This window comes from Corvus hawaiiensis, chromosome 5 (assembly GCF_020740725.1).
Source record: "Corvus hawaiiensis isolate bCorHaw1 chromosome 5, bCorHaw1.pri.cur, whole genome shotgun sequence".
Lineage (NCBI taxonomy): Eukaryota > Metazoa > Chordata > Aves > Passeriformes > Corvidae > Corvus > Corvus hawaiiensis.
Window position 1 is genome coordinate 45,687,767 of NC_063217.1, and position 72,089 is coordinate 45,759,855.

Sequence of the window (72,089 nt, forward strand, 5' to 3'; positions counted from 1 at the left end):
CCAAAACCTGTAAATTTTTCACCCTGTGACAATCTTACATAGTAGTCTATCACCTAATTCACACCATTGTATTTTCTAGTTCTTGTCTGATAGCTGGCAATTTTTGCCATGGATGAAGGTCAAAACAGTGTTGTTCAGGGGGGTAAAAACCCTTCAAAACAGGCAGAGAAATATTCTCTACATTCTGGGTTCCTACAGTAAATGATTCCTGTGTACATCAGGTTTTTGAGAATTTTAATAGAATACGTTCCTTCTTCATTACAGCAAAATAACTTGCAGATATCAGGCACAAGCAATGGTGCAGTTCAAGTTACGTAGTAATGAAATGTTGGAGTCTGGCTCTAAAAACAGCTAGGTAAAAAGAAGTACCATAGTTCACTTCATAAAAAGTACATATGGGAACGAGAATGACTGAGTGCACCTAAAGTATTAGCACAATTAAACACCTAAATTCAGAATGGGATGGCAGGGAAACATTATAATTCTGCTGTTTATATGAGAACATGAGTTACAGGAGAGGTCACATAGATGCAGTAAGAGCCTGTCCTTTTAGCCTGTTGGGGTTTTTTTTGGAAAAAAGAACTCCTGAAGGATGTACCTAAAACACAAAAGTTATCAGGCACGTGCTGGGCAATCTCCCAAACAAAACAGCATTCGAAACTTGGGGCCTCGTTCCTACAACTTCGAGATTATTTAGCTGAAGGTCACTTTTCAAAATCTTTCTGTGGTAATAAATTCATATCAGTCTATTTTTTATACTAGCTCATTTTTCCATATGTGAAATGCTCTAATTGCTCTAATGCTCTTTCTGTACAATTTGACAGCCATTAAAGCCACTCCTGATGAAAGAATAAAGTCCAACTAGATGTAATATGATAGAACCATTTCTAGCATTTCAGAATGTACTGCTGAATCCTGAGTAAACTATTAACCTGTTTAACTGGAAAACTAATTGCAATAGCATAGTACAGGGATCCCTCTGAAAATGAACACCCAGTTTCCATCCAAGCAATGTGCTGCACTTAGAGCCAACAGCTGTGGCTACCTATACTCAAAATACTTCAAATCTATCAGCCCAAGTCTAAAACAGGACAGTACCTTGCCACTCTATGCGTACCAGACCCACTGATTAGGGTTCCCTCACTGCCACCTTCATACAGCTGCAGACTCATCTGTTCTGTACTTCTGGGCACGAGAATAGGAGAGTTAAATCCAGATGTCCTCAGGGCAACATGGACAGGAGGGAGCACAGACTGGCTTTTCCACTCCAGTCTGAGTGACTGGCCAACAGTGGAGTGGATTATCTTCACAGTGAAGCTAGTGTGAAGAAAGAAAAACAATACTAAATCAGGAGGAAATAATTTTATTCTCCACACCTGTTCTTCATTGGTATGAAAGTGAAACATCTGTTCCTATTTATAAATGAGCAATGAAGCTGCCACAGAGTAAGACAATGGAAGCTTGTCCTCATGAGATAGCAAAAGTACCTTTTCAAGATAGGCAGCTCAGGAAAGCAGCATGCTTTCCACATTCTGGAACAGGAAGGTAAATCATAATCTGATATAAAAATCCCTCAGAGCCGTATTTCCAACACTGCTGGGTTACTTAACTCACAACTTTTGGAATTCCATTACATAAGTTGTCAAAATAATCACACAGCTCTGGGGACAGGCGTGAACACAGGTCTGGTCCTGGCTGCTCTTACATTGATGGGAGATGGACACAAGAGGCTACACATGGAAGAGGAGATTGAATCAGAGGTGTTATACATCTGTCATTGAGTCATGAGGGTGCCAAAAATAAACTAAACAAAGCCAACCAGATTCCTTCATTAACTGCCCAGCCAGGGAAATATTTTTAGATATATCCATTCTCCACAGCATAAATACAGAAATCTTAGTCATCACGCCTCACCTTAGAAAGCAAGTTCCTTTAGCCATCACCTCCTTTGACCACTCTCTTCCCAGCGCTTTTATTCAGAGCAGTTGAGGCCATTTCCTCTGCTCCCTGGTCATTGCCTGGCTTCACCTCTTTCCTTCTGGGTGAGGTCGTAAATCCCAGCAGATCAAGGGATTTAGAACTGTATTTAAGAGACTAGCTCATGCTGTTCCCAGGCGGACGGCGGCTTTAGTGATTTGCTGAATAAAAGCACTTTCTTTCCCTTGCTACAATGATTTCTGACACTACTAAAGCTGTGAACCTGTGCTGGAAAACACCTGAGAAGGTGAATTTTATAAATTTTCTCCTGATAAAAGGCACTGAAGTGTGAGGGGCTTTACTGACCACAAAAGAGAAATCCAAATGCTTTGAGAAGACATCATATTTAGTGTTGCAGAAGCAACTCAGAGACAGTAGAAACGATGGTCTGTCTGAATTGAGCTAGTTCCCTTGACTAGCAAAGAGTATGACCAGACTATCCCTTACTGGGACAGACAGGAGCCCATTTAGCTACTCAGAGGGGCTGAGATATAGGGCTGAATGTGGGATCAGCACTGCTTGGAAGAACCACTCTAATCCCTGCTACACTGGGTGCTCTGCCCTGGGTGAGGCTGTGGGATTAGTGCTAAATTTTATTTTCTAGAGGAATGACAGAGCCCTGCATTTACACTCATCAGATAAAAGGCGCTAGGCCATAGAGAGAATCTGTTTGGACACCACTGCTGGTCACGTGCATGAACTGGAGCAACATAACAACTCCCTTTTTCTTCAGGACTTTTTCAGTATATTTCAGGAGACAAAAAGTCCTGAGTCTTACTACACTGCAGGAAAGGGCTGGCACAAGGTGAATGCAGACACCTAGCTCAGTGTGGCAATGGCAATGATCCAAATGATCAGAGGAGCATAACCAGAATATTTCTGTTAAAATGAGGCTGCAAGCCTGCAAGCCTAGATCTAGTCAAGGGTTTAACACAAGGTTTAATTTTGTAGGATGCCAGGAGTGAAGAGCTGCAGCACATAATACATACAAGCTTTCAGGATAACCCTGAAAAGCATATACTGATTTTTCGTTCTACTACTTACATTTTCTCGTAAATTAAATTACAATTTTACTGGTTTGGTGGTTGGATGTTTTGGTTTTGGTTGGGGTTTTTTTTTGGTTCTGTTTGGTTTTTTGTTTGTTGGGGGTGGGGTTATTATTTAATTTTTTTCCTGGAGATTCAGTGCTGAATTGGATGCTTGAGTTCACTAGGAAGCACTTGAAAAACTGGGCTGCTTGTTAAAATGGTTCATGTGAATCTGGGAGTCTCAGATGAGTGTGTGCCAAAATAGTACCACAGGACAATAGGGAACAGCTTGTGCAGCATGTTAAACTCCAGTGAGTCTGCCTGAAGGCAAGGCTCTCCAGTACTAAATGTGCAGCTGTCTCTTACAGGAAGATAAGAAAACCAAACTCCATCTTGGCAAAGCAGAAAAAGGCCTTTCTATTTCTCTGTCTTGAACATTTGGAGGTTTTTACCTGGTATAGATGAAACGGCACTACCAAAATGTTCCACGTAGTCAGAAGCATTCCTTTGTAATCTAGGTGAAATATCCCCAGAATATCAGCAATTCAGATACCTGTCCTGCACTGGAACAATGGACAATTGGAAAATTAAGAAGGAAGGACTGGGGGATGGAAACAGAGTTCACTGTGCTTTTACATTAATAACTTTGTTACAAAGACAGTACAAAGACAGTTTTGTTTTGAGCCACTCCATATCTTGTGATTAGCTTTAGTTTCTTTGCCTGTTTTTCTCTCCTGTGGTCCATGTGTGAAGATTTGAACATCTTCGTCAATAACAGAGATATTACAGACCAAGTTACATGGAAGGAAGAGGGTGGCGTAGCTTTAGAAAGAAAACAGCTGACCCTCTGGCTAGAGTAGACAGACTCAGATCTTGTACAGAGATGCTCTTATAGTCAACTTGATGTACAAATTTTTATATAAAATTAAGAAAATTGTTGCAGTTTTGTCTCTGAGCTAGCTTTTTGTTGACGTGTACCACTGTAGTAGTGTATCTTCCTTAAAAAACTTATTTCCATTCTAAAAGTCATATTGAACTTAAAGGTGTGAGAAGGATTTCAATAGATTGCACTTTGCTTTATTGTTATCCTAAGTATGTGCTTCAGAAACAACCTTCTAATCTTGGAAAAGTATGATATGGACATTGTAAAACTATGCTGAACAATTTGTCCTTTGACTTTTAATCTTTAGACTGATTCATCAGTATTGAAAAACATTTTTGACTGCATAGATACGAGTTCTGATAATTCAGTTGGGGATTGCTTTGACTGAGAGTCCAGTGCTCTTCTCGGCTGAACAGACATTTTAATTTAATTTAAAATAATTTCATTTGAAGTTGTGTCATTATGAGAAGGAAGGCAACAGAATGAGAGCCTGTCGTATAATATGAATTATGTGTAATCCAAATGACGTATGTTGGATTACAAATAATCACGGTGAATAGCACATACCTACCTGCCCACATGGCTCTGGTGATATAAGTGTCCTTACACTTCATTTCATACTCCCCCTTTCATTTTTTAGTGCCCTACTCTTCTTTATCTAAAACCAGCAGATACAGTCTCTGGGCAAGGACCAAGCCTCTGCTCTGTCTAAAACCATTAGGCTGCTCTTGAATGTACATAAATAAATAGGAAAAAGTTCTGTGAGGAAGAAGCATCAAACATTCTATGTCTAAACATTGCCTTTAGATCTAGTAATATCTAGAGGCATGCAATTCTATGCTCTACTTCTTGGTCTCTCTGCAGTGAATAGAAATGGTATTATTGACTTCAGAAAGAACCAGAAATACCCTAAAAACAGCATATACAAACTATGGTATGTGTTTGTAAAAGACGTTAGGACAGAGGCTGAAGAGTTGGCTTTTCTATTCATATATATCATGGATATTAATCATGGATAGATATCCATAATTCATATTATTTCGTTGTGTAATTTCTGTTTCTTGGTATTTTTGTGGTTTGTTTTGCCAGAAGCTCTTGGAAGGAATTTCTCTATAGTAAAGGTAGGTTCCTCTTAAAGTCTATAATAGAGATTTGAGGAAAAGAAAAATAAAAAAGTGAATTAAAGTAAGAAAGGAAAGAAGGCCCTGCAGGAAATACCTGGCTGTAAAATATCCCATCCTGTAGTTTATCCTGTAAAACACCAGTATTTAAACTTCTCCATGGACAGCAGAGGCAGCAATCCTACAAAATTAAAAGTGAATTGGTGCATATGATCCAATCTCATTTGGCATCTGACTATCAGTGGAGAAAGTCTTGGACAAGAGGTTAAAACCTTGAATAGAATCCAGATAGCCCAAGACACTATTTGGTTATTTTCCCAATAGTAAGCCTCCTTGGCTCCATTTGGTGTTGGATATAAAGGATGCAACTCCGCATTTGGTTTTAGAAAGAAGATGAAATACTCAACATCTGTAAGATCTCAAATTCCTGTGTTTCTTTGATTTTGCTTCTACTACTTTTTCTTCAGTGCAATCTTTACCAAGGGCTAATTTTTGCTGGTCTGTTCATTTATGTCCTTGGCAACTTTTCTGCTGCACACAAGCTCAAGTTATATACCTGAAGAGTAAAGATGTCCTCATCTTTGTGTGGGAACACCTATTATTTTGAATGCTGCTGGTCATATTAAAAATTAATTTAGATATGAGGACTTTCTGTTGGCCAAAAAAATGTACTCGCAGATCAGCTTGGGTTTGCTAAAATAGAAAAGAATACTATCCTTTCTGTGTGAAAGCATTTGGCTGATTCTTGCTCTGAAGCACTGCTTTTTTCCTTTAAAAGCAGGGGGAAGTTCAGAGGCAAAAAAGTAAAAATGAGGCACTAGTCAGGCCAGTAAGAGTGTCTGCTCAGCCTGCAGTGAAGGACATGACTCCCAAATGATATCAAATAAATACTGTTCATTTCACAGCCCTCTTCCTAATGTGACACCTCTTTCAAGCAAATGTGCTATCTGGTACTCCCAGTGCATACACCTCACCACCCCTCACATACACCCCTGCTTGTGAAAGTGTGTGTGAGGAGCGATTTAGGGACTTGCCTGGGAATCAGTCCACTGATCGCTGTCTATCTCCTGCTCTACCCCATCACTGCAGCATCTCTTGCCAGTGGGCATGGGAAGGTAAGGACTGACGAAAACAGAGCTAGTCCAAGAGAGAGAGACATATTGTATGCAGGGCAAAAGAGATGAAGCAAATGCGGTGAAAGTCCCAAAGACATAGCTTGTTCTATTTCCATTTTGCACTCAGAGAGATTCAGCTGGGAGGGAGGAAGGGAAGAGAGCCAGATCTATAATTGTTGACTTTCTTTCATCCCCCAATCTCTTGATTCATTTTGAAATGCCTTAATACAACAACAATCCCATTTGCAAAGGGGGGAAAAGAGGGTTTTTTTATATAATAGTAAATGAAACAGTTTATGCAACTGCAATTGTTTTCTTTTTCATCAGCTTCATCACCCTGGCCAAGAAAATGAAACAGGTAACAGACTTGGAAGTAACCTAAATACATGTTGACAGACAATTGCCCTGAGATTACATCTCCAACCAAGCAAAAATGTTAAACTATTGTATCCTCTTTCACTAACTTGGTTTCATTTAAGAGACTTTTCTAGTGCTGGAAATGACACGAGCAATTATTTAGCTGCAACTTGGAATAACTTCTGCTGCAGCTTCAGCAGTAAAAGATCATATGAATTTATACAGCAGAAGAGATAAGAAGTCTTCTCGGTCTGCTGTTCTGCTTCTAAGTGGCTGACATTAGATGCTTCATAAACAGCATCTATGGCCCTTCACTATGAATGCTACCATGAATGAGATATATGTGATATTAACATGAAAGGTTTCCTTCTAATTTGTGCCAAATTTCCTATCTTTGAAAGTCCTGTAAGTTTCCTTGCCATTATATTATGGCATAGTCAAGCTATCTTAACCTAAGCTACATATTATTTTTACACTGTTATTATTTATCATTGCTCTTTTTTCAGATTCTCAAGCACTTTGCTATTGACTGTTATGGAATTACCCCTAGTCCACACAGTTGTAAGATTCAGTGTCTTAATCTCTTTTAGTAATTAAAAGGATGATTGATCCTCCCATTGTGCCTTGCCAGTTGGTTTGATGACTTCTTTTATTTCCACTGTACCTACTCTAGTAAGATGAGAAACCCACAATTTACTGTAAATGAAAACATGCGTTCAACTGAAAATACTGTTTTCCACAGTAATCTCCATTACGTGCTCAATGAAGCCAGTATCATACTTGGATTTAGTACTGTCTGCTCCATGCTGAGCACACACCACTGCTGAGCTGACTGATGATTGGTTTTCACTCATTTGGCCACTGAACTTCCCCTGACTTTCAAAGGAGAAGGCAAGTACAAATAAGCTTGCCCTGTAGGTTAACAGTTTCAGGCTGGGGCCAGTCAAGGTAGGAAGGAAATTTTACATGTCTCCTGCATCAAAATGCTTTCCTTCTTGTGCTCTGCTTTCTAGACATAGAAACGGATCAATATAACTGCATACTGAGTGATACAGTCGTGCTCGAGGGCAGAGGTGGCCCCTCAGGGAACTGCAACTCATCATGTACATTAAAAGTAGTGTCCTGAATTGCAAGTGGAGAGAGGAGGCCTTGTAAGACATCACCCTCACTCACAAAACAAAGTGAAGAGAGTGGAAAGCAAGTTTTTCATTCTATGAGGATAAAATGCATCCAAAAGTTCATCAAGGAATTTCACATGGAATTTCTAAAATGCTGTTATTTCATTTTTCCTGTGAATCTGCTAGTATGCCAACGCATCTTGGAAGTCACATCGTAAGAGCTTGTTTCTCACTTTTGTTTAGGAATTTGTTAAACAAGATGCATGTTGAGTGATTAGGAAAAATTTTCTGTATAAGTTAAATCATGTTTTGTTGATACAGTGGAATTCCCCTCAGGCATGTTTTTAAAGACACTGGAAGGTGAAGAGTGCATAGCCATAAACTGTAACTATTTTAATGACCAATGTTGAAAGAAAAAGGGTACCAAGAAAAAGGGTACAAAAATGTAAAAATAATATAACATGGTAGAATTGGAAAGTTGGAACTGTATTCACCAGGATGCAGACTATTCTGGTTTTGTATTAAAGGCTAAAAATTAGAATGAAAGAACACAAGGAATCTCATCCTGGTAGCAATGCAGTGGAAGATGAAGTTATATAATAGAATATGATACAATTTCACATCTAACGGTATCATCATGATTAAGCTGCAGAGGAACATCTTACAGGGGCATATAGGGATAGGATAAGGGGTAATGGCTTTAAACTGGCAGGGTATGCTCAGATGAGATACTCAAAATTCTCCACTGTGAGGGTGGTGAGACACGCCCTGTTCCTGCAAGTGTTCAAGGCCAGGTTGGATGGGGCTTTGAGCAACCTGATCTAGTGAAAAATGTGCCTGGCCATGGCAGGAAGGTTGGGACTAGATGATCCTTAAGATCCTTTCTAACCCAAGCCATTCTATGATTTTATGATAAGTGTTCATTTGATAAGATACATGACATGATCTTATCACGGACATGATATGATAGAGCAAATCAAATGAATGCAGTTTGACTTGCTTTGTTTACATAAATAGTATAAGAGATGGCACTCACATTTCAAGGCACAGAATCTACATCCAGGAATTTGAAACATGAAAAAAAGAAAGGAAGAAAACAAAGCCTCTACTAATGGTAACTCACAGTACTTCACTAAGAACAGGCTTTGAGGTAACTCCCCTCAGCCTCAGTCCTAGTGATAAATACAACATCTAGCACTGACCTGCTGAGGGAATACAGAAGAGTAAGTTGTAGGGCTGCACTGCTTTTCAACTGGTGCATTACAGACTTGTAATGCAACTTGTCAGTCTGCAGCAGGAAATAATGCACTCCTGCCAAGGCACTGCATCCAACAGTATCCTACAAACTGAGTCCAGATTTTAAAGACCTAAATGGGAAAACAATTATGGATGAACAAATCCTGAGTGTCTTTCCTGATTGTCTCAAGTCAATTCAAAACATTTGCACTTTCAAACAACAGAAACCCAAAAGAACTTGTTTTGGAGTTAAAAACTGTCATAAAAAAGATTGTGAGTGGAACTCTGTACCACTGCAAGCCAGTAATTACTAATACTTGTGAACTCTAGGGGATTAATGATTACTAGAGGATTCAAAGCCAAAAGATGGAGACAAAATCAGTCATTACAGACACAGGAAAACACTGGACAAGGGAATTATTTCTGACAACATTCATTTCTGACCTGGTGGAACAACACTCTAACCAGTTTCATATTTCTCAAATTAATGTCCTAAAGATTTTTTTGGTAGGGGGCCACAGGGGAGAAATCTACATGTGCAGCTCTGCCAGAAAGCAGTCAGTACAACAGATTGCTTCATGTCTTCTTACTTTGCAATGAAAAATCGAAGGAGTGTTATTTTAGCATAAGGAGAGACAAATTCCTCCTCATGGAGGCAGAGAGGATCCATTTATTATTCCAAAAGCTTGCAGCAAGGGCAGCTCAGAGAGCAGAAGGGAATCAGAGGTCCTCAGACTCTGCTGCCCTCATGTTGCCTTAAAGTCCCTGGACACAGGGAGACAAAGAGCTCCTTGGCATAGACCCAGTAAGTGTTTCATGTTATTCCAAGGATGACTTGGCTCAGAGGAGTTTCATTTGTTGTGAGTGGCAGTGGAGTTTTTTCTTTTTTTTTTTTTTTTTTTAATATACTTAATTTATTTTCATGTCCTTGATGCTTTCCAGAGCAGTTCTTTTCTCATTGTCAGCTTCAATTAAGGACATCCTGGGAGTATGTGACATCTCCCTGCGGGCCTGGAGCAGGCCTTTCCTAGTGTTGATCCTGGCTGTCACTTGCAGAAATTTTATTCCACTTTCCATAGTTAAGATTGGAAATTACATTGGAAATGAATGGCTGACAATTTGTGGATAAAAATTAGCATTCATTACATTCCTGGTAGTTGTCTGAAAAGTTATCTGGATATTGTTCCTACAAGCATATACATGTCCACACCAGCAATGTCATGGCAGAGCATGGTGATTCCATACCCCCCAGCATTTTAGGTATCCAAAGAGACAGGGTTAAGCTAGTTGTGGTAACTGGTGCAAACTGGGAACTAAAGCCTAGCTTGAAGTGAAATTGATTGGATAAAAAAATCAACACCAAACAAATTATAACAGGTGCTAGCATTGCCCAGGTGACTGCAAAGACTGTTTAAATCTCTTTCTAGGAGCTGAACTAAAGCGATCTAATCCAATCCAAGCTTGGCCAACATTTGCCTGCAGTGGTGCTTGTAGCTTGTGCTGGAGCAGCTTGGCTGGGGGCTTTCTGTGACTTTCCAGACAGTTATCCACCATCTTATGTGGGTGGGGAGAGTGTAAACACAGTATCTATACTTTGCCCACGAGGGTCATGGTGCTCTCCCCTCTGGGGAGGCAGATTCTGTTCCCTGCCCTTTCTGCATGGGGACAGCCAAACAGGGGGAATGCTGGCATTCCTTTTGGGAGCTCTGCCCTCCTGCATTGCTCCTGTGTAGAGGAATTAATAGTTTGGGCCCTGTTTATCCTTGGACATGTATATTGGGCCACTGGCAGCTGGGAGGCTTGTTAGCACTGCCAGCTGACTGCAGGAGTGTCAGTAACCACGCACGTTTCACATGTGGGAGGAGTAAGTCTGCTCTTAGCTACCCATACCAGAAATATATTACATTTCATTTTGGCTGCAACTAGGTTAGAACCTCAGTTATTACAATGAGAAGATAAATGCCAGAACTTGTGTATAATTACACTACTGCTCTTGACTGACAGCTTGTAATACACTTTACTACTAGTATTGTCTTCAAGGCTTAGGATAAGAAATACATATATATCTGCTGTTTAGGACTAGCTCATTCACATTTCTTTTCTAGCTCTTCCTGAAAGAGGTAATTGTTACCAGTGAAGAAATCTTCAAGTCTCTTCAAAGCTACAGTAAATAACCTGCTCTGTAGACTGTAAGCTCAAACAGCATTTTTCATCTTCAGATTAAAAATGTAACAAAAGCTTGTGGCTAAGGAAAATGAAAATGGGACTTATGTAAAAACCATATCTGAAATCAAGACAATATTTACTAGCTCATCACTTAGGGCCTGTTTCGGCTAAAGATGTCTTTTTTTAAGTCTACTGTAACTTTTTTTCTTTGTCTTGCCCAATCAGAACAAAAGAAAAGATGAAATGGTTTTAAATGTTAAGACTATGATCTTTGGTGCTGGCTCTATTGCTAGAAGTTGAATTCTTACTCAATCCATTAAAGGGCACTGGTTTCCCATGTCATATCTAGTTTTGATCACAGCAGAGAAATGGGAAACAATAAAAACAGGCATAATGTGAAACAGATTTTTAGCTTTCTGCTTGATTTTTTTTTTTTTGCATCAGTTTCTCACTTTTGAAAATATGTAAGAGTTAATGTGATGATCTGCAAAAAAAAAAAAAAAAAAAAAATCCTTTTTATTTCTCTGTTCCTGTAGGAAAGCCTTTCCTTTAAAACAAAATGATATATAAATAGCAGTGTGCTGGAAGAGTGCTGATGCAAACTGGGTAGCTAAAGTTCCCTGTGGTGACTGACAGTATTTTGAAGTGTGGCTTATGAACAGATCCATTTCTAAACAGACTGGGTGAAATTCCCCAGTTTAGTGCATCTCACTTTCTCACTTGAAGCATGTGTCAATCCATTCAGGTGAAACTTCATCCATCTGAAAAAAAGGGAAAAGAAGGGAAAAGAAGGGCATGGCTAAGTAGTCAGAGTTGTAGTGTAAACAACTTTGAAGGTTTGCTGTAAAGAGTGATAATAATCTGTCTCCTAATAAACTAAATCAGGAGGCATAAAACCCCACTGATGAGCCTGATCAAAAAATCTCCTCAGCTGGACTACATAAGTAGAGAAATAGGGTTAAAAGATGCAGGGACTCACATTTCTATTCTACACTATTTTCCTTTGGTCCAGTTTCAAACAAGGTCAAGACTACTGCTGTGCTCAGTTTCATACTGCATTAGCAACATCTTGCTTGCAGGCTTAGCAAGGCCTTACTTATAATAAGTTCCCTCAAGCAGAATCAGGCTCTATTCAGTTAATTTGCTTCAATGAAGTGCCACATTGTGATGACAAGCAATAAATGCTAAATTAGATCTTTAGTGCATAAATCATACTTAGAAGTGTCCCTCACAGCAAGGGTTCACAGGCAGCACTGTAATTGTGCTGACCAACAAAGCAATGCTATCCCAGGCTACCAGCTTGCATGCATGGTTATGGTCAATCTCCTGGAAAACTGGCCCTGTGAGGGGGAGAGGAATTAGACAACTTTTGAAGTTTGAAGCAGTGATCAAAAATTATTGTTCCACTGTGCATTCATCCATCTGTGAGTGCCTTGAGTTACTCGGCAAAGGTAAATGAGCCCAGAAAAAGAGAGGAAACAACTGAAAGATATATGTGATCTTTGCAAGTTTTGAGATGTCATTTCACAAACTATAGGGTGGAAGTTCAAGGAAGTCTTTGTTAGTAAGAGGAAGGGAAAAAACCCAACCCAAACCTCAAAAACCTAAACAAGACACAGCAGAGGAAAAAAGGAAGAGGTAGTGGTGAAGGTTGAAGGTTTGGAGCAGTTACACCTCTATCTGCAAGCTCCTTCTGAAAGCTGCTGACAGAGCTTTGGCATCCGATCATCTCCTGACTGCTGATTAACATAGCACTGTTTTATATTTAACTCAGGCCAGAACAGGAGGGGCTGGGGGGTGGGGTTGCACTGCTTATAAGGCGAGCACGGCAGAAACAATGTTCTTCTGTGTCAGTTCCCTCGGACTCCCAGCCCAGCTGCACTTCTTTTGATCATTCAGATTTCCTCCAAATGCATGTTGTCTTTAATTAATTGAGTGTCCTGTGGAAAGCGAGGTGCGGGAGACAGGCAGAGAACAGCTATAGCTACACAATTAAAATACAAACCAAGACTGCTGAATTTACTGAATGCAAGTGCTGAAGTGACTAATAACCTTTTTTGTGGTTAATGTTTTGCTCTGAGAACAGACCCAGGAGCAGAGATGGAGGGCATGGATTTTGAAGATGAAAAGTCCAAGAGGTACTGCATGAAGACAAAGCACGTGGCTATCATCTGTGGAGTTGTGGTCATTGTAGGACTTGCTGTGGGGCTTGGTGTGGGATTGAGCAGACCTAAACCTCCAAAGGCAACAGAGCAATCAACAACAGATCAGACGACAACAACAGATCAGCCTCCTCCCCCAGTGGATTTGGGTCCCTGTCCTTCCAAGAATGATGAGACTGGAGACTGGAGAGATTTTAGGCTGCCCACTTATGTCAAGCCTATCCACTACGATCTGGAAATCAAGCCTGAAATGGAGAAAGACACTTACACTGGGACAGTCAATATATCTATTGCTTTGGAAAAACCAACCAGCTCCCTGTGGCTTCACCTGCGAGAGACCAAGGTTACAGAAATACCCACACTCCAGAAATCTTCAGGACAGCAGATTGTTCTGAATGACTGCTTTGAGTACAAGCCACAAGAATACATAGTGATGAAGGCAGCAGCAGAGCTCCCTGTCACTGATGAAAATGATCCCTATGTACTCACCCTGAAGTTTCAAGGCTGGCTGAATGGTTCCCTGGTTGGGTTTTATAGGACCACCTATACTGAGAACGGAACGATCAAGTAAAGCCATTTTATTTATTAAACTTTCTTCTCTATTTTTACTTCCTGAGGCCTGCTCTATTCCTGTTTCAGCTTTTCAGCCTTGTCTCACCAACTTGCTGACATGTCTGGGCTGTTCTTTAGTTTTCTTATTCCCCTAAGGAAGATGCTGTATTCAAAACCCTTTGGCTGCTGACTAGTGAATGTGGGGTGGAGGGATGAGGGGTTTGTTATTATTATTATTTTTATTCTGGAAAACCTTTTCAAACTCTCCTGGTACGAGCTTACCTTTGAACTGAATGGCTCCCTCAAAGAGCCGGAAGGATCAAGGTCTGTTTTTATCTCTATAGTACAATAAATAGCATACAACCATCACCACTCTCTTATGTTATCTCCAAAGTAACAGTTTTGGTGTAAAATGTTCTTCTGATAGTTTTCCTGATAACATACCTCCTTGATGTTGTAAGCCGGAGGAATATTCAAACCAGAGCTTCCCTGTCTCTCTTGCAGCTGGTTTAAATTACATGTAGGAAAGTCCAAACAATTAAGGTTATCTTTTACTTTTTTTTGTGCTCCATCTCTTCCTTATTAATACAGCAACAGTTATTGAAAGATTACAAAGTCTCTACCAATTCAGCTAACCCATTTCACTTGCCAGGTTTGCACTACTTCAAGGTGGAAGCTTGAAAAAGCTATTGCCCACTGCTGAAAGGCTTTTCTTTTCAGTTAATGTATGAAGAGGACACTCACCCATTTTCTGATATTTACATTTCTGAAGTGACTCATTCCAGCCTTTACAGCTGGGAGATAAACTTGGCTAGACTTTTACAAGGTCCTGTGGCAGGAACATGGAGGCAAACACTGATGCGTTTTTATGGCACTTCTTTGCCCTTCTGGGACAATGGTGTCATGAATGAGAGTCTCATCAGCTCCATTCAACCACTGACAGGCAATGCCAGGAGTAGCAGCAGTGACAGGCACCACCAGCAGCAAATCCAAGAGGTAGAGGATAAAGCAAGCATTGATTTTTCCTGCGGAGAACAGCAGGGAACAGCTCAAACACCAGGCAGCTCTTTTCCTCTTGTTTTCCTCCATCTATGACCTCACCATTGCTCTGACTTGAAAGGTGCTTTGGTTTTACACTTTGAGCAGCTTTGATTTCATACTCAGAGTGTCTGACATCTCCACAGCAGTTTTAATGTTCAACCTCCTAGCATCCTTCTAAGTTGAGGTGTGTTACTTCCTTTTCATTGGTGAAGGATATCTAGATATTAAATTTATAGCCCCAGGTCTGTCACAACACCAGAACAGCGGGACCAGAACACAGGTCTTCTGAGTTGCAGAGCAGGAGAGGTGAGAGCCTGTCCCTCAAATCCAGACAGTATAGGTAGACAAGGCCCAAGCATGTGATGCCAGGAAGAAAGGAGAACTTTAAAGAAAGCATAAAATGTGAGCTCACTTTGACTGTTCCTACTTCTTGAATTGGATGCTGGAAGCTACAATTGCAAGGATGATCCTAGCCAGCAATCTGAAAACTCTCAATGCAGGAAGGAACTTGAGGGTGTGAGTTTGTTAGGCTTGAGATGGGATTTAGTAAGAATGAGTGAATGGTAAATTTTCAAGTATTTTTCATGTGATTGAGTTTGGGAAGATTGTTTGTGGGGGTGGCTGAGGTGGTGTACATGATAGTGGTAAGTACAGCTTTGAAAGTAAAGCAACCGCCAGCCAAGTTGCTGCTGTACAGCAGAGGAGAGGGGATAGGATGGGGTGAGGAAGCACAGTGAGGGAAGGGTTTCATTACTTATTAAAAATGCATTTTCCCCTGGCTTTCTACTCAAAAACAATGCTGACTGGAATTAGATTTTTATTTTGCCTTTGTCTGAGGTAGACACCACCTTTGGAAAATTTCAACCCAAATAGTTCTGTTCTTGTGATGTTGCAAGTAAATACAAATCAGACTAGGTAATAGCAATGATCAAACAAGTCTATTAATAGTGGATGTTAAAGAGAAGGGGGACGAGGTGAAAAGGAGGTCCAATATGTAATTAACCTACTCTGTTATCCTTTCTGTACAGTGTTAGAAGCAGCAGGACCTTTTGAGAGACTTAATAACATTGGAGAGTCAGCTCCTAGGGGTGAGCTGCTCCCCAGCTGTTTATCTGTGAAGGCAAGGGTTTGCCAAAGCATTGCTATAAGGCTTTTTGTTTACAAACTGGGCATATGTCCAGGCTCTGCTGTTGCTTAGATTAAAATCACCACACTTCGTGGAAAACAGGTAGATCTGAGCTGAACATGCCTCTAAGTCTGGGATCCTTGAGAGGCTTAGGGAGAAGGATGCCTCATCTGGGAATCCTGTTCAGACAGATCACACAACCCCCATGAGGAAAAAGGTACTTTTGGACATGCCCTGAAGCAGATCTTGAGATACCTTGGAATCATGACTATTTAAATTGATGTGCACATGCAGGTACAAGAAAGCAGAAACTTTGAAAATGTAGATTTTAGACATAGACCTGCCTAGATGCTCCTGTGGGTTCCCAGATCTAGCTGTAAGCACTTAAGTCCTTTGGTAAAACTATTCCTCTATCTGTGCATTTCATTTCCCCATTGATGAAAAAGGAGTAACAGTCCTTCCCTACTTTGCATGATGCAGTGAGCATAACTACATTACACTTGTATTGTTTTCAGATATTATGGAAAGGAGCAAAAGAAGAGCCCTTGCCTGGTGTAATGGGTTATTCAAGTCATTAGTTTCTGTCAAGGAATGTGCTAAAGCCCCCTTGTATTTTTTCCTTAATATTACAAATAATACAAACATGTCACTGCAGCTGGCTTGGATTTTGCACTACTATTAGTGACAAGGTATGGCTTTCCTTTTGTAGGAATTCTCTCTGTTGTCTGTAAGAGAACAAGAGGCTGGGACATGGCTAACAGGGATGTATTTAGGATTTTCTTGAATACAGTAGGGCAAAATTTTCTTCTGTGTACAAAAGTAACACTCCTGATTTTCTTCCTCAATAAGAAACTTTTCTCAGAAGAAGCAACAAATTGGAATTTAAAGAAAGACTAGGAGAAAATGCTTTAATTAGTTCAGGGAGGAAGGCTTTGACACTAATGCCTTGTACTTTGGGGGAGGGGAAAAAAAAGGAAAATTCATCATGGTTCTAAATACATCGCTGTTTTATTTTGGGAACAGCTGGATGCAGTCTCAGCCAGATCTCCACTTCTTATTACTATGATGTTTACAACTGCCATCTCCAATTCACATTTAAAGGTCTGGACATCAACTTCAAGAGGAGAAGCCACCAAGAAGTGAAGAAAATCTTATCTAAAAACTACATTATGCAGCTTGAAAGTGAATTACCACATTTCATGTTTCTACTGCCACTTCTATGCATGCCATAGTCTGGAGTTCTCATCATCTAGCCTGTAGGAAGGGTAGTGCTAAGGTTTTTCACTCCTAATGTCTGTCTGCCTCCACAAACATATGAGGATAGATGGATTATCACTTTATAAATCAACAGATATATCACAATGTTATCAGTCTGTAGGAACAAGACGTAAATGTGTCAAAATATATAGCCAAGTTTTTAACCAATAGCTGTGAAGCATTGCCCTGGAGGCTTGGAGTTAACTCAATTGTGAAATAGCTCTCAAATCCTATGAAAAGTAGAGAGTGACAGCAAAGAATGCACCAGCAAAAGAAACTCAATATTGAGTCTAAAATTATGTTAAGGTGAATGTTCATTATGCTTTCTGCCCATGAACCTTTGAGCTCCTATTCCAAGGAACATGAATGGAGAGAACCCAGACATATTACCTCTGTCAGGCTTCTAAATGACCCTTGCTGCTACAAGTTCCTAATGACCAGTTTAGTATTTAACCGTCACAGGGAAATGCCAAGGGCAACAGAAGCATTGAAAAATTGGTTGTCAAGTGAGCTTGTAGGATTGCTGCAGATCTGTAATTTATGATGTACACTTTTAATTACTTTTTGGAAAGAAAAACTACCTTAATGTAGTTGGAGCAGCTGTAGAAGTGCTGTCAGAAAATGCTCAACATTCCAGATTAATTGAAGGAGCATCTGTGATCCCTTTCACCATCAATCACTGGAGAATATGCTCTGCCACTGTGTGGGTCATTAATGAGGGAGCCCGATGTCACTGAGAGAAGCAAGCACAATATGAACACTCACAACCTTCACCTTATGTTTTTACATGATCCCTATTGTCTAGCTCCTCCAGTTGGTTTTGCATAACTGAGATAACTTTCTAGCCCTCTCAACACAGCTTGCATAGCATGAGTTATGTACTGGGGTGTTCACCTGAACTTTCCATGCTTTCTCCAGCAGTTTCACTAATGGAATCAGGGGAGCATAACAGCACCAGGAGAAAAGTGTATGTGGTAAATGCAGAAAAAGAAATACACAAGCAGGATGAGATTTATTGGCATTTACACAATTTCAAGGTGTTGCTTCAGGAGATGTTCAAGACCCTAATCCCAATATATGCTGTAGTGGGTAAACAACTCTTGGAGTGACTTGTTCCTTTCAGGTGATATCATCAGTTCTTTATTTTAGGGGCATAAACCAATGGGAAGGCTCAGCAGGAGGATGAGCAGAATTTTCACTATCCATGAGGGGTCATGCCTATCTTATTGCCTGGCTTCTAAAAATATTTGATGATAAGCAATCTGCATTAGCTTTTGCTCTGAAACATAGAGGATGTTGATGACAGACTGACTATGTGATGTCAGCTCATGCATTTCTGATGTCACCTGCCCTTATGAATGGAAAAATACGCACAAATATTTGTAGTTGAATTTAGTTTGTGAAATCATTAACAAAATATGCTTAGAAATTATAGACAAGATTTCAAAGCTATGTAATGAAGTCTTGCCAATGTGTTGTTTGTTTCAGGAGCATTGCAGCTACTGATCATGAGCCAACAGATGCACGGAAATCATTTCCCTGCTTTGACGAGCCAAACAAAAAGGCAACTTACAACATATCCATCATCCATCAAGATGTGTACCATGCGCTTTCAAACATGCCAGTACAGGTATGTCTTTCCCAACTGCTGCCTAAGTGGAATGGTTCTGTAGAGCCACTGAAAAGTAGTGTGGGTCACCATGTTCTTGCACATTCACAGACGCTACCACTCAGGCACTGTAAAACTCATGGTTAATAAATATTCCATGAACAGAACTGCTTGGCTGGTTAGGACTTGAAGTGCTCCACCAACACACAATATGGCAGCACACAGTCAAATCCAAAGCAAAAATGAAACATCTCCTCTATCATTAGCCAGCTGACCCTCTGTTCAGATATTTTGGGTGAGTAGCCCCTGCTAACTATAAATAGATATTGGCAGGTTTTTCAGTCAAGTTGGGTAGGCTTGGAGAATGGGTACTCTGAAAGACAGCTGTTTCCCAGATGGAAAGTCTAAAATAATCATTAAAACTGCATACTGGTCCAAAATGAGGATCTACTGATCACAATTTAATGGCAAAGAATCCTGCTAGCCAGAAAGACTAGGATTATGGTTTTTAATAATGGAGGATCTGAAACCCCATCTGTCAGCTCATGGGTGTGGACATTTGTCATTCCACCATGTCTATAATTTCCTAAATAATCCATTTCTAGACCTAGTGTGTCAAATTCCAAGTTTTGTGTGAAATTCAATGGCATCAATTATCTACCTCTAGACCTTCTGGAAGGAGACGGAATGGCTTTCAGATGAGAGAGTTTCTACTGATTAGTTCAACTGAATGTGTAGTCTATTGTATAATTTCTACTAATAAGTTCTGAAGTGGGAAGTAAAGTGCCAAGTTTACAACAAAGAAAAAAGAACTTCCAGCCTCCAGGCTGCTGGCATTTTCATTTTTCCAATCACTCCCCCACCCAGAAAACAAAGTGTGTACTGTTTAGAGTGTTTACTGTGTACTGTTTAGAGTCCCCCAAACTTATTCTCCTAGCAATGCAGCTGAGATATCTATTACCAAGCTGATACAGATGCATCCATACCCTTTGCACATTTAAAGCTCTGACCTACTGTTATTAAAAATGTTTCTATGATACCTGGAAGAGCACCAGGCACTTTGATGAACAACACATGAAAGGAGAGTGCTGTACCTTTCCTCACAGACCTCAGATAAGTGAGGGTACAAACAAGGAAGTAAGGGGATAACACTGTATGTTATCAAGATTTATTGTGTTTTGAGGTTTACTTTACACCTTGACATGTGGACCTTGCCTCTAGTATGGACCTCCAATAATAAGCTTGCAAAGGGCTAACTACTGCTTCTTAATTGATTTGCTAAAAAGCAAGTACAGATAAGAAAATGTAGATTATGCTGAATTCATATTGAGGTTTGACTAAGGGATTATAGCAAGGCACTTTTTTATCTGGTCAAGGTCAGTAGCTCTGTTCTTAGTAGTGAAAGAACTTTGGGAAAAATCTTTTTCCACAGATGGAAATGTAACAGTTTCTAAAAGCAAGACACATTGTATGTTATATGTCCTGCAGTAGTTTGGGTGGTGTGGAGCTTTATAATCAACATGGCAAAATAAGATCAGCAAAATCAGAATCTTGTACATTTCATTTGCATTTTTCACTGGAGTTGAGTTTTTTCAGGTTTTTTTCCACTCAAGTCCTGACTTTGTTGAAATAACAAAAGGTATCAAAATAGAGTCAAAATGGGTAAAATAATGGAAAATTAGATTGTGAATACCTTTGTGAAAAGGGGTTATGAATATATCTGTGAAAAGGTTTGTTTGCTCATGGAATCATACTACCTGTAACATTAACTGTCTGTGCTTTATTGTGTTTATAACAAACAAGCCTCATAGAACCCCTGTATCTCTAGAAGGCTAATGTCTTTTATATGATTTTGGCTTTTGTTCTATTTAAGTTAGTCATCCAGTCAGAAGCACAAAAAATATCAGACTGTAGCAGAAAAGGAATAGAAGAAATATATATTTAGAAGAGAATAATAGAATAAGCTGAGTTGTAAGGGACCCATCAATATCATTAAGACCAACTCCTGGCCTTGCACAGGATACCCCAAGAATCACACCCTGTGCCTGAGAGCATTGTCCAGATGCTTCTGGAACTCTGTCAGGCTTGGTGTTGTGACCACTTCCCTGGGGAACGCGTTCTGGTTTTCACCCTCTGGGTGAAAACCCTTTTCCTAAAATCAAACCTAAACTTCCCCTGACTCAACTTCATGCCATTTCCTTGAGTCCTGTCACTGGTCATGGGAAAGAAGAGGTCAGTGTCTGCCCCTTCCTATTTAGTGTTGTCAGCAAACTTAGAGAGAAAACCATCTGGGAAAATCAGGAATGTTTCTTAATTGATTTGCAAAATAAAAACTATGATCAGCACTAAATTTTATCTACATTTAAGCAATCTACCAGTTAGCAGTGCTCATTTGTATTTGAATGAGTTCAGGATAGATTCATTAGACTGGTCTTTATCCCAGGTAGCATCCCTGCTTCATGACTTAAATACGTGATGCATGTATTTAAGAGAGGAAAGAATTCAGTCTCTTCTCTGCTCTGTCCAAAGTAATGTTATTTTATGCTACTATTGCAAGAACAAAACACAGCATACACCAGAAAATTCCTGTTGGCAAAATTCCTGTTCATGTGAATGATTTCAAATCCCTGATGAAATTAGAACAAGGTAAACCTGTTAAGTGCCAAAAAAGCAAAGTACCATTTTATGTATTGCAGAAGAAAACTATCTTGTCTGTTCTCATGCCTTCAGTAATGAAATGCCAGAAGACGCAGACCTGGAGAGGTGATTTGTTTTTCCTATGCAGTTGCAGCCTTCATACAAATGTTGTACTTTTATGTGTGTGTTTGCAATTTCAAAAATCAGTTTGATTACTTCTGTATTTCCACAGAAAACTGTGCGGCTTGGTGATGGCTGGAATCGAACAACTTTTGAGAAGTCAGTCCCCATGAGCACTTACTTGGTATGCTTTGCGGTGCACCAGTTTGACTGGGTAGAGAGAATATCCGCTAGTGGAAAACCTGTAAGTCCTTCTGCAGCCTGAACATGGTTCAGATAACACATGTGCCTTGATTTGCTTTTTTTTTTTAATCTCCTTTTACACAAACAGGGACATATTTTTTCTTCTTCTGCTATAGCTTATTTTATGCAGCCTGTTTTATCAGATTAGGTGTTCACAGTGGTCCCTCTGACCTTGACTACATACAGTGTTTTGCAGTCCTTCCCTGTCTCCCATCTTTCTGAGATCCCAGTCAGTACCTCTCACATGAGCACACAGGTGAGGAAGGAGCACTCTTTCTCCAAACTGATCCCTGACTCGAAGCCCAGTGACTGAAGGAATGTACAAGTTAGGGGGTACAGGAGAGTCACAGGCCATGAATACAAATACTTTATAGTTTTCTGTGGGTTAAAAAGTGTGAATCTAAGCACTTGGTGTTATTACAGCCGTTGAGACATAGGACTGCAGTGCTGTGTGCCATTATGTACTGGCTTGCTTTATTTTACAACAGTGGCAACAGGCAACTGCCCAGTGTAAGTTCTGTAGAAATAAGTATAGAAGTGATAGTGTCTGCCTAAACAGATGGATATTTGGTAGATGCCCTAAAGAAGAGAATAGGTTTGAATCTGAATCTATTAAATTAAAATAGCTCCTTCACTTAGATGCAGTGGGCAGGCCAATCCACTTCTTGCTTAGATTCAAATCTCCTGAAGGTGTAGAGTAAAGAGATCACAAGACATTATATTGAATCACAAACTGAAATCCAAAACACAACTTGCCCCTCAGCAGAAACTCCTCATTTAGCCTAAACCTAATTTGGGATACTCAACCTGCTGTTAATTATTTATTGGTTTAGATCTTTTTCTCATCTGATAAAGACAGTGGTCCCTAGGGCTGTATGCCCTTGCTTCTTCCTCTTCCTTTCCCCTTATGTAACACATAGTCGTCTTGTTCATATGAGCTGGCAGTGCTTTCCTCATTTTCTGGAGACAGTGTCACAAATGGACAGGGAACCTAGAATAAAACACCAGCCAGGCCACTGTTCCCTTAGCAAGTTAGCTGTTCCTTAGTTTCTTTAACTGAAAAAGCTCATCAAATCCTTCCCTACTTAAGGCTGTTCACTGATGTTAAAATCTGTCTTGTAGAAATCTCCAAAGTTCTGATTCAGCTCTTAGCAAAGACTTCCTGTCAAAGCACTGTGCTGAGGCCTCCCTCTGTGCCCTCGCTAGTGTCATGCTGTATGCTTATATTACTTGACAAATAACTAAAGCTAAATTACACTTGGACAAGCAAATGGAGCCTGGTTTGAGATAGAGATGTAATATTCTTAGTTCCCTGCTGTTTGGCTCAGTAATTCACAGGAGTACATTTTTAGGCCACCCAGTCACACAATTTTGTTAACCAATTGCTCTTCAGCATAGCTGATCCACTCATTATCAGGGATAGGACTTTGACTATTTGGTCTCAATAGATATTCTCTAGAGTTTAGTTTCTTTAAAAATCAGATTTTGTCTAGATTTTTGTGCAGAACATAGTGTGGTAGGGAAAAAAGTGTACTGAAGAAGTGTGTAACACTTTTTTCTACATGCAGAAGTTAAACATTCACTACTTATCCATGCCACGCTCCAGAATATGGCCCCGAGGTCACTATTTGTTTTTTTTCCCCAAGCAAAGCAGTACAGCCCACAATGTTCCTGACTGGATGTAGCTTTTCTAAATAGAAGGGAGTGTTCACTGAAACATGGTAATTAAAGTGTGTGTGTGTGGAATCAGGGGTATTCGTGTCAGTACAGAGGTTGCCTGAAGAAACATCTTCTAATTCAGGCATTGGTTACTACATATTTTATTGATGCTGTTCACTAAACAATGTCTGAGGACTTGCCTGCACTAGAAAACTTGGGGTTTAAGTGAGGTTAAAATCATAACTGTTTCCTTTCTTCTAACATGAACATAGCTGTACCAATATAAAATACATGTGTAAGATCCATCATTAAAAATGATCTTTTCCCCAGGAAAACTAGACTATCTTTAGGGTTTTTAATCACATATATAGAAAGTTTTTCTTCTAACCTTTCCAAGGCTTGCTGTCCAAGAACTTGGAAGACCAGCTGAACAATGAGGTATTTAGATTCAACCAGGTACTGAAAAGAACATTGCATAGTTTGCTGTGTAAATTTCTAACAATAAATCCCTCATCTGACAGAAAGTATCCACATGATCCATAAATTACTTTCATAAACAATAGCAAGAGCATACGGTTCACATGACATATTAAATTACTTGAAAACTCTGCCATTCACTCTGAAAGCCCTAATGAAGACATTCATGGAATCAATGGTGGGAAATGTGCCTACAGCTGGAAACAATGCTCCTGAGCTGATTACCTGTCAGGTACCGCATGGCTGGTTTGGAAAATCACAGAGGAGATTATACAAATGAAAACCAAAGTCAGTTCTAGTGTGGGCTGAAGGTTTTGGAAACCATTAACATGGATCAGCTAGGGGACTGAAAACTGCTAAATTGGGTAAAGAGCTTACAGAAGTGGAAATTGCAGACTGTAATTGCAAACTGACCCTGGGGGAAAATCCCCTGGCTGGAATGGATTCCCAATTGAATTTCATAAGCTTTTTTTGGTTTAGTTTTTTTTTGTTCCAGCTTTATTTCTGACCACTTTCCCATCCTCCCCTCTCACTGGAGGAAGTGTAATTTCATGGTATTGAAATTAATGTGTTGTCAGACTCCAGAAGAGTTCTTGGAATAGACCAGCTCCTTTGCTCAGCTTGGGCCCTAAACTGTAAGACAGCACTGAAGGAGTAAACAAGCCACACCAGCATAGCCAGATGAATGTGGCCCATTCATAAGAGTCATGGAGCTGGCAAAACAAGATGGATTGGTTTTCCTAAAACCAGGAACTTCACACCGTATAGAAATCTCATCCACACTGGAGATTTTTGGGGACAGGGAAGAGAACAGGTTACATACAGCTCCAGCAGGCTTTGGGACAAAGAGATTGAGGGAAAGATCCCCAAAAGACTCCATGAATTCTGAACTCAAACTTTGTCTTCACAATGTGAAGATAACTTCTCAAAAGGTTTTGTCAAACTGCAGGCCTCCTCATTGTGGGCATGGGTGCCATAAAGACTCTAGTCCTCTAGAGCTTGTTTCCTACTGTTGACACCAATAGCCAAATTGGTCCCAGACACCAAGCTTCAGGGATAGAAAGGTCAGCATTCAACACATCATTTTTTTACATTCAGATATGAAGAGGAGCACAGAAATGGTCACTCATCACACACAGGGCTACCAAATGTGCCATTTTTCCTGGACATGCTTGGCTATAAAAGAGAGAGCTGATTTTTGCCTATGATTTCCTGGGGCACAGCAACCCAGAAAGCAGCAGAGCAGTGACTGGGTGGCTGTGTGGCCCAAGGTCCTGGTCAAACAGCCACTCACCTGCATGGGCCAGCATGTCTGGGAAGAGCCACAGATCTGGTAAATGCGCTGTCTTCAATGGGTTTGAGATCTTCAAACATACAAGGACAAGAGGAAACTATGATGATAATACGTAGGAAAGGTAGGAAGAAGTTGAATAAAATAAGGCGCTATGGACTTCTGACACATTTCAATACAGATGTGCTCCTAAAGATTGATCTGATTGGATCAGTCAAGATCATTGAACTGCTCAGAACAAGTGGATCCCCTTTGACTGTGCTTGCTCAGGTCTCCTTCTGGAGAAAACCAGGCAGTGGGGAAGTAGGGGCTGGCCTGCATTCCAGTCCTGCTCCAGGCTTGGCCACCTTGAGCTTCTGGACATGGGTCTTGCCAATTTTACACTTCAGACAAACAGTGGAAAGTGGGCACAGATTATGTTGACTTGGTTTCTCTTACGTACAACATTTGAAAAACTTCGTTGAATAAATGTGATAGGGAACAGAATTCAGTGTTCAGACCAGTCTCAGAGAAAACCTGCAGTGTTATAGATATGCATGCTAAATGCCTTTTCAATGTTTGACAGTTGTCTCTCTGTATTTTACAGCTAAGAGTTTACGCCCAGCCACAGCAAATACACACGGCACAATATGCAGCAAATGTAACAAAAATTATATTCGACTTCTTTGAACGGTACTTTGATTTGAACTATTCTCTTCCAAAACTAGGTGATTATTAACGTTTATATTTTTCATTTTGTTAATTCAGTGTCATGGTTATGTTGCTCCTACAGATCTCTGTCCTTTGGTGGAAAACAGCATGGAAGCATTTGGTTGCTAACTGCTGATACTGTGTCAGGATGTTTTAAAACTGTACCAATGTAGTTCAAGATGTTTCCAAATGTCATGATGGATGAGTTGGTCTCAGTTACTGTTTAGTTACCAGTTCTCACAGTTCAGTTTGCTGAACCGAAGAATTGGTCCTGGCATGTTTATTTTAAAGTGTCTTGTGGAAAATCAAAGGAAGCATTGGTGTCATCAGCAAAGAACCATCATGATTTGAAACAGAGCCAGAAGTTTCAGAAAAATATGTACCACTTCCATGTGAACTTCTGGACAAAAAGTCAGCAGTGAGATAAGTGAAGATGTAAACTACCAGAGAGTATGTCATATTATTTATTAACCTTAGCTCAAAGTGGGTGTGCATCCACTTTCTAGAAAGATGAATGTGGTCCAGCATATAATTTGTAGTTTCTACTGCTGGGCTAAATAAAGATCTGGGACTAAATAAGAGCAGGCACACTCTCAGATTTTGCCCACAAAATTTGCCCACTTTGTTACAAAACAAGCAAAGAGAAAGTAGTGCATTTGGGCATCCTTTAGCTTGGAATATCTGGACTCTGGATCTGATTCACGCAGTTTAAAATGCACAATAATCAAGCTGGGAATGCAATCAGAGTTTTGGAAATTCTCGCCCCTAAGATGTTCAGAGAGGTAATTCAGTTAGGTTCCTGAACCTAAAAAGATGGTAAATACTAGCTGCAAACAAGTCGAAACAATATAATGGGGGAAAAAAATCCCCAAAACTTTGAAGATAATAATGCTGTGCAAACCTTTTGTTGGCTATTTATACCTGTACCTATCAGGCTAACTTATATTACTTTAACGAAAGATTTTTACCTCCTCCTTTCTAAACAGCACCTGAGTTTACTGTAAATATCTGATTGCATTTCAATGACAACTGAATTAGGGAAACCAGTACAGTATGTTTTTCTTTCACACACTGGTCCCCAGTAATAATAGGTACTCACCTGTGCTTTATATTCAAACTTTTATTGTCATGAAAGCCTGATGACTTTGCCATGGCAGCATCTGGATAAAGGCTTGTCTGTGTGACAGGGTGGACTAGTATCTTCAGGTCAGCAGTATCAGAGGATAGATGCTTTTGTAGATTCTATACTGTTTTTCCCAGAATGTCTGTTTGTTGGATCACTAATCTTGACTTACCATGTTGTGCCCTCATTATTAAAATTATCCAGGTCAAACCTGATGAATCAAATATGTTTCTGCATAATGGTTTATTTAAATATTGTATTTCACACTGATTTATGGGTTCTGGCATTATCTTTCTCCTTGCATCCTCATTTTGACTGTCAGTGAAGCCCTTGTGAAACTATCAGCTTTGATTCTGTAATTAAGTTGTTTAATTTAAAATAAGTAATTCCTATCTTCTGTTGGTGTGGGGAAGGGGTTTTTCATTCTATTCAGTTTTAAATCCATCTGTACTTTTTCACTAACCCACATAGAAAGCCTGTGGCCATTATTTGCAGAAGAAAATGCCAGTTCAATTGAGTTTGCAATTCTCATTTAAACCTGTATTGATTACTGACCATAAATGAGTGACCCCCACAAATTGCCAGGCGTAGAAGCAGATGTTGTTCACTGCATGGGGGATTTACTTCAGTTAACATGTCAATAAATATTTTTAATATGACAGTGTGACAAACAATGTCATGCCTCATTATGCTACAAATAGTTTCAGGAGGTTTACTGCCTACAGCACATCACCAGACAACAGTATTAATTTCTGGGGCCAAAATTAAGTAATGATACATACGTTCCCAGGAGATGGCACAGCATCACCTCCCAGGACAGATTCTCATCTAGTGCAACTGATCCTACCTCTGTTAATCTGAGCAGAGCCAGGGCACTTGCTATCAGCTGCTGTAGGCCAGTTCTCTTCTTAAACACAGATCATAGCCTGCAGTCCACAGAAGTAAGCCCAAATCACAAATGGTAAGCAAAACAGGCTGTAAATACACAGAGAGAGGACAAGCTAATTGATTTAAAGGATACAGTAGTAATCATTGTCTCTTTTTTTCAATGCAGATAAAATAGCTATTCCAGATTTCGGGACAGGTGCTATGGAGAACTGGGGGCTGATCACATACCGAGAAACAAACCTGCTGTATGATCCCGAGGAGTCAGCCACATCCAACAAGCAGAGAGTAGCTGCTGTGATAGCCCATGAGCTCGTTCATCAGGTATATTTCAGGACATGAGTCACTTTTACAGTGTTTCAAATATATAGTCACCACAGTTTAATCTTGAAAATACTGTCATTAACTTTGTCTCAGGATCTTCTACATGTGCTCAAAATCTGATTGCAAAATACCATGTTAAAACTGATCCCCATCAGAACTTTAAAATACCATTTCTACTGCATTGGAATTTTTCTCAAGAAGCTAGATGCTTGGGCCCAGACTGTCAGCCAGCTTATGAAAATCTGTCTAAAATGTCTTAGAGAAACTAATTTATGCATGCAGATGTCTCTTTTGGGCAGGCAAACAGGGACAGCTATACACTGTGGAGGCTGTCTGAAAACATATCCTTAAAAACACAAATCATCAAATCAAGGGGAAGAAGCTAAAAATATTTTCAGTGGCACATGAATCATTAACAATCTCCCTGGTAATATGTAATTTTATAATAAAAGTGATGTGTTAAAACAAGGCAAGGCCTTAATTCCTATTCAAATCCCAGAATTATGATAATTTTCATCTGGCAGCAGGAAAAAAGTAAGCAAATGAATGTTCTATATGGAGATGTGAGATACTGAAATGTACATGTACTATTTATCTAAATTTACATCTTTATGTTTATAATTGTAGTGGTTTGGAAATATTGTAACCATGGACTGGTGGGATGACTTGTGGTTAAATGAAGGATTTGCCAGTTATTTTGAGTTCCTGGGAACGAATGTATCAGAACCAGAGTGGCAAATGGTAATTATTTCTGCCTTGTGGAGGGTTGGCGGGGCTGGGAGGAACATTTTGGAAGGGAGTAAAATTTAGACAAGGATGATGAAGACTTAAAGTATATTTATAGAAAACTAACATAGTGTGGTGCAACATAAAGAAAAAGTTGTTTTAAGTTTTTCTCCTACCTATATTATGGTCTGGAACTAGTCAAAGTAAACTTTATGAAGTTTTAGTCTACAGGGAAGAGTTATTATTTTTTAACAAGTGAATCAAGTGTTTGGTTATTATGGCAAAATAACACCTAGGTGGGTTCTGGACCGAACCTTAACAATTTTGCAGAGTTGCTGAAAGGTCTAACTCTGAAAGATGGAGATTATCCTGTATTTATTTAGTTGGGCTGTACTTTCTTCATGGGGCTTAGGATCATTATCTGCTCTGGTAAGGGTTGGGAACCTGGGCCTGTCTCCACATCTTGAGCTATTATCAAGGAAAATACTGGACTTCCATTCAGCTTCTGCCAGCATTGTGTCATTTCAAATGCTCCAACTCAGACAATCTCAGGTAGTGACAGTGGATGGTCAAAGTGCTAACTGTGCCAACTCCAGAGGCTTTAAGGGTGTTACAAAGAAGTAAGCCTTTAATTTGCATTATACTCTGTGAATAAAGGCAGTTTTCTTGCTCCTTCCTTCCTCCCCTCCCAAACAGATGTGATGGCACGTAGCATGCTTATTTTCCCCCAGCTGTCCGGGTGCCGTGAGGTTCTGGGTACTGGGAGATATACACCATATGCCAGTGGAAGGGAGCAGAGTGGGTTTTGCATAGGTTGAGCCTGTTGAAATCTGCTATCCCCTGAGCCTGGTGACTTCAGAAGCAGGCAGTGCCTACTTGCTGCTTTCCCTGCCTCTCTCCCTGCAGACAGGCTGAGAACAGAATCATTCCTGGGTCACTTTTACACTTTAAAGTAGAAGATCTGTGGTCCTAACTATGTAAGAAAAATTCTAATTACTGAGTTTAAAATTTAAAAGACGTTTTTGTATCTAGATACTATGTTCATCTAAGATCTAAGACATTTCAATGTTATCCTAGTGAGTATTAGAAGAGGAAAGCTAAATTGAATTTTAGTCTTTTTTGGTCAATATTGATTAGGAAGTAAGGGGATTTTGACTGCTGGCTACTTAATCTTTTTTTAAAAATTTAAATCGCTTAAAAAAAACATTATAAGCCTTGGGATGGGGAATGCTGCCTCCTTCTTCCCTCCCTCCCTTCCTACCCAGCTCCATTTTTGCAAGAGGAGATCATAATGCTTTGTGAATACTGTCACACTTCTGAAATTGGTAACACAGGCTACTCTTTTTGCCTACTGGGGGCGAGGGAGGGTGGGATGGATGTGTCTGTGTTATGATACACAGGAAAACAGGATCTGCAGAAGGCAATTTATCTTAGTTAAGGAAATATTGTATCCTTCTCCTCTTAGATGTAAAGAGTTTGCAAGTCCTTCTCTAAAGGGCATGCAAATCATTCCATTTCAAATTGCCTAGAGACTTACAGTTCAAGCTACTTATTTGAGAAATAGACATATACTCCTGTCTTTGTTTCTATTCTAATGTCTTCTCTTTCTCAGCTTGACCAGGTTTTAATTGATGATGTGCTTCCTGTACTGAAGGATGACTCTTTGCTGTCTTCCCACCCAGTTGTAGTCGAGGTGTCATCTCCAGCTGAAATTACCTCTGTGTTTGATGGGATATCCTACAGTAAGGTACGATATCCTCCCATTGTGACTTTGGATGCAAAGGAAGTGGCGACTTTGGAGAGGAGATAAAAGTCAGGGGTGCTCATAATTAGGACTCCTAATTCACTTGAGCTGTGTCTGTGCAGATCTTTGTTCTAGGACATTCCCAGCTGTTGTCAGGGCACACAGAGGCCTTCTGGAGCCCATGGCGTCTGGCAGTACTTGCTGTGTGGGGTGGCAGCCCAGAGCTCAGCGCTTGTGGGAAAGTGCTGTGAGGTCCAGAGCGTGAGGGACACCAGCAGCTATGCTGAGGATCACCACTTTGAAGACCCAGCCTATGGTCTCCCTCCATATCAGATGTAGCCAAAGCCACTTTGTCCTTAGAAAAGCCTTAGACATGGAACAAAGCAGGTGTCCCCCTGTATCTAACCAGGGAGTCTCTTGACTCAAGGGCCCCAGCAGCACTGTTCCCTTCCAGTTATTTTCTGCAGTACATCAAGAGACAAGTCCAAAGGAGCACAGGAGGAGCCCTGTCCCTCTTCCCTCTCACCACCACACCAAGGCAAGGAAAGAGCTGGGCCTTTGTTCACTCTTCTCCTCAAACAGCCATCTCCGATGCTGCTTCTGAACCTTATACACAATATTTTTATTGGCAGCTTTTTGTATGACACTGTCAGTATTCCCTCTATGATGCCATAACACACTTCCACTGAACACACAAAATCCACCATTATTAAATACAGCTTGTTGCTTTCCCTCCAAGCTCCCATTATCAGCTAAACATAAAGTATACATTGCATTGAGTTTAGCTTTAGCTGTGCTACAGTCTGTAACCGTAGATACTACTTTTATTAGCTAGACTTTATCCATCCATTTCCATCAGTTTTCTGTTTTCAATTGTTAAATCCTCTATCCAACAATACGAGCAGTATTTATTGCATCATAAATGCCTCACAGTCAAATCATAAACCATGTAAAAACCTGCATTGTGTAACACTGTTTTTAAATCAAACTAACAAAAGTCATGAAATATACAGAGCTAAATCAAGTACTCTGGATCAAAATGTATTTTAGTGGTGAGCTAAGCGAGAGACATACTTTTGCAGGGTCTGAAAAACAATGGAGAAAAAAAAATCCTAGCTTTTACTCATCTCTTTGTGCCCAGATAATTGCTACATGAACTCATTTTTTTAAGGGAAAACACTTGAGGACTTGTGCATTGTTTGGGAACAGTTTGCTTGGGATATAATTTGGCTTGGGTTATAATTTGGCTTGAAAGAGAAAGTCTTTGCGTAGATTTAGCTCAAATTACTGTTGGTATTTATATATAAGTGCGTGACAAAATTAACTTGTTTCTTTTTGGCTTTATTTTGGCTTCTCTTTTGCATTTTTCTTATAAAAACAATCTTCTCATGATAATATTCATCACTAAACAAATAAAGCATGATTTGGAATGCTCTCTGTTAGTCTTACCAGAACAACCAGAGGGCTTATACAATCCTAAAACTCTAATGAATTGCCTAAGGGTCTATGGAGTCATTGCAGCATATTTTGTAAGAGATCCTGTAACTGCTGTGTGATTGGTAGGGCATTACATGCCTAGGAAAGCTCTACTAGAGCAGAGCTGGTGAGTAAACAATTAATGTATATAATTGTTTTAATCTGCTTTTAAAAAGTATTTGCATTTCATCTCTTTCTCTTTAATCCTCTGTCTTAATTTGAAAGGTTTTATTAAAGTAGCAGTGATACTTTTTGTCTTAAATAAGTTCTGTTAGAAATTTTCTCTTGGACCCCCACATTTTTTGAACTTCCCAGCTACAGAAGTTTAGGATTCATGTTCCACATTTCTGCCACAAACAAATCTCGTCATGTACGTGGCAATTGCTATGAAATTATGTGGGTGTTGATAAAAGAATCCCCCCTATACCCCTCTCAGAGAACGTCAGCTATTCAAATTAAGGTCACTTTCCTGAGCCTCCCCAAGTAGCTGTAAGAAAAGAAAGTTATTAAAATACTGGCATTCCTATAATCAGTGATTTTTGTTAGGATGAGTTTTTCTCAAACAAAGTCCATCACGGACTACAGAGGAATGACAAGAGTAGGGGGAGAGACTGAAAAACAATAGTAGAAGGTGCAAGTGACTAACTATACATTACAATTTAAAGCAAGAGAATTCTCCACTGTCACCAAATGCATGTATAAGTGTGTATTTCTACTTTGGCTTTTAATATAAATGGGAGGGGATGGTTTATGTGAAGTGATACCAGATAAGAAATGGCTGATAGACAAAGCTGAGGAACTGAGGTTCCCTCGTGCATACATGTGGCTGCATGATCACCACTGAACATAAGCAGCCTTATGACTACCACTAATGGGTATCTGTTCTAAATATTACTGAATTGCATTTGAACATATTCCATGGCAAATATATCAGATTTCTGTATCAGAAAACAGTCATCTGCTGACCACCTTGACTCTCCAACAATAGCCTGGAAAGCAGTTTGAGGCATATCTGTTCAAACAGTCCCTCTGCCATGACTCATCCAGTCATTATTCTCAGACACATAAATAGAGGAAACAGGATTTACTGAGAATTCAGATAACATTCTTGTTTTCATGGGACAACTGGATTTTTAAACCTTCATAGCATTAGGCTCTCAACTGCCTCTTGATTTAGTTCAGAAAATGAAAACATGCTAATCCTAAAATCATATTTTGAATCTTAGATTGAGTTTGCACTGCTTCTTTTTTTTTCTTCATCATTTTGTGCACACTCTGTTCTTTGTTGCACATGGCTCTTCTACTTCTCTCTCCCATCATTCTTTTCTTTCTTTCTTCTTTTGAAGTCTTAATTGTTTGGTTTTTTTCTGTGACAGCCAAGTAACTTCTCTGATCCCAGTTCTACCCTGCTTCAGAGGCCAGAGCTCTTACACCAGTGCTCAGCAAATCTCATTCCTTGAGATGGCATTGTAAAGCCCCAGACTTGTAGCAATTTTAGAGTTCCTTTCCTGTTGTGTGGTCAGCTGAAGTCACTGCCTCTCTCAGGCTGTTCCCCTAACAGGAGTAGTCCTCAGCTGCCTTCACCCCTGTCCTGTTCAACACGAAACAGGGAGCCCTGCTCACACAAACTGGTAGAGTGGCAGGATAGTAACCTGCAGCAGCAGGGCTCAGGAGCTGAACACAGAAACAAGTGTCTGATCACAACTAAAGACTGATTCTCACGCCCAGATTTAAGCTCCACCAGATAGGCATGCCATCCCACAAAGGAATTAGAAGAAACACTTCCTTAGTCTGATGAATGGTATCAATTTTTGCCTTACAAAATATTATTCACATGTTGCTTTTTAGATGAACAGAAATCAGTGTTAGAGCAGTGTGGGTTGACCTTCTCCCCTTTCCCTTTGTCCTCAGGGTGCATCGATCCTCAGAATGATTCGAGACTGGATTACACCAGACGTCTTCCAGAAAGGCTGTCAGGTAAAGGTGGCACCAAAACCCACCAGAACTACAGCCCATCTTCATGTGACAGTAGCAAAACCATTATTCAAAAAGTGAATATCAGAGATCCTGGTATTGGTAGCAAAAGTACTTAGTGCATTTCAGTATTGAGTGGACAACATGGAGGTGAAGAAGTTCCATGCTCCCACAGAAGCAGGAATGTGAACTGCATTAAGATTTGATAGCAGGACAGTGAGGACCTAAATTCCTGACAGCTTTTAGTGGCAAAAACCTCCTCCACCCCACTGTTATCCTGTTGTCAGCTGGGATCCCCTCATTCCACTGTAAAGTGTGTTTGCAGCTTCCTATTGCCAGGATCCTCCAACTCAGCCTGCTATGTAGGGACACTCTGAGAGGCATAAGCTCATTTGTTCCCTGATGCAGAGACACCCAGCCTTAGAAAGTCAAGGTAATAGGGAGAAGAAAAGGGACATATATTGCACAGTTCATAGTCCTTTCTTGTGGAGGAAAAACATGGTTCTACAAAATTACAGAAAGACAAAATGGAAGAAAGGAGGCCTCCCAGAAGGAGAACGATTGTCTGTCCTTTCCTCTGAACTGACATTGGTTACAAGAGTTGCAGTGAAGGCTTACCACATTTGTTCTTATTTCCCTCCCTCATGAAGAGCACATTTATGGGCTGCTACAAGACAGTTGTATTTTCCTGTACTTTCCCTTCCATATATTCAATCAGAACAGTTACCCGAGATGGGAAAATACAGCCACATCGACCCCAAGAGCCTAACCCTTCCCTTGTGCTCAGAGCCTTCAAGAGCACTAACGTAGGCAGCTGTGGCCAACAGCGAAACAAACAGCACCATCTACTGACTGAACATCACCAGGAGCAGGTGACAGGGGAGGAAAACACCCGCCAAGCAGCCAGGGAAGACGCAGGATGGGAATAAGGTTTAGGCATTGCAAACTCTTTGCTGAACACCATTACTCCTTGTAACAGTCGTTTTGATCAAGACTTAGAGGTTACTATGAGTCCACAGGTAGTGAAATTTCATTAAGTATCTTCTTCCTGCTAAACAACCTCTTAGATTAGTCAGAAATTTGCAACAGGGTATAGTGGTGTCCATTCAAACAAAACACAAAGAACTCTTCAAGTACAAATTTATTTCATACTAACAAGTCACTCTGGGAAAGGCTGACTTTTGGTGTTATGGGATGCACTGGACAGCAAAAGAACTTCGTCAGCTGAATGCTGATCTGTTTCATCTCCCACTCACAATGCTACCGCCCACGTGTGGATACCTTGTGCAACTGAGACGTGCTCTCTGTAACCCTGTAAAACTGGGTATGTGTATTGTTTTCATAGGCAAAGAAGAGACACTGGTAGTATTTTCACAGTCTTCCATCTCTCTCTAGGCATATTTGAAGAAACATCATTTCCAGAATGCCAAGACACAACAATTTTGGGAAGCTCTGGAAGAGGTATGTTTTGCATCCACCCAAACCCTTGCTAAAAAATGTTTCATATCTCTCACCCACTGATTTCAGTTTCTCAAACTTTTTATATTCTGTAGCTCTTCTGTCAATGAGAGATCACAAGCTAGGCAGCTTCCCAGTATATTCCAATATCTCTTATTTCTAGCAAATATATATTATTTTCTCTTTTTTTTTTTTTTTTTTTTTTTTTTTTTTTTTTTTGGCATGAGACTGTGGGAGTGAAAAAGGAAACAAGAAAGGAGGTCTTGCTAACAAATAGCCTGCTACTGAAACAGTCCCCCACAACTCAAACTCATTTCGTGTGTGAAAATACCTCTCATCCACCATACACAGGCACCCTGTTCTCTTTCTTCTCTCTCCAGATTCAGGTGTTTGAAAGCTCTCAGAAGTATCAATTCCCAAGTAATTTTTGTGCTTATCTCCCTCTCTAGCTTCTGAGTCCAAGTGGGGTCATCATCTGTGCCATCATTTTCTGATCTTTCCTTGAGGCTGGACTATTTTTTTCCATCTATCTCATTATCCCCAAAAGTCCACCTGCATACTGCCAGGTTCTTCCCTGATATTATTTCCTTTTCTTCCAACCCTGTGGACACTCACACAGCCTAAATTGTGCTTTTGTGTCTCTTTTTTAGTTCCTGTCTTCCCCTTGGTTTCAGACTTCTTGCTCAGCAGACCTTCCTACTTTTTCTCTTTAGTCTTCTGCATCTTCACATCATCTACCTCATCTGGAGAAGGAAACACTGCAGGTGACCCTAGCTCACTTCTCTCACAGGTGGCATCCTGGGGAGGTAGTGACAGCTTTCTCCAGCTCCAGTTCCTAGGACAGATGTTCATGGTTCACAGAACAAATCAAATTTTACATTGGTGCAGCTGCTGGTGGTTATTACTGACTTCCTTCACACTCAAAACAGGACACACTGCAAGGAGGCTTCTGGCTTTGAAAAATCTCCCTGTGTCCTTTCTGTCCTGTTCAGTTTTTCTGTCAGAAAAAAATAGAGAGATCTTAGAGCATGCAAGGGACTTCAAAGGTTCCTCAGTATTTCTTGTCCATATTACTGGCCAGTCACCTGCCTACATATTTCTCATTTCTTCTGTTGGTGCCCAAGTTTCCAACTCATTTCTTTCTTCAATAACAGGTGCTATAAAAGGATTTAGTGGAGGAATTTTTGTTCTGAACCAGCTCTTTCCTCTGCCCCTTTCTGCTCTTCTTTTTCTTGATACCAGAGATACTTTTTTCCTCTTAGGACTGAATTTCCATTTTCACTGCAACCTGTTCCATCATTCATAGGCAAGTAATAAGCCTGTGAAGGAAGTCATGGACACATGGACTAGGCAGATGGGCTACCCTGTTTTGGAGATGGGAAGTAATTCAGTATTCACACAGAAACGTTTTCTTTTGGATCCCAATGCAAATGCTTCTCATCCTCCTTCTGATCTTGGGTAAGTTCCTACTGCAAATGTCGATTCAAACCAGGTAGAAATACTGTACATTTACCCTCTTCATCTCACATACGCATAGGTAGTATTTTACTCATTCTTGCTAAACTTATTCTCAGCTTTTTTTTTTTTTTTAAGGAAGCCAGGAGGAAGTTAGACACAAATATTGCAAATTTAAAACAACATCAGCCCTTTGTCTCAGGGTTTCTTTCTCTAACAGAGTAGAATAAAATTGGACAGGATCTCTCAGGAAACCTGATTTCCACACACAGTTCAGATTGTTGGAAGTCATCTGTTGCATCACCGCAAATTATAGTCTCTCAGACTAAGAAAACTGCCACAAAATTGTCCAGAAATCAGAAACTGTGATCCAAGTATTTTATACCACACTAGTTTATTCCTTTCCTATATGGCCTAGGATCTATAACATATCACAGGGTCTTCACATACAATACAGGGTCTTCTCTGCATGTCTTAAAACCATGAGTTACTGGGAATGTATAAATGTCATTAATCCTCATCACGAACTATTTTTTCCCTGTTTTACTTAGGATCATATTGCTTAATTTTAACCGTTTAGAAGATAGTTATCCAGGCAAAGTAAGCCATCTTGGGCTGTTATGTGGCCTGTTTAAGGCAGGTGGGATACTGTATTGGAGCATATTTGTTAAGTAACAGGTGACTAACCTGAAGGGAAATGAACTTTACCTGTGGGTTGGTGGAACTGCACAGAAAAATGGCTTGGCTGCACCATGGCATTAACCAGCTGATTAACTTTTCAGACCTGCTATTCTGCAATTTCTTAGCCAGCCCCAATTCTGAGGCAGTACAACTTTGCTAACTTTTCAGTGAAAGAGATTCCAATTAACCCATATTAAGAAGGTTTTGCTCCTTGAACTGGACCAATAACTTAATCAGTAAAACTTGCCAGTATAAACCACAACTAAATCAACCCAAATGCATTTTTTTCATTAACTTCTACTAGCTCTTTTAATACAAAGGGCAAGAAAGAGCAGGGAGAAAATGAAGAAAGAAGAAAACAGTTGTGACCACTCTATTTCCCTCTGATTAAAAAGAAAAAAAAAATGAGCAATGAGAAGGCTCAGCTATCGGTAGTTTTGAATAGGCATCAAAAGAATTGGAATTAGATAACTACCCGTGTATTTGCAACATTACATTTCTCCCAACCTAAGCAGAAAATTTCACAGACAAAAAGTACAGCACTGTGCCATCTGAAGGATGGAGTTACAAACTATTTAGGCAAAATTACTTCTTTGTGTTAAAAAATTTGCTTTATTGTACTATGTGCTGAGGTAGCAGACTCAAGGATCCTACTTTTTAGTGACTTCAGTTTTTACAGTACATTGACACTTGTCATTTCCTGAGTAGAAATCCCACTGTTCCTACCTTAATCTGTCAAGAAGCTGAGCTGTGTACTGTCCCTGCCATTGCTAAAGCAAAAGGAGAATTTGTTTCTGAACATTTAGTTTTTATAAATTACTCAAAAATAAGATGTCATAATATGTATTATAATGCTGATATTATCTATCCTGGGACACACTTACTCCCTTGCCCAGAAGTCAATTCACTGAACATCAATATCTCCTCTTTTGATTTAAGCAGTGAAACCTCCAGGTCTTGTGTATGCTTTATTCTCTGAATAGTCTCCTGAGCTGCTGGCTTGTTCCAAGTTTGTTTGGCTTTAAGGAGTCCTCTCCTGCATGCCAGCACTCCAAAGAAATGGAAGTTCAAAAACCTGTGCTCCTAAAGTAGTGCTGCTGGGCAAATGTGCAGCTGCAGCATAGTGCATTAGGAACACATACTCAGTATGCATGGTTAACAGGACACAGCTATTGTATCTTATGCTCAGGAGGAGTAATTATGAATGGAATCTCAGGAACATGAAAACGAAATAAAATCAACCTCATTAAATGCATTTACAAAAACAAGTAAAAAAAAATCCCAAACAAAAACCAAAACATATATGGTTTTGCTCTTGGGAAACACAATGCCTCTCTAAATTCCATCGTAGTAAGCTCCATAAGAGAACTAATAAAACTAGAAGTGTATAAATCTGTTAAGATATTTTGTTTAGGAGATACAAAACAACAAATCTTTCTTCCTGGAGGTAGGAGGAGATACCATAACCTCAATTTTTTTTATTTTCTGGAAGTTAATGAACATTCACTTAACCCAGGGTTATAAAGATGACTCCTATTTTCCCATAGCACTTGTCACCAAGGGAGAATCCCCCTGGGATGAACTATAATGTACTACTATGGAACAGAAGCTGACTGTTAAAAAGGGCTTAATAATTTTAGCAGCCCTATGCAGGTGGCTGACATAATGCTCACAGCATGCTCTGCTGTCCCACTTCCCTGATAGCCTAGTCACAGTCTTGGTCAGGCTGTGCCGTGGCTCCATTCCTGCCCAAACTTCTCAGCTTTGTCCTGGGCACGCCCTGGACTGAAGAATCTGCACCTGCCCAATAACGTATACAAGGAGCTGAAGAGCAAGAGGTAAGGTTGTATTTGGCTCCCAGTGTTTTATAATGAAGGAATTAGAGTTGTCTTGGAGAGGAAAAACAGGCTGGAAAAGGCAAGAGGTCCTATTAACTGTATCACAGTGGTTGTTTAAACTCTCGCATTTTTTCAGTCTGTAAAAAATTTTTGTAATACTTAACACTTATTTCAAGTCAGCATTGCAAAAGATTAACTAGTGTCAGCACAAAGCCCTAGACACATCAACATTAACACTGACACCAATTATTCACATATAATCATCTTTTACTAAATTAATTGCTTTGTATTCTGCTAGATTATTGCCTGACATAATTTATTAAATGTATATGTACATAAGCACACAGTTGGCTTCATAAAACAAGATGCAAGCATTGAAACAAACAAACAAACAAACAAAGACATAATGGAGGGGGGTTTGTACCATTTGGTTTCAGATGTCATTTGATTTTCTTTCCCATTAAATAATTTCAGTTATAAATGGAATATACCAGTCAAATGGAGGCTTGGGGATTCATCAGGTTATACTTTCTACAACGCATCAAATTCTACAGGTAAATGTCTTCCTCTCTTTTAAGGATAATGAATGGATAAAACTTTTCAATATACCTTACAAGAAATAGAACACAGAATGAACTTTCATACTTTCCAGTTTTCAGATCTGGGAGCTAGCACACAGCTTGGCTGTACTGAAGTTACTAGTAATTTCAGTGATAAGATTACTATTTCCCCTATACAAACATTATGTCAATTTAGGCTCAGTTTCAGCATAGTGCTTAAGCATCTGTTTAAATACAGTCCTATTCAAGCAAACATCTATGCATACTCTTATCTATAATGTGCTAAAATAAATTTGGCTTAGACATGGCTGTTGTCCAGTCCAAGAAAAGAGGTGAAGTGGGAGGCTGATGAAGGCTTCTGTGGCATGGTAAACTGGCAATTTGAGTTCAATTAAAGAAAAAGAATCAGAAATGATTAATCACCTTTTCTAATGCTGATTTCAGAACTGAGAAAATTCCTAATGGGTTTTTTGATCATTATTCTATTATGCAGTCAAATCTGAATTTCTTGTTCTACACCTCCAGTAGACAAAAATGTGGGGAAAAATTACTGACCTTTTTCAGATTTTAAGTTACATCCCATTAAACTTGAGATATATTACAATCACCCCATCTTTTCTTGTACTTGTTTGTTACTTATTTAAAATGTAATTTGTCTTTTGTTCTGGGTTGATTTTTTTTACCTGGTTGCTTTTAGTATTCATGCAAAAGCAAACAAAAAACATCTTATGTCATGATACAATTCAGAAGTTAACACAAACACATTTTCTTTCTCTGATTTCCACATGACCTTAGGGTGGGCGGCAAGGGGCTATTAACTTCACAAAGCCTGCAAAGTCTTGATTAGGTGCTTAGTTCTACATCCACAAAATTTCTATCTTGCAGGGCAAACAGCAACTGCAGGGAAAAATGCCTTTAGAAATACTTTGTATGCATCATCCAAACAGAAATGTGCTTTTAATTACAGCCACCCTCAAACCACAAGATTGAAGACCACTGTTTTCAATGGGAAATAGAAAAATTTTCATAAGTAGCATCACCAACTGGACCAGGCCAAGCTTCTGAGAAAGGAACATTTTTCAAGTATTCATTTTAAATGGGAAAATCCTTAAACATGAATGCTTGAATAAAGTCTCGGCCTATTTTGCAAATCCTTTATCAATAGCTACAAAAATAGAATCAAAGAAGGACAGAAAAGTTAAAGTTAGTTGAAACAAACTGAAGAATGAAACTAATGGACGATAAAATATGAGAACTTTAATAGTGCACATGAGGATGAAAAACCTTTAAAAAATATATTTGCAAGAACTGCTTCTTTGCAATTTTTACTTCTTACAATGACACTAAATCTCAGCATCCTCACCCTACTCACAATGATCTCCGTTTTAAGTTTAACAAACTAGCTTGCCCAAGTAATTAGCACAATTCATTGTTCTAAGACAAGTGCTGGCATTAATCAAAATCTACAAAAACTCATCTTTACTCAGAGCCATTTAGAAATAAATAATGAAATAAATAAAATTAAGGTTTGGATCTTATTTTGATATCCATTAAAACCAAATAATACTTTTGGAGTCAAGGAATCTCCAGTGAGTTCCATGTCATATAAGGCGCACAAACCAATCACTGTTTGTTTGTTTTGTAGGAATTACAATACCAGCTTCTCCTGATACTTTTCTGAACGTTAATCCAGACCACATTGGATTCTTTCGGGTGAATTATGATAGTCAAAACTGGGCCAGGTTAAGCACTCTTCTGCTCCAAAACCACGAAGTAAGTGGCATAATGTCTAACCTGTCTGGTGGGTCTCTTATAAGAGGTCTGTAGAGGCAGGGGTTTTTCTGCAAATAATCTGTACATCCTTGATCCTTCTTTTCCTCTTTTCACACAGAGTTTTTCAGTTGCTGATCGTGCAGGGATTTTGGATGACGCTTTTTCTTTAGCAAGGTAAACTATTTTCCTGCAGAGATTTCAACACAAGTTTTTCACTTTCTGTTGCCTAATAATTAGTGTTCATGCAACCCAGGTGGTTGAAAGAAATTACCTGAATTTGGTACGAGCCTTAATTCTTTGTTGCTTTATCTTGTCCTCCAAAAGAGGTGCATTTAAGTATGCATTGGCAACTTGCATTACCAATGCAATCAAGAGAAATGCTCCCTTTCAGTACCATGGCAAGAAAAAAAGCCGGCTTTAATTGCACAGGTCTTAGAAAGGGGTGTTTTCTCTACATAATTAACAATAATAGTAGCACTCCAGAAGAAGTTAGGTATCCAGAAAAGTAGAGGCATGCCTATAATGCATACTAAGGCATTGGGTAGCTCCCACCTCAGCTGCTTTCTCTAGAAACTTGATTGGGAACTTCTGGATCTTGTGCCCAGCCATGCTGACAGATAATTTTAGGTGATCTGTAACAGCCTCTAAGTCTCCTTAGCCTTTCAGAATGTCTCCAACCAGCAAGTCCTTTCTTTTTTATAGTATTAATGTAGTCAGTTAAGGGCTGCCCACTTCTAGGCACACTGGGCTGGCTGCACAATATGAACAGGATTCTCACAACAGCACAATAGTGCATGCCTACAAGTAGGCATAGACCAACAGTGATCCTTGGTTATCTCTTTGGAAAACACCTTCCAAGTTACATTCCAGACTACTTTCTCCCTCACAAACTTTACTATTTCAGGCCTTCTAAAATAAATAGTAAATCTAATATCTTTGAAGAAGCAAGTTCTTCAAATTCATTAAAATAACAGAAATTATGTTTTCTCCTTCCACAGACCTGGACTTGTGAATTACTCTGTTCCCCTGGAGCTCACAAAATACCTAAGAAACGAAACAGAGTATTTACCTTGGCATACAGCTATATCAGCTGTAACTTACCTCGCAAACATGCTCGAAGATGATACAAATGTCTATTCCCTGTTTCAGGTGATGAAGCAAAATAAAAGCCAATCCAGCTTGGGACCACTGAATCTGATAGTTCAGAATCTTTAACAAGAATAATACTGAAGTTAAAGTGATTTTCAGTGCTGCTGAACTATTAATATTTACTTTTCATTACTGTTATCTTAAAAAAAAAAAAAAACAAACCACTAAACACTGTTTAGTAGTGATATCTGAATTACCTGGATTCTGCATTCAGGACCATGCACCTGGAGAAAAGAAATTATGCCTAATTATTCTTATAATCTGTCACCATAAGGCATGTTACAGACATTTATTAGTAAAGGCTGTCCTGCATTCAATAAAGAAGTATTTATAGGGCAGCAAAATCTCTGATACCTGTCCTCAGCACCAAGGATGGCTATATTTCTATGTGGCAGTGAGCAGGTTTGTTAGTTGACCTAAAATACTGAACGTGATTTAATGGTCACTAAAGTAAGTATGTCCTGAACTCTCTATCATCTCTAGCAGTTGGGGCAGTGTGTCCTTGCTGTACCCCAGCCTTCATCTGGCAGCACACACAAGGTTGGAGAGAAGCAGGTTGGCTTTGTTCTATCTGCACATCAGTATTGCAAGCACTCAGACTTGGCATGCTCTTGGGATCTGGAAAGATTGTGTGTGTGCCTGTTCATATTACTTTTCATTGAAGAGATGCTAGTTCTGGGAAAAAATTAAGGAGAATAAACTATAAAATTAAATATATTATTATTTAAAGAAATCTACACAAGTAACAACACCCTTTTTCTACCTCAGGGATATTTTCGCAATCTGGTAAAACCAATTGTGGATCAACTGCGCTGGGAGGATACTGGAAGCCATTTACAGAGGTGGGACAATCTTTATTTTTTCCATCTCACGTTATTGATGCATTCAAAGAATAGTTAGCAATAGGAAGATATCTCTCTCCCTCCTTCTCTCTCTTTCCAAGGCTTCTTCGTGCATCTGTTCTAGACTTTGCCTGCAGTATGGGTGACCCAGAAGCTTTGAACAACGCCTCTCAACTCTTCAATAGATGGTTACAGGGAGAAACGTGAGTGCTCACATCTTTTGTGGTTTGTGAATAACACAGCATGTAACTGGGTCACTGATCTCAAGTAGGAAAGGGGGAAGAATATTTAAGTACTCTTTTTTTATTTTAGTATTGCTGCAAATCTCCGACTCATAGTATATCGCTATGGGATGCAGAACTCAGGCAATGAGACATCATGGAATTACATGTTCAAGAAATACCAAGAAACTTCATTAGCTCAAGAAAAAGAAAAGCTGCTATATGGCCTGGCATCAGTGAGGAACATCACCCTTTTGGATAGGTGATTTAAACACACATAGATCTCTCTTTTCCTACAGAAGCAGCTGGTCACTGTTTGCTCATTCCCCACTTCCTCTCTTCTGTGCTGTCATTTTGGTCAGATTACAGCATGAGGTATGCAACACATTTTCAAGACCAGTTATCAAACATGCCCCTTTGAGATTGTACCACAGCGGGTAAAAAGCCTTGTTCTTTTAGTGGAAAGATATTGAAGACATGGTAGTTGCTGCACACAATCAACAACCTTCAGCTCTTCCAACAGTGCATTTACCCTGTGCAATTTTAGTTGCTTAATAGTTAAGCATCAGGAGTAAATTAGTCATCCATTTCCTCTTTAATCAGTGAAGGGAGGCCGAACCTACAAAGCACTGCTTATCCCAGACCAGGAAAGGGGCTTAAAATTGATGGAAAGAATTGCTTTTGGGTGTTGTCAGTCACTCTCCATTGGCTCCAGTTTGATTAGCCTAGATGTCTACCTTCCACATAGCTAAAATTAGGCAAACAACCTTGAGCAACAGTTATTAACAGTCCTGTGAAGGCATCCATGTGAACTTGCAAATGCTCCCTGTGTTGCTGTGCAGAAGTACTCAAGCTAGAAGCAAAAATGTTGAATTCATGCTGCTATGGCAATGATCAGGAGTCTGGATACTGCCCCAGACTGGTCCAGCTGTCAGATTGGTCAAGTATCTCACCAGCTCTGCATAAGTGCACCAGCTACTTTAAGCTTACTTGATAACTTTGCATGTTGTTGTATCATGTAGCAGACATGCAAGCAAACATCTACACCAGGGCCATTCACCACTCTATTGGAGCCCTATCTAAATATCATAACATGGAGCAGTCTCTGCTTGAAAGAGTTCCAAGTTTAAAGGAGGTGAACCAAGGAAGTATAGGAGATTCAGGAAGAGTAAATATAGAAGTTAGAATAATTGAAATAATGGTAGGAAGCAGCTGCATTCCTAAATTCTTGTGACCACAACAGCCATAATCTAAAGCCACTAAAGAACAAGTGGCATTAATCAATGACATGATTAAGACATTATTAGAATTAATTAGCTAGATCAGCCTATATTTGCAGAAAATAAAAAATCCTTCCTAAAGCAGGGAAAGGTTGTCTTTCAATTTACTATTAAAATAACAAGCAAGGAGGAAAGAGCAAACAGATTGAAAAAAAATGTCCATTACCTATAGAAAAAAAAAAAAAGACAATCTTTAATCCCAACACAGAACAGCTTGAAAGGGTGTTCTTCTGCAGCTGGTGCTGTGAATCCATGACCATGCTACTCATCTCCCTGCAAACATGTGTGCTTCGTCCTGTCAGTCAAAACCATCTGTGCCATAACTGGAAGTATAACTGCAGCAGTTGCAGGCATGCTGTGCCCAAATGAATTTTAATTTTGTATGGATAAAAGTTTCCAAACAAGCAGCACAGATGTCAATGTGAGCAAGCCACCTGTGCTATTCATGATCCCTGTAAGATCTTTCTTTAAAGTCTGGATTACTACTTTTTTTGGTGCTTGGCTGAACTATTAACTGATCCAATCTTGTTTTCTCTACTTCATTAAAATATAGGAATAATAATGGGGTTTGGCTATTTTCAAGTAGAGACATAAACCCTACCTATTTTCCTAAAGAGATTCCTAACTAAGATTTCTTTCAACACATTTATCTCTTGACACAGTTATGTTTTAGGTCTGTGTTCTTTACCTTTAAAATGCTGTAGGAAAAAAATAATATTCCAGTTTGGAAATGGCTCTCATTGATTCTTATGGCATTTCCCTTAGGTATCTGAAATATATTTACAACACCAGCCTCATCAAAAGCCAAGATGTGTTCACAGTCCTGAGATACATCTCATATAACATCTATGGGAAAACAATGGCCTGGGACTGGATACGACTGAACTGGGAGTACTTAGTTAACAGGTACTCCAATGAACTCGTTGGAAACCACATCCACCTGTAAATCTTGTTACATGCCATGCTTTTCTGTGTTTTCATTATACAGCTATAATTACTGGCCTTTGCAAAATGAAAACTGAAAGCTTATTCAACACAATTACATCCATTTGCTGTGGAAAAAGTACTTTATTGCTAACCTGAAAACCATTCTTTCCCTAAATGATCACTACCAGTAAATGGTGATCAAGTAGAGAAAGTTTACCAAGGCCATAGAAATCTGGTTATTGCATGGAAATTAGTGAATCAAGTCTCCACTCTTGCGACTGATTTCATAACAAGAAGACAGAGTATAGAATTGGTTTTTTTTTTATTTTATTCTAATGGTAACAGCAAGCAGCAGACATACAGTGGCAGTAATAGCAAACCTTTTAGCTTTGCTCCTCACTATTGGAGTGACTTCTCTCTCCTTCCATCTCCTTTCTAAGTGCTTGGTGAGGGCACAGAAGGAAAGCACACCTGCAAGCCTAGAGCTGTGAACTGGACAGTTTTTGTATTGCCAAACAGCAATATTCCTAATTTCCAGCTTGAGACAATCAGTAATTACTTAAAAAAAATTATTCCACCATAAGAGGTCACTCCATTAGTAAACATATTTAAGAACAGCTCAGATATTATGTAGGGGTGCTATTTTTCAACTATTTTTTAAAATACTGAAATTTGAGTGTATCTGCTATATTGTAACACAATTAGAAGTTTAAGTTTCAGATAATTACGCTTTTGCATCAAACATCATTATTAAATTGTTTTTCTAGATTCACTATAAATGACAGAACCCTTGGTCGAATAGTAACTATTACCCAAACCTACAACACTGAACTCCAGCTTTGGCAGGTATGGTGACATCAATTCTCTTGGGTTTAAGTCAATATATTTAACGATCTTCTGGCCAGGAAATTTTTTTTTTTGTCTTCTAAATGCATAAAGCAGCAGCAGTTAACTGTAAAACTATTCCAGTGCTACTAGCATGATCTTATAGATCTCTCCCAGCCAAATTTACCCTTGACTGTGTCTTTGTAAAAAGCCACTTGCCCGATAGCAGCATTATTTACTTCACATCAATTATTCTTCTCTTTTCCAGATGGAAAATTTCTTTGAAAAATATCCTAATGCTGGGGCAGGAGAATTGCCCAGGAGTCAGTCACTGGAGCAAGTGAAGAGCAACATTGAATGGCTAAAAGAAAACAAGGAGGAAATACAAACATGGCTGAAAGCACAGTAAGGCTTCAAAGTCTTACTTTGTGAAAAAGATCAGGCACTCAGATCTTCAAAGATGTTTAGCAATGTGGATTTCTCACCTAGGTATCTTAGAGGACCAAGACCTAACATTTTTTTCTACAAACACTCAGGAGACCACTGCCAGAGCAATGTTTGTGTAATTGCTTAGCAGGAATAGCTTTATATGTTGAGAGCTGAATTTGCCTGAACAAACAGGACAAGGATTTAAAGTCACTCAAGGCAGAAGTGATGGCAGAACTGGAGTGAGTCCTCGCTGATCACTCTGGTCTCACTCCTTATGCACACCATTCTGAAAAGCTACTTCTTGGTTCGCACAGAAGTATATCTAGTACACTCAGGGATTCCTTTCCAAGTGCACCTCATAGGAGCTTTCTCCTGAAGGAAAGGGAATTAAACAGTAATTTTAACATTGTCTGAAGATCATCCCCTATATTTATAGCTGTAAAAATTCTACATCTGGGATTTAGGTTTGCTTTTTGATACTACAGAAAGGCCAGTTAAGCTTTCCTCTCAATTGATTTTTGAAGTTTAACTACCAGTACACAAGGGATCAATATTATCAACTTCTTTTTCAATGTTATTAGTTGGGATTCTGTAGCTTAGGGTAGGGGTTGTCTTGGTTATTTTTGTCTTATTTCTAAATCTTTTCCAAAAAAAAAAGTTCTTGTGGCAGCCAATACGACAAAAAAGACAAGCTTTACTTACTGTTTGTTTGCTTATAGAAAAATAAAATGTAAAAGTCTACCTGAAATCTCAGTCTCTTTCTCATGAAATGATGAAACTTCCTGGAGTATAGAAAAACAGCTGTTACATAGCTCAGCTGTGCTGTACATAATAGCCTCAGTGACTTCTGAGGGGGGAAAAATCTATTAACTCCTCTGAGAAAACACAGAAAAAATGGCAACTGCACCCAGAGGGATCAGATGAGTCTCACTGCTGCAATTCAGTCTATTGCAGGAATACAGACAGCAAAGAAAGAATTCTCAGTCCCAAATCCCTCTGCCCTCGTGATGCTGGAGAAAGCATCGGGCCTACTCTGCCCGCCTCTCCCAAGCTGGAAGCTGGGGGGCTTTGGAGCTTCCAGATTTCCATGTGCTGTGTCCTGACATGGCATGAGCAGCAAATGTGAGCACCTTCTCACTGGTCTCCTGAGCAGAGGCCATAACCAGCTAGAACCAGTGTCTGCCCAGATGTCCTGGGAGCAGGATCACAGAGCACCTCAGAGTAGGTAGCCCTGTGAGATTTCATGCACAGCTGTCAGGAAACTCTGCAGTTGGATCAGAGGACAGAAGCATGGAAAAGCACTTCTCTTACCTTCATCCTGCAATGCTATTCAGAGGGAAGAGGAGATGACTCTAAGGTACAGAAATTTCGTACAGACTATGTGCCCGACTCTGGGCCTCGATACAGCAGAGAGGACTCCAGAACAACTTATGTAGTCCCAGATGGAAACACTTTACCCCACTTCCACACTTCATTCAAAGCTGGTACTGTTTTGGCCCTCTCTCTAGACGCCTAAATAGCCGTGACAAGACCAGACAAATCCAGTGACAAAGTCAGTTGTCCTGTTGTACTGCTTTTGGCTGGGATAGAGTTAATTTTTTTCACAGTCGCTGGTGTGGGCTATGTTTTTTATTTGTGCTGGAAACTGTGTTGATAAAACAGGGATGTTTTCATTACTGCTGAGCAGTGCTTACACAGTGTCAGGGCCTTTTCTGCCTCTCACACCACCCCACCAGCAAGCAAACTGAGTGTGCACAAACTGGGAGGGGACACAGCTGAGACAGCTGATCCCAACTCACCCAAGAGATATTCCATACCATACTGCATCATGCTCAGTATATGGAGCTGGGTGAGGGAGAAGAAGGAAGGGAGGGAGGGATGTTCAGAGTGATGGCCATTTGTGTTTGCAAGTAACCATTACATGTGATGGAGCCCTGCTTTCATAGAGATGGCTGAACACCATACCAGCTCATCAGAAGTGGTGAAGGAATTCCTTGTTTTGCTTTACTTGCATCCACAGCTTTTACTTTAATTATTAAACTATCTCAACCCATGAGTTTTCTTGGTTTTACATGCTCAGTTCTCTCCCCTATCCCACCAAGAGAGAGTGAGTGAGTAGCTGTGTGAGGCTGAGATGCCAGCTGGGGTTAAAACATAAGAACTGTCAAAGGAAAATGTCTGCAAACAAAACATGGCAGGATTTTGCCTAACAGGGGTTACAACTTGCTACAGACACCAGCTGCTCTTCAAGGTGAGGAGGTGACAAAGAGCCAGGCAATTTCTTCCGGTTTTTCTTGTTGCTCAGATTCACACACAGAGGACAGTGAAAGTGAAGCAGCTGCCCACACCCAAAACTACCAGCAGCACATGGTAGTCTTGTCTTTGGGCAGCTGCCAACTCAGTACAACATATGACAACTCGCCTTCACTATTTTACACTTTTGATGAACTGAAGGAGTAGAAGCCAAACAAAAACTCTCTTGGTTTCAAGGTCACAAACAGGTTTGGTAGCATCACACAGTAATGCTATCAGCACATTGTATCACTGAGACCATCAACAGCACAAATTTCTGTGCACTGTCAGTATGTTTTGATTGAAGGTTTTCAACTTCAGCTGGCCATGTTGTGCAACACTGCAAAACCAATATGAAGATGTTCAGGCACACAGCTCAGTCGTTTTCCCTTTCCAAGATGATTTAATGAAATTTTGGCAAAAAAGAACTGATTTTATTATTCATACATTTCTAACACAAGTCACTGTAGAAAGAGAAGTATGACTATTATGGGAATGGTACAAGATTAAGAAGTTACTTTAAGATATTTTTATCCCTTGTTACATGTAGCCCCTACTACCATCAAGTGGGACCAGGCCGGCCAACGTTGTCAGCTACAGTAGTAGGCTTTCATCAAGGAAAACATAGGAAATAATGAAGATTTTCTATGATGCTGGAAAGCTACAGTGAAAGCAGCCTTCATCCAAATCACACAGACAATACCACTGTTTCAGACAAGACACATATTGGTAGCATTGTGTATCCCTGTAGTAGAAAGAATAAAAAAGCTTAGTCAGAGACAGAGAACAGAAACATACCACTGAAGCACAGAGAGAAAGAGAAGCCAAGGACAAGCCTGAACTACTGAGCTCATGATCCTGGGTGAATGAGGGAGACAGGAGATTTAAAGAGTGAACCAAGCAATTGCCACCTGTCATTTGATTCTCATTCTGTTCAGGAAGTTGTGATCAAGTGCAGCTTTTGTGCCTGAGCCACACTGGATCAGAGAGAGTTTTGACTAGTGCTTGGATACTTTTGATGTTACAGAAAGGTTAGCTGGATTTCTACACTGATCTTAAGTGGGTAGAGGAGCATGGAAGTAAGTCCAAAAGCCCCAGAAGGCAGCTGCTTTTATGATAGGGTAAAGGTTCTGTCAATTTTAAATAATGTTCTCTAGATTATGCGGTGCTCCTTCTACCTTTATATGGCTCATGGAGAATGTACTGTATGGCATGTGCCTCTTTCAGTCTGTTTGTCCGAGAAGGATAACAAATCTGCTACATGCTAAATCTTTCAGTCAGGAACTAGTGCATTTATAAATGGTCTGTGATAAGCTTAAGAATGCCAATTTGAAACTGAATCCAAAGAAATGTGAACTGTTTTAAAAAGAGATAATTTTCCCTTGGTCATTCGATCAGCAAGGAAGGAATTTCTACTGATAAAGCCGAGTGAGGCAGTGCAGAGCCAGCTGGCCCCTTAGATCCACACAGCTTTTTGAGGCTCTGCAGTTCCTATTGTACCACACCAAAAGCTATTGCACGCAGTGAGGCAGAGAAATGTCTTGAGTAATCGAAGTGCAATGTGGTGGAGTTAGAGGGGCCACTTACAACTTTTGCAGTGTTGCCTTACACCAGCTCTGCAAATCTATCTCATATCAGCTACAGCGGTGCGTCCTACAGAGCCTGAGCCCATGGGTCCCAGGAGGCTGTCAGCCTGATAGGCACATGAAAATGCTTTATCTTGATAACTCAGGTAAAGAAACAACTGAAGACATTGTCTTACTGCACAGAGCAAAAAAATGAACAGCACCAATGGGAACACCAAGGCGTCTACAATTCCCCAACTGAGCCAGTTTCTAAACCAGCAGTTAGGATCACTATGAGTATGCAGGCATAAAAAAAAGACCCCCACCTTACACATAAGGTATGTCTGTTGAAATAGAATGTGACTGGGAAGTATCCCTCCAGTCCTCTCACAGTAACCAGTGCCATTTCTTGGCATTTTGTGTGATGGCATCTTCCAGCAGCTTTTGGGACTCAAGGTGAGAGGGAAAAAACTAGCCTGTGCTGGGCACAGGAAAGCCTAGATAAGCAGGGTCTGAAGGATAGGACCTTATCCTCTTGTTAGCAACAATGATACCATACTGCCAGATTAAAACTTTGTCTTGTGTTATATGTATCCAGTTATGAAAATTAGTCAAACAAGGTTGAGTTTGCTTTCCCAAGTGTTTGCACAGAATCCAGTTGACCCAGAGGTATTCCATTAGAAGTCAGTTGTCCTGGAGGTATTTCAACTTCACATCCACACCTATGGCAGTTGAATGTATGCCTGTATGTGGAAAACTGATACAGAAAGATATAGGTATATGAGACTAAGGAAATATTCTCTAACTCACAGGGACTACAGTGATTCACAAGGCTGCCCAGATACCTGAATTTTTCCAAGATGTGCTTCAGAAAAAAAACCCTACAAATATATTTATAAAGCATCTGAAACGTATATGGTTCAGGTAAGTCTGAGAATTTCTGGCTTCCCCATGTACATTCTGAAGAGTCATGAGGGAAGAGAAAATCCTGAAAATATGACCACAGGATAATATCTAAGAAATACCATTAGTAAGTAGCACTCGCTAGTTGTTTCAGTAATCCGTCACTTGCAGAAAACCTTTCCATATCAACCCTCCCTTCCTCACAAATTGATGTCCAGAGACTGATACCAAGCTGACATCTGCTTGCTGATGGCTTAATGATGCTGAAACAACATGTATGGATGGTCTCAAGAACCAGGTAGTCAGGGAAAGGAAGACATTCAGGCATGAGAGAGGACTGGAGCCTAACTCTTCAAAAGGAAGGCTGGAGGTACATGGTCATTATTTTAGCAAAAAGCAAAAGTTAATTTGAAATAGATGTTGCAGTTATAAATGTTACATCCACCACACAATCTTCACCCAGCTTAAACCCTGAATGTTCATTTTCCTTTGGAGATGGATGAGATGGCCAGCTGAGTTCTAAATATCCTCCCCAATATTTTCTTTAACTGCTTGCAGTGAACAAGGGACTGGTCACTGATATGATTTCTTCCAAGGAGTGCAAGGCCAGATGTGGCTGATGAGGTTCTGCTGTTCCAGAGTTCCTATTCTGTTTTTCCTACTGTCAAATGCATTTGTATGCCACAGGTCAGCAAAGAAGCCTCTCCAACCAGGAACTGCAAACCGCTGAGCTACAGAGCTTATATCTGTAGCAGCTCTGCAACTTAGGGCTGGTTTTTATGTTTTTCTCAGAGGGATCCTGAAACCAAAAAACTGCAGGATGCACTCCAGAGGGTAGCTAACATAGCTGTTAGCCAGAGCAAAAGTTGCGGAATTTCATGCCAAAAAAGGCGTTAAGCTGTAGGTCAAGTTCTCATAAGCCAAAGGTGTTACTGTGGCAGCCTAAGAGAAAGATTTTCCAGGTGTCTGGTGGGCAGCCAAAAACTGATTGGATTCATTTATTTTAGCAAATAGTCACTTTCAGCAAACTGATATTATGGCCCACCCAGGTTCCTTAAGCAAATTCAGCTGGAGAAAACACTACGGACCTGAAGTTACATAAACCCTGATGAAAAGTCATCATCCCTGTTTTTTCCTTGGGCTGGAGCACTTGCAAAGAAAGCAAACAGATCAAGGCTCAGTTCTGCCTCCTCCAAAGAGATGCACATGAACTCTTCCACATGACTCTACTGGGCCTGGTCTTTCAAGTTTTCCCATGGTACTTAAATAATAGCCAGAATCAAAAGTAGTTAGTAACTTTCTAGTTTGTTTCTTCACATGAGCACGTGAGAACACTGGATTGCCAGACTTTTTTATTAGTATTTTATTACAGAGTATTTTTATCATTACTTTAAGTAAAGATGGATATCCTCAACAGAGGCTGCTAATAAGCTTAGATCTGTATCAATATGCCCTAAGTAATTAGAAATGTAGAGGAGTACCATTCCATAGTACAGTGGTTTGAGTAATAGCCTGAAAGGGCAGACTTGGTTTAAAATTCTCTCCAGCAGAAATAATAATTCATGAAGTCTTCCACTTTCCACACAAGATCTCCAGCTACTGCATGTAAGGGGCATTCCTCTCCTCCAGTGCTCTTGTAAATGCAACCTTTCTTTTACTCTACCACCTCAAGGACTCCAAACCAAAATGCTCAGTCCTGTGAAAGGCAATGCTTCTGTGTCAGGCAAGACAAGTTTTCTGCTGAGGAAATGAAAAGCTGAAGTCAAAACTTCATTCAAGCTGCACAGACACACTCTCCTTCTCCTAGTTCAGGAGAAAAAACAAAAAAAATGTGCTCCTCCAGTGAATGCCCCAAAATAACTTGGCTGTTCAGCTCCCTGGCCCAACTGCAACAGAGGAAAGACAAGCTCCAGGTATGAAAGACAACCAGTGCAAACTAGGAGGTGAACCAGAGCCAACTGCCCCCTCAGGTATCACCTTAACCACAAAGCAGCACACAGTTGAGCAATTTGAGAAGGGCTGATGCAAGCTGGGGCTGGTTTTAATGAATATTGAGTCAGTCACCAAGTATTACAAAAAAGAACAGCCAGCAGAGCCAACAACACATAGTTAACATTGAAGTGCCACAACCAAAGGCAAGGTCAGCCATGGCTAAAATCAGATTGTAGGAAGGGGAAATCAGGTACCACACCAAAGGCCACATCTTAGCTGGCACTAGCATGGCCCAGTCAGAAAGGCAGGGCTAGGCCTAAGAATGGCATTCATGCAAGCAAGGTGCTACACTAACACGCCAAGACGGCGCCTTCTGCTCTGCGCCCCGGACAGACCCTCCTCATATCCCCTACTCATGGCTGCAGATGCACAGCTAGGAGAAAACTGAGCAGAGCAAGAAAGGTTTCGGCATCTTTGCATTTTGAATGAATGGAGAACAATTCATTTGGCCAAAACTGCTCATTCTTCTCTAATGGATGGGTGGGTTTACTCAGGAAAAAGACATTTTTGGGGTACCTTCTGGCCTGCCCAGGTGAACTGGAAACAGTGCGCAGGACAGGGAAACAGAGAGGAAGTTAAATTACCAAAGCAAGCTGACACCCATGTCCTAGTGACACACACAGCTTGTGTTTTGTTTATTTAAACACACTTGGCTTAGGGATTAACAGTTCTGCAGAAAATATTTAAGAGTTCTTTGCAAAATATTGAAGGTATTTTTATTCTTTAGTCAGAACTCCTTGCATAGGAGATTAATGCAATCTGCCCAAGACAAATCAGGTGGGGAAAATTAGGGAGAGAAAAAAAGAAAGCTTCAGAAAACATATCAGTGAAGTATCATTAAGTTTTTACTATGTTATATATGTTATTCCAAAAACATATGTTAAAGCAAAACATAAATTTCCTACTATAATTAAGAGTTATTGCTCAAATACTTCTTAAAATTTAATACAAAAATTTCGATCTATTTTCTGTGTTCTCTAGAAAAACAATGAGTATTGATGGTCTGGGAAACATGGTTTGTCCTTGTATTGGGTTGTAATAGCTAGAGTGATTTTATGGTTAAACAAATCTTGAGCAATGGAAGTAAATAGGATAATAATGAAGATGCATCATGGAGATGAACTTATTTTCCTCTTAAAGAAAGAAAAAAAATCTATGGGAGATAGAGGACATGTAGTGATTTTCCCCAGTTTTACTTCTTCACAGTGTATTAAGAGCAGCCTCTAGTGACAGTTGGTAGCCATTACATTTAATTATACTGGCTTTAACGCAGCGTGAAGGAACAGAAACACCTCCTTGACTATTTAAAATTAATTATTATATAATAATATATAAATAGTATTTATATATTAAATATATTGGTAATCTATAAATATGTAATTGTTTATAACTATTTATAATTATAATTAATATATTTATATATTTATAATACATCGTCAAAAAATAAACAAACCAGCCCCAATACGGTCTTAGAGACCAGCCATTAGGCACACGGGGGCTTCTAAGTAACATGGCATAAAACTACTTAACCTAGAATAAATGGCAATCATTAAGGCTAAAATTTATAGGTATAAAAAAAATAACAACCAACCCACATATTAAGCTTCTGTGTTACTTCGTAAAGTTACATTTAACCATAGAATAGCCTGGGTTGGAAGAGACCTTAAAGATCATCTAGTTCAACCCCCTTGCTGCAGCCAGAGACACCTTCCACTAGACCAGGTTGCTCAAAGGCCCATCCAACGTGGCCTTGAACACCTGCAGAGATGGGGCACCCACAGCTTCTCTGGGCAGCCTGTGTCAGTGCCTCACCACCCTCACAATAGAGAATTTCTTCCTAATATCCAATCTAAAACCTACCCTCCTTCTGAATAAAGCCATCCCCCCTTGTCCTATCCCTACATGCCTTCACATAACGTTCCTCTCCAGCTCCCTGGTAGGCTCCCCTTAGGTACTGGAAGGTGCTATAAGGTCTCCCCAGAGCCTTCTCTTCTCCAGGCTGTACGACTCTTTCAGTCTGTCTTCACAGGTGAGGTTCTCCAGCCCTCTGAGCATCTTTGTGACCCCACTCCAGTTTTAGTCCAACAGTTCCATGCCCTTCTTATACTGGGGACCCCAGAGCTGAACCCAGTACTCCTGGTGAGGTCCTGTGAGAGCAGAGTAGAAGGGTAGAATCCCTTCTCTCACCCCACTGGCCACACTGCTTTGGATGCAATCCAGGACACCGTTTGGCTTTCTGGGCTGCAAACACACATTCTTGGGTCATGTTTAGCTTCTCATCCACCAACATCCCCAAGTCCTTCTCCTCAGGGCTGCTCTCAATCCATTCTCTGTTCAGCCTGTATTTGTGCTTGGGATTGCCCTGACCCAGGGCAGGACCCTGGCATTTGTCCTTGCTGAACTTCATGACACTTCATGACCCAAGACCACCTGTCAAGGTCCCACTGCATGACATCCTTTCCCCTCCAGTATGTTGACCACACCTCACAGCTTAGTGTTACTGGCAGACTGCCTGAGAGCGCATACAATCCCACTGTCCATGCTGCCAATGAAGATGTCAAACAGCGCTGGTCCCAATCCCAACCTCTGAGGAACGCCACTCATCATTAGAAATTGCTGAGAATGCAAGTTACATTTCAAAAAGCAGTGGGCACTGCCATGATGAACCAAAAGGCCAAACATTCAGAACACAAGACAGTCACAACGAGCTTGCACACACATCTGTATACAGAAGGTGTGCTGCATTCCGGCATGATGGCTATTTTACCTCAAGCAGTTGTTTGCAACTAGAAAAAAACCCTTCCTAGTAAAACCAGGCATGTGTCATTTGCAATCATAAATGCCCATAAACTCCCTAACATCATTCTGAGCTAGGTATTTTTTAGCTTTTTTCACCAATAGCAACTGAGACACTAGGAAGATATTTCATCTTCTTGCAAACTTGACCTTTTTGGACACGCGCGCGCACACACACACACACACTTGTGCTTTGAGGGATTGTGGAAACAAGCACCTGCCTGTGATCATGTGGGGTGCCTGTGCTCAGCAAACTGCTGAGGGGTCATGGCAGGACCCAAACAAGCTCTGGCTGCTTGAGGTGCGGCAGGGAATGGCAAAGCCAGTTCCTCCCAGAGGCAGTGTCCCCCCACAGTCCTGCCAGTAGCCCACAACAATGCCCTTAGCATTTCCAAAACAGGCTTGTGTTTGTTTTTTTAATCCACTGCTTTGGGAAGTCATATGTTCTTTTATTCCTCAATGAAAAGAGGTTAGGAAATACTTGTTTAAGAAGCCTGAGCACCTGCCTTTAAGTAATTTCTTCATTTACAGAAGGAGGACTCATTTACCACTGCTTGTGGCGGCTGCTCTCCTGCAGACATGACTCTGCCCAGACCTCTGAAGAATTGTTCTGGCCAGTCAAGCTTTGCTTATAGAAAATGAACCCAGGCTCACAGTCATGACAGTGTCTGTAACACTTTTGCAGCTTTACAAAGGGAGGCTGAAGAGGCAGGGGGAGTTCAGGAATGTTGTCCCAGGCGGGACAGCAGCAAGGCATCAGGCTGTCCTCTCAGCACGTCAGAGCAGCACCTGACACAGCCAGTGCAGCCCCTCTCCTCAGCCAGCCGGGCGGGCGGGCAGGCTGGAAGGAGAAGCTGCCAGAGGGATGGGCTCCCTCGCATGGCTGGCTTCCCATGGGCTGTGGAGAACAAAAGGTGCACCCAGTGGGGGGCACTGCTCACCCTGGTGGGCACGAGGGTTTGGAACATCACGTCTGGTATTCAGGCACGTCTGCTGCCTCCCTTCACACCTACCTCCTCCGATGGGGTGGCCTTGCTCTTATGCAGTCTGAGGGGACTGAGGCCTCTTGTAGACACTCATCTCATACCAGTCAAGCTGCTGGTTCACTGTTTTGAAGCATAAAGCCTCTCTTGAGAGTGCAGGTGGAGGCTTGGCCCTACCACTGGGCTCTGGGCCACAGCTGAGGGGGGTTCTGTGGCCTGGCATCCCCTGCAGCTGCACCCCTCCAGCACCTGGGGTGGCTCTGGCTTCACCTCCTGTCCCTGGCTCTCCCAAGGTCACCATCCTGAGGGAGATACATCTCTCTTAGGGGTCCACGAGCTTGCCAAGCATTTGTGTCTCCACGTAGCAGGCAGGGCCATGGGAGGGAGAAGGAAAGGCCCTGCCACCATCCTGCGTGATCTGCAGCGCACAGTCCCCCTGCAGGAGGCTGGGCAACACCCAAACCTCGGGCAGGTCGAGCCCCCCACACCGCTGGTGCACCCGGGAGGCCAGGGGCGGGTGGCCAGCTGCTCTCCTTACAGCCACTCATCGGACGCTAATCCAATCATCCCGCTAATGAAATCAGGCTGTGCCGCTAATGAAATCACCCTGCAGCAGGCAGCCGGGCTTCACAGCGCTGCCGCTCTCAGCATCGTGCCGGATGTGTTGGTGGGCACCCTCTGCCGAGAGCCCTCCAGAGCTACTCCGGCAGCACGGGCTCCAAGCCTCTGCCACAGCGGGCCCCGTCCTGCCAGCAGGCAGAAGGGAGCAGAGAGCAGGATGGCTCAGAACAAGACACCAGTTCTTGGTTTTCAAAGTTTCCGGTTTTCCAGTTCCCTGCCAGCATGGGAGCTGCTGTCCCCATGTCCTGGGAGGGGACACGGCCTCGGCCGAGCCCTCCTCTGGCGATGGCCTCCCCAGACCATGTGGCACGGATGTTCAGGGAGGGAGCTGGTGTCTGCAGCACTCGTGGTGACTGCACAGCCAGCTTTGGGATAATGCTGCTAATTAATATCTCCCACAAATTAGCAGAGAAGCATCCCACCGCCCTGGACCTGGCCTCTCTGGGACTTATTCCCAAGTCTTTCTTGAGTATTTATCAAAATGAGAAAGGGCGCTCTTTTCCTTATGAAGTGATTTACATCTGATACTATCATGCCAACTAGGGGCATCAGATGTAGGCTAGAAGGGGATAAAAAGAATGCTAACACCATTTTTTAAATGTCTTTTTTTCCTCAGGAGACTTTTGAAGATGCCACAAAATATGTCATATCAATGTTTCTTTTTTACTTTAAAAGCTGCAGGATGGAGGGGAGCAAATTGAAGCATTCAGCTCATGTTTGGAGCAAGGTCTACCTTAAATTGGATGGTTTTTTTTTTTCTTCTAGCAACTTGGAGCTGAAAGAAATGAAGGAGATGGTGATAACAGTATTGTTTGTATGAAACTTACTCATAACAAAGACTTTAGCATTCTGCAAGCTAGTGTGCTCCTCAAAAGGTCTGCTAGTTAATTGGTACGTTGTTTAAGGGAAGATTTTAATGGTATAGGAGGCATAAGCCTTTGTAAATAATATTATCTTAAATGCAGAAGGCCTTATCGTGCGCTCCTTGCTCAGGCAAGTCTCCTCTTGAGATCATCTGGAGTTTTGTGTAAGGAGCACAGAATCAAGTCTATAATGACCCAGCTGCTTAATCGAGTGGTACAGAGGGACACAGTCAAGCAGTTTTCAGGCACATCTGCTAGACATCAGTACTGCCGTGATCTCACTAGAGGGAGCAATTTATTTTGAAATATTAGTCAATATTAGCTCAGCACTTAGCTGGGCCACTAGTGGGTCAAAATTAAGAAGACTTTTCTCAAGCAAATACACATTTTAAGATACAAAGACAAACAAGGGGAATAGAGAAATGAAAAGACAGTGATAGCTAAAAATCCCAGCTTCTGAAACAATGAGTTGTAAAGAGAAAAAGGATTTTATGCAACATATGGAGATGACTTTTATAATGTTTTTCCTGCTGAAACATCTACAGTGAAGGTTCTGTTCCTGTTTCCAGTAGAAATTCCTGTTTTCAGGAATTACAGATCATTTTGGTTGGCTCTTGATGTGAGATTTTAAAACATGGATAAGCTATTCCCTTTTCTTATCATAGGCTGTAAAAGGAAATAAATTCCCAGATGCATCGAGATTCTGAGAAGCATTGCTAGCGCTCAGGCTCTGTCAACATTTCCATCTGAAACTATTATTTAATGTTGAGTCATAAACACCTTTCTGTAAACATTTATTTAGTGCCTGACAAGACCTGCTCTCTAAAGGGGTGGGGGATGGTGTTTTTCAAAAAAACCAGGGGTTTAAAACATTTTTAATGATATCTTTAAAGGCTGTGTTCTAAATCTGTCATGGTTCAATACTGTCCTTATTCAAATTCTATATTGGGGTAAGTTTGTTCTGGACTCATACAGTGCCTGGCACAGTAAGGTTCTCAGAGACCCAAGGCACTGCAGCGAAAGCAAATAATACGGATTTAATACTGACTGTGTTTATGCAGTCTGACCCTGAGTACTGCTTAGCTCCTGGGTACTGGTGTCTGGCTCAGCTACGTCTTGACTCCGTGTTGGGGTGAAATGTGGGAATGCGATCCCTCTGCTTTGCCCCCTGCCCAGTCTGGAGGGAGGAAAGGCAGTCTGTGAACTAGCAGGGAGCCAGAGCGACCTCCCTGAGGTGCGGTAATATGGAGCACCGCTGTCCCACAGGCAAGACACAGCCACTGGGATTTAATCCCTCCTCACAAAGCCCAAATGATCAGCTTGTGCTGATCTGCGTGAGCAGAAGCTGGGTCTTTGTTTCATGCGCTCAGCAGTCTCTGTATGTAAGATCACTGAGTCTGTTTGCTTTGGTGGGTTTTGGATACAGCCTTTAAAAGCCCTAAACTTGCCATCTGGTCCACTAAAGAGGAGCCTTCTTTCTGTGGAGCACCAACTGTGTGATACAATTTGCAGGATGAGAGCTGAAAAGTTCTGTGTGTTAGTAAGTGAAATAACATCACTGCCACCTCCCAGATGTATTTGACCGAAATTATTGTTATGAGCAGAAATTACAAGCATCACAGTTAGTTGGAGATGGTGTTGGCTCTGTGCCTTATTGCAACAAAAATCAGTTGTTATTTTCCAGATCTGACACACACAAAGGAAGGCTTACGCCCATACCCTCACTGCATTTCGGGAGACTGGATGGAGGTATGTGCTCCACGCTCCCCCAGGCTCCGGCCGCGTGCTGGTACAGAGAGCACAGTGTTATGCTTAAGGAAGCCGTGCTGGTGATACAGCAGGATCCGCCTGGATCTAGGTGCCATTTATCAGGGTGAGAAACTGACCCCAAGGAAGGGGAGAGGAAAAGGAGGGCTGTGCAATTTTCATCTCTATCACAACCTGCACGAAAAGCCTCGCTTTTACTGCTGCTGACATTTTACTGTTGTGAAAATCAAATCTCAATTTTCAGTGGAAAATTTTAAAAGGATGGTAAGTACAAGTGAGTGCAGATTTAAGGCTACCTTCAAAAGTGATTAAATAGTGGAAGAAAATAACTTTCTATAGTTTTAATCTCTGCCAATCCACAAGGTTGGAGATTTTTTGTTGCAGACTGAAATTTTCTGGTAATACTTTATATTAAAAAATCCAGTCCTGGTTTGTTCTACTTGCTTTAGTCTACAGGTGAATAGAGATTTAGTAGATGTGCTGTCAGGCAAGGAGGAAGCAAAATCTGACAGACCAACAGAACGGGCCTAATAACCAGTTCATACAGAAAGTCTTTTGTTAACATTGATGTAACTCCTTTGCTAAGAGACCAGGCAAAAATCTGCTTGGTTCTTTCAGCAAAGCACTGAAGCACAAATCGATTAACTATGTGAATATCACTGAGCTTTTGTATGTATACCTAGTGTTAGAAATTTCAAAATATTTGCATATTCATTTAATTGCTGAGGGATCTCCCACTGCATCAAGAAAAATTCCAGAAAAATTCTGAATGCTTAAAGGAGATTTTAAAATATTAAACAAACATTGCTTTCACATGCCTGCCTTCCAGCTTACAATAATTTCTGGTGGCACCTGCCAATGTGTGTGTGTATATATATATATATATATATATGTTTCTGTTCTCTTAGAATTATTGCAGTGCCTATCTTTATTGCACTGGGTCAGATAGTATTGATGTAATTGAATGGTAAGTAGCACATAGGAGACCATGTAATATCTAAAAATTCCTTTAGCATCTTGGCTCAACTGAGGCAGCAGCAATAGCCTGCATTCTGGAATGTTTGATTTCTATTATTGAAAATCCTGAGTGGCCTAAAACCCAATCTAAACAAGCATGTATGTAATGTGCACTAAAGTGTACATAATCTTTTAATACTTGATAAATCCGTAATATTTAGTTGTCCATTTCACAAGAAACTTCTTTATGGACCCAGGCTCCTTTGGACTAGCAGCAGTGTTAACAGGACCAAGTTAGCTCTTAACACAACCAGTATATGATTTTTTTTTTGTTGTTTACCATTAAAATGTATTGCCAGAGTAATAGAGATTGAGATTCTTAGAATTACAGGCATTTTAGGAAAACTTCAGAGGGCTCTGTATTGCTATTATTTTAAAATGTTTGGTATTACATGTAAAGCCAAACATGTTATATGTAAAAAAATAAATAGAGATGCTGCATTTTTTTGCAATCCTCAACTTAGGCACAAATTTCTTCCTTTCCCACATTTGATTGGAGGAAGGGGGGTTAAGCCTCTGCATCCAACAAACTACACCTAGTTCACATGAGTAGATTGCTGTACAAAATCCACAAAGGCATCCAGTAACCAATTCTTTGGAGGAAAGTGGGTTCATCTATTTTTGCTACAAGGAAAAGTTTTTCTTTGCAAAAAGCCCTTTGCCCTTTGCCATGTGAATTAGCAGTACACTGCTGTTAGTCTAAGTGGATTAAAAAAGGGTAGAGACTCCTGGTCCATGAAAGCCTGCTCTATAGCTAGATTTTGTACAAGTGTAACTGTGTCGGCTGTGTGTGAGAGACCTGGTGAGGGGGAAGCACAAGGGGGGTCTTTTAACTTCATCTACAGCTCCTGGTATCAATGCACTTACAGTGGCAGGAAGGTGCTTGCAATTCATTCCTTTTCCTGGTGAAGAATAACAACATCGGCATGGGGTCTTTATGTTGGTATAATGGCAGTCACGATATGGGGCAGAGGGGAATGGCTGTGTTTGTGCTCTTATGCCCGAGTGGTGGAAGAGACACAGCTTCTGTGTGCAGACACAGCCGAAGTAATGCGCTTCCCAAGGAAGACAACGGTGCCGTTCTGCAGCTGTAAAGCACTGGGCTTAAGAATTTTGCTTGTGAGCATATCGAGGAGCTTGGCATGCTGACTAGATAAATGTTTAAAAATAAGTCTAGTGCCCAAGCTGACAAGCTTGTGCCTTTTTGAATATAATAATCTGAAGAAGAAAATGGGTTTATCTGGAAGTTTGTTTCATTTGACTGAGGCTCTCATCAGGGATGTAACGCGTACTTGCCATTTTTGTTACTCACCTGAATATTTTTGGTATCTCGAAACAAGGAAGATAAAGAGGGTTGTATTCTATTAATCAACCTTCTCTTTGTTCTCAAGCTACCTCTGTTCCCTCTATCCCTATTCCAATCATACCTCCCTTGCCAAATCTTTAGAAAAAAGGTAATCACTGCTATATTCTTTCAGGGACTCCAGCACTTACTGGTACAACATGTAATTCTTGTGTCTAATTTGCGTTTTTGTCATCTGACAGGGAGCTAGTAAAAAAAAAAATCACATTAAAATGGAATTTTATAAATAACAGATGTGAGCACTTTTTTTTGTGAAAAATGTTTGGGTTTTTAAATGTTCAAAGTTTTTAAGGAAAAAAACCAATCTAATTCTGTCTGCCTTTTGTGATTTTCCTTCTTTTTCTTTTGTTCCTGTCTCTATTTTCCTGAGCTTAGAGGGCAAATAAAATTTTCCTGGGCAAGACAAAGAGGAAGAATATTGTCTTTGGTTTTATTGTGGTGAAGTAAGCACAGAGAGGGTAAAGTCAAAAATTATCCACAAAATTGGGATACCAGAGAGGTTACATTGTATTCTTCGGGTACTCACCATTACATGGTACAAATTCCACTGGCATTATTCACCAGTAACATGTCTAGAAATTATTTTCACTGGACGAAATAGGGTTTGAAGAAGGATTTTGCAGAAAATTGTGTTGTTTGGTGTTACCTTAGGGCAAACACTTTTGATAGCCTCCTCTTCTGCGTGCCCTTCTCACCTGTGTAGCAAGCCCTGTTTTCTTCTCGTGAGGTAAGAAGAGAAAGACAGGTGGCCCAGTTTGCCACACAGAAAGAAGAGAAAATGGGGTGGGCTGGAACTGGGTTCCTGTGTGCAGAATTGTGGGGATGGAAGCATGTTATTCCCAGACCAACTGATAGTGACAGTCCTGCGTCCTCTCCAACCACAGCTGCTGCCACCTCAGCCCTGAGCCCTTCCTGGGTGGAAACAGCAGCCACCTGGCTTTGCGTGGCTGTGGCAGAGGTGATACAGGCAGTGGGGCCCACTCAGGCTGAGCTCTTTTCCCAGCATGTTCTTCACCATGATGATGGAAATTCTTCTCTAACCAAAATCACTGTTGTTGCCTTCCTTATCTGCACCAATTGCCTGCTTACAAACTCCAGAATGGATACAACCCATCACAGTTCTTCCTAATGCCACAGTGCCCTTGTCTGTGCTGTTTCTCATGGTCTCTGGCTGTGAGTGTTCTCAAATTCAAACAATGTTTTGTTCCCCACCATCTCTACAGAGAAAGTGCTCAGCCCTCCCTAAATTTCAGCCTGGCCTGGATAATTTAATTCTTTTGTCAAGTTCTGCTTTAAAAAAAGTGGTGATTCCAGCTGTCACTTGACCACAAATTCTCTTTAAGATCTTCCTTAAGTGGAGCCTGGGCTGGATAGCTGGGGTTCAGGACAGCCTGCGGGTCTGTTTGACAGATGCCTGGGTGGTTCCAAGAAGTGAAGCAAGCAGCAGCCCCTGTCTTGCCATCAGTGCAGGGAGCTGGCTGGGATGTACTGCAGCAGCTTGGCTTTGTAACACATCTGGGCCTGTTTCCTACAGCAGCCAGAGTTTGATGCAAGCTGGTGGGGTACCACACATGTAAGCTTCAGATAATTTAGCTGCCCAGCTCTAAGAAGTTTTTCTAGAGTACATCCAAACTAGAATTTCAGAAATTTGGCTGATAATATTTAGGAAAGGAAAGGGCATGTTCCTCACACCAGAGTAACCTTTTCAGCAAATTAACATCCCTGCTCCTAAGCATACACAAGCCATTGCTTTGCAGCAGGATGAGAGTGTTTTTCTCCCTTTGGAAAATGAGCCAAATGATAGATTAGTTTCATTATCCCTGGAAACACTGGATGAGCCATTTGTGTTGAATCTTTAACCAAAAGATATAAATCAGCAACCAAAGATAGACAACCATCATGGATATATTTAGTATGAAGGAAAGTATGGAAAATTTTAAGTGCCTAAAATAGTCATTTACATGAGGCAACTTTACCTTCTAATGGATGCCATGCAGTGCCATATTTCCCAATAACAGCATTTACTAGTACAGGCATCAGGGTTTCACCTTTTGCTAAAGCACTTCCTCAAGGAACATATTTCACAAGTAGTGTGTTAAAAATTATCTCACTTTTCTTAACACATTAACAGTGAATTTAAATATGCTTCGTAAGGGGATCTTCCCCAGCTGCTCAGATTCCATTATCCAAACAACCTCCTGTGTGCTGTCTTCCTCTCCCCTACACAGGCAAATTAAGCTGTCCCTATCCTATTCCCATCTTTCCCTTGCAGCTACAGCTGCAAGAAACCAACTGAGTTGCAGGCAAAAATATCACTGGTTCCTCTGGTGGATTGAAGGTGTCTAAGAGAATAAAGTCCAGTCTGGGTCTTCAAGATGGACCAGCAACATCCTCTCCCTCACGGGTCTTCAAAGCAGCTACAACCAGCAGTATCCTAGGAATGCAGTTTCCATGCAGTACTTCTTTTTGGTGGCAACATCTAGTCTACTGAACATGATCCCATAGGATTTGCAGCTCACTGGGGAGACAAAAACTTCTCCCAGAATCTTCACAAGCAGATCCCTGGAAGGGTCAAGGGTCTGGATCTATGCCAAAAGAAGTAGAATCTTTCTGTGAATGCAAAGTTATTGTTGCCTTTCGCATATAGATGCATTGAGGTGGGGAGCTTAAGCAACACACCCAGAGTTACAAAGCAACCAAGTGGTAGAGCAGAAACAGACATCTGGCATCCTGACTCCTATTTGTCTCTAGTTTCTATTCTCTCTTTCACTGGTGCTTTCAAATCTGTAGTTACCATTGCTGTAATACACTTAGAAATGAATACAAATAAGTATTTTTTTCTAGTGGGCAATAAAGATGAGTTGATTTTGCACAGTTGTAAAATTCTGTTACGTATAAAGGATACTTTATTTTATAATAGCTATTAGAATGTTTGTTTGTGGGATTTTCTTGGGCTGGAAACTTCAGACGGAGCATTGCTTTGAGCTAATCATTTAGCAAAGGACAAAGATGCCTTAGATTGCTGACTCGTCCTATAGTTAATGGTTCTCTCAGGCTTTTCTCTGTCAAATGTGGCAACTATGACATCAAATGTTATCTCTGTAAACACATGCCAACTCAAAATAGCACATGGGGGGGGAAGGACAAAGAGTTCCTTATCCTATATTTTAGGCAAGATTATGGTCACCAGCATGTTCCTCTCAGCACAGAAAAAAATATACTTCAGTTCACCTACACTTCACAAAATTTAATTTTCAAAAATAAATGACTGATGAAACAAACCATTTCACTTTCAAATTATCCACATTGGGGAATTATACTCTAAGTGCATAAAGTATGGAATTCTTACTTCTGGGATGTCAGAATTTGAGTTATATCACCTGCAGTGGGACACTATAGGTATGAGGATAGCTACAGCTATTATAGACCTTTCTCTAAAGATTTCCCAGGGCAGTAGACTGGCACTTCAGACAACCAGACTGTTTTGTTGATCTGCCACTGATCTGCCATGTGACCTTGAGCAAGTCTTTTCACTTTCCTCTAGCTCTGTTTCTCCTCCTACAATTTGCCTTATCTATTTAAATGGCAGCCTTTCTGAGCAGGGAATTTCTCACCTTGTGCTAGCTAGCAGTGCTTAGCTGAATGTGAACCCGTCTTCCTTGGGATTATTGTATTGCAAAGCCAGCAAGTAACTACCAATTAAAAGCACTAACATAAAATACTAATAAGCTATTTTTCCAGAGGGAATGTTAGTACAGTCAGAGAAACAGTGATTCCTCCTTCTCACTGGTCCACTACTTCAGTTCTGCTGCTCTTCATATCTAGAAGCTGAAGCAGCGACACAGCATCACCAATGCTGCCACTTTATGGTCAAAGTTTTTGGAGGTAAGTCTCAAAACCATGGAGATGTGGGGTGTAGCAGCGTGAAGCGGAGCTGGCCAAGCTGTGGCTGCTGAGCTGCACTTGGCTTAGGAGCCAGTCAAATCCACTCCCATGCTGGGTTTTATCAAGGAGGATGAGAGGTGCTCCTAATCCTGGCCGTGAGTGAAAGTGAGCTTGCAGAGCTGCCAAGGCTCTGGCTGCAGTGCTGGACCTCAGCCACCCGTGCTGACAGCCCTGGGTTGGCAGTGTGTATTGTCCCAGGGGCTGGGTACCTCTGGTGATGGCTAGCTCCAGGGCTCACAGGCAACACAGCCATGCTGAGCCACACAGACCAAAGTCTGCAAAGCTCTCTCCCTTTAACCTGCACACACAGCGTGGAGCAGCAGGGGACAAATAACCCAGGTGGTTCACAGCCCACCAAGACCTCTGTGCCTGAGGAGGTAATTTAGAGGCAGCTGAATGACATTACTGCTTCACCTGGGCAATGGTGCAACTGTCCAGAATTAATAAGCAAGAGCCTCGCATAGCTTAATTTACGTGTGTGACACCTGTTCACATTGAAAATAGTATAAAATAAAAACCACCCTAAACTGACTTTTCTTCATTTTTCATGGCTTACTATCCATAGACATCTCCAAGCAAGCAATCTGTACAGCCTGTGGAGTTGCATCCCACCAGACTTTTGGTTAGGGATTTTGACTGATAGACCAGTAGTGCAGGAAAGCTCTGTCTTCCCCCAGAACCAATGGCATTAAACCCTGTTTAAAGTGGAGGGGTTTTCTGGGGTTGAACCATAATTTTTGGATGGAAGATATTTTTTGGTGGTGATATAATATGTGCTACAGCCCATGTTGATTTTGGTGAAGCAGCTTATTATCCTAACTAGGAGTCGTTTGTAAATTTGTCCAGAAATACCTAATATATTTTACGAGCTAGGTGCAAGTTGTCAGCCTGCAGCACATCCACAGTAGAGCAATTTCCTTGGCATTCTTCCCATAAATTAGACAAATGCCCAGACTATCTAAGGCAGCAGTTCACTTCATAGAACAGGATTTCTTAACACAGGTCCCAGGAGAAATGGTCCTGCCTAACTCATCTGCACAATTTGGGAAGCTGAGGCTTTCTCCCAAAAGGTTTGTATGGCACATGCTCATCATCCTGACAGCTTCCTTTTCCCAGCCAACCAGTCACTTTCCCCTTCCATCTGCAAGCTGGGAAAAACAAGCATAGGGAAGTGCAGCCTGTGCCTTTCTCTCACGCACACACACATGGCAAATCCCAGAGCTTTCTGCCTGGAATCCCCCTGAGTCAGTAAACAGCTGGATTTGTATCCCAGTCAGGAGGCAGCTCTCAGAGGAACATCTGGCTCCAGTCTCTATCTTGTCTGCTGTTCCTTCACACATCTACTTCCTTAAAAAGAGCTTACTGGGGTGAGCAGGAAGGAAAACTGGCTCCAGGTCCTTTTGGCTACTTAAAGAGGACCACCCTGTTGCACTGTCAAACAAAAGTTATATATTTCCTACAAAAAATACAATACTTAAGTAAGGGAGACAATTAGATGTAGTTGCCTATTGCAATGCTGCTCCAACATCTTTGGGATGACTCGGAAGTTTATGTGTGCAAGAATGCTGACTGCTGCTTACCTTCCCCTCAGTCTGTTCTTCCAGGCTGTTAGAGAAAGGGCTCTGCACAGAAAGGAGTGAGCAAAACTTTTGGGTGTTTGGGGGAATGGCATTAAATATTAAGCAGGGATGTCAGTCTGCTCAGAATTCCAGATGACATCCTTGTTTTGCAAACTGCCCCAAAAGAGGTTAGTGGCAATATTTTTAGAGGCTCATAGTGCTTAGTGTGAATTGCTTAGCAGTTGAGTGTCTTCTCCGACAATTTCCAAATAGGCACAAGCCTAATGAGAAAGGAGAAGAACAAAGAACACTGCTGTGGGGCAATAGATTTGAGGGAAAAAATTGTGATTTTGTGGTCAGTCAAATATGGAATGTGCTGATGGTTCCTTAAGATTTTCTAATGGAAAAATCATAAGCTGCAAATAGTTAAATCAGAGTCTCTATTTCTCAGCAAACATCTTAAATTACACATTAAAAATCTCTTAAACACTTTAGCTTAAGGGAGGCCCTGTCTAGCTCTAGATCCTTTGCCTTTTGGGAATTTTGCAGCAGACCACCCACTGGGAAAATGAAGTTGGCATCTCTACCACTGTGGCACTTTTTCTGGAGACGAGCCCTGAAAACACTGTGCTCTTTTCCCTGGGAGGACCAAATGAAAAGGTCTGACTTGGTCAACCTGATTTGACAAAGCAGAGATGTATAAATCATTCATGGCATAGTAGCTAAACTATTAGGTACTCTATTTACGTGTATTTGGACAAACGTCCTGCTTCACCCCACTACTTACATGTAATGTAATCAGCTCACACTTGTCTACAATTTCACAGAGAGACATGCTATATGCTGTAGATGCCTTATCTCAGCTAATGAGCTAGTTGTACTAATTATTATAAATCTGTCCCAGCCTATTAAAGTCTTTCCTTAATGATATTGCAGTGAGGTGGCTGCTTCATTCTGAGTCAGTTTTTCCTGTTGCCATGCTTGTCTTTTTGATTGAAACCTTTTGTGGTTCCTTAGTGAAGGTAGCCAATTTCCAGTTTATAGGCAAACAAGCCACTTTGTCCCCAGACAGTTTTATGAAGATTAGGTTTTTCACCAGAATAAAAGGTATGGAGTCGGAACATCAATCTTATCAATTAAAAACCAGTAACAAGAACAACAAAAATAAAAAGTAAAAAATAATAAAAAAATGCAAACAACACAAAAATTAAAGTGTGCATTATGCATAGGAACTACCCATTTCTAGATAGAAATTAGGGATTTAATTTGTTGTCCATATGCTGAAATGCTCTTCCTTACCAAGTTAATGGAGCTTTTCACAAACACCAATGCACTTTTATCTTTACACCATATGGGAGACAATTGTTGCTCTAGTTAGGCAATTGTTCCTCAAAGGGCAGCTGAAAAAGAATGTCTGCATGGCATATGAACTACACAGGACCTTTCGGGTGCACACACCAAGGACCCGATGAAAACACACTGTAATTCCCTCGAAGCTTGCTTGCATGCCTGATTTCCTTCCTCTGGTTGAATCCATAGGATTATTCAACACGTTTTTGACTGCTTAAAGCATTACACCAATCTAGATGACCAGGATTTGCACTTGGATCTGAAGGTCTTGAAGCATCCCAGATCCTTCAGTTTAAACACCATCTTAGTGGCTTGACCTTGTCCATGGGCCTGAAACATGAGCTAGTGCTGGTGTCCTGCATTTCACCGAGTTCAGCATATGTACAGCCTATTTGTAACCTAGTTGGCTAGGCTCAGCTTCACAACCTGCCAGATTTTGGGATGGGCCTGTAACACCATGGCCAAGGGCCCTCTGTGTAGAAGGGTCCAGGAGACACGGTGAGTCTGTCTGACCCTCTTTGCTAAAGGCAAAAGGTCATTCTGAACTTACATGCGTAGTATCCAGCAATTGTCTCACCCTCTTGGTGCTGGGGGCCCAAACCCAACTCAGCCCCCAGCTCCCTCAGGGTTTTACTGTTTGCTCACAGAGGGAGTTGGTAAGAAGAGTTCACTTCCAGAGGAAGGAGGCATCCCATCCATAAACACATCACAGGGGAATTTGGGAGAGTGGGAAGAAGCTGAAAGTGGGGTTACTACTGTGCCTCCAGTCAACAGCAACTGTTGCAGGCTCTTGGCTACAGTCTAAAACATCAAGAGCCCCTTGGGGTACTGTGTCTCCAGCACCAGTCACTACACCAGATTGCATGGCAGCAGTTTAATCCCAGGGGCCGCGGAGCCAGCATTGCGTATCTAATGTCACGCCTTTCGGAGTTCAGCAGTGTTGGACTATAGCGTTATGTGGAGACGAGTGTCGGGTGCTGTCTTGAGTTTCTTGCCAAGATATCAAGAACTGCTTTTTGCAATTTTATACTTTTCGCTCATTTGGCTAAAGCCCATGTTTCTAGCCTCAAATCACTCATCTCCTAATGGACAGAGGGAGGCTTTTCTTTGTACCTCTGGGAGACCTCAGTGCATTGAGAAGAATTCCTCGAGCAGGTACCTTCTCAAGCACCCTGCAGTTCCCTCCAGTGGAAAAAATGGCAGGACAGGACTGGAGCATTACTCCTTGAGGGCTGTTCTAGGCTGTGCTTTTTCCTTTGTAACAGCCTGACATTCCTAATCCTCAGGATGGCATTCTGCCCACAACACTCCACACGCTCTGCTGGTATATACATGTAAACTAAATTTTGCAGTGAAATTAATCAGAGGCCATGAAGAATAACAAAGAATAAATTATGAGTATCTTCATTACCTTTATAGAATCTACATTATGACTACCAACTTAGCTGTCCCATTTTCCCTCTGCAGGCTTATTTCAATTAGATTTCTTTTAAGAAAGTGAAAATGTGCAACTAAAAT

The 72,089-nt window shown here is 40.8% G+C and overlaps 1 protein-coding gene across 2 annotated transcripts; it reads left to right on the forward strand.

The window, feature by feature from the left end:
* The first annotated feature begins 12,857 nt into the window (after window positions 1–12,857).
* Window positions 12,858–48,296, forward strand: LOC125326638 (glutamyl aminopeptidase). Of its 2 annotated transcripts, XM_048305099.1 has the most exons (21): window positions 12,858–12,955; window positions 13,088–13,730; window positions 18,628–18,769; window positions 21,618–21,749; window positions 25,762–25,882; window positions 28,043–28,197; window positions 28,825–28,938; window positions 30,536–30,670; window positions 34,055–34,120; window positions 35,513–35,578; window positions 36,882–37,033; window positions 40,024–40,103; window positions 41,755–41,882; window positions 42,001–42,056; window positions 42,881–43,031; window positions 43,800–43,873; window positions 43,975–44,076; window positions 44,186–44,356; window positions 46,140–46,280; window positions 47,069–47,147; window positions 47,395–48,296. In XM_048305099.1, exons 2-21 carry the CDS (start codon window positions 13,102–13,104, stop codon window positions 47,533–47,535), a joined length of 2,835 nt encoding a protein of 944 aa, XP_048161056.1. In that variant the 5' UTR covers window positions 12,858–12,955; window positions 13,088–13,101; the 3' UTR covers window positions 47,536–48,296. The 2 variants fall into 2 exon arrangements, with proteins under 2 accessions (XP_048161056.1, XP_048161055.1); XM_048305098.1 differs by having other exon boundaries at window positions 12,858–13,730.
* Window positions 48,297–72,089: the final 23,793 nt, after the last annotated feature.

Bases quoted from the DNA above. Each gene is read 5' to 3' on its own strand.
- LOC125326638 (XM_048305098.1), top strand. From the start codon at position 13,102: ATGGAGGGCATGGATTTTGAAGATGAAAAGTCCAAGAGGTACTGCATG. The intron at 21,750-25,761 runs GTAAGTCCTTCT...TGTATTTTACAG, and splicing joins TATCCGCTAGTGGAAAACCT to CTAAGAGTTTACGCCCAGCC. The intron at 43,874-43,974 runs GTGGGACAATCT...TCTCTTTCCAAG, and splicing joins ACTGGAAGCCATTTACAGAG to GCTTCTTCGTGCATCTGTTC.